Genomic DNA, 72,089 nt, shown 5'->3' with positions numbered 1-72,089 from the left:
TGAATTCCTTGGTGCTAATTTCAACTTTTTATGTGCGCAAGAATGCCACTCCTTTGGACGGACTGAATGATTTTACTGATGAATCTATTGTGATGCGTGTGCAGAGGGAGTCTTGTATGCCAAGAAGGACTACAACCTGGCCAAGCACCCCCAGGTCGATGCCTTCAACCTCGAGGTCATCAAGCTCCTGCAGAGCTTCAAGTCCAAGGAGTATGTCAGGGAGACCTTCTCGTGGCAGCACTACTACTGGTACCTGGCCAACGACGACATTGAGTTCCTCCGCACCTTCCTCAACCTGTCGTCTGAGATCATGCCCAATCGATCCTATGATGTGATGTGATGGATCCCCTTCCATGTCCATGTGTGCTCTTCACTTCAGATGCAGACGCAGAGCTGCATGCAGATGACGGAGGCGGACAAGGAGCATAAGAAGATGCTCGACAACTACTCCCAGCAAGCCGACGACATCAAGGTACCACTTCTCCTTCGATTCGATCAATGTTTGATCTAGTGCTGGTCGTGGGTGCATCTGAATTCCGTGTGGACTGGGAACCTGAAATTGCGACCCTACTGTCGGTGTGGATTCCTTGCAGGCATCGTATAAGAAGTTGATGACAGATGTGCAGTCGTCTTCGTCTCGTAGTACTGCAGAGGCTCACCAAAGACATCTATCTTCTCAATTTTACCTCATCTCAGTCTTCAATTCAAGCCACTGTCTATAGCAGTGGTTTATCGTTTAGTACTGACTTGGTTCACAATGGTCAGTGTGCAAGGTGACCCTCCCTGACATGGCAAATGGCAAAGTCTGTGGCCAGAGCTATCGATGGCTTGCGCAGTCGCTACAACTTATTAGATGCACCATCGGACCACGCAGTTTAGTTGATTGTCATCCATGTCAACTTATTAGATGCACCATAGTTGTGCTAGTTAATTGCAACTTTTTGTACAGAATGTCAAGTTTCTCATTGAAAAAAACTAAGCATTTCAATACTATACTTTTTATGCCGATGACAACAATGAATGTAGTACTATGAAAAGATCAATTTTGTGCATACTATGGATTATAATACTACAGTCCTTACCTTTTCTTAATACAACGAAATTCTGCTTGTTCTGTATGCTCCATCCTAAGCATGTATATATACCAATTAGTTTGTGTTCTTGATATCTACCTGTAGTGTCATGAGGAAAAAATCTCCTCACTTCATATGTTTCCCTATGGAATTCAGCAGACACTTTTTATCAACACTAAGTTCAGATTAATAGGCGCTGCTTAACATACCTAAGAGTGTAGCATGTTGTGAAGTGATGCTGCAACTCTAGATTAGACAATTATAACATATTAGTAAAATCAGTATGCATACCTGACTTGTATGTATTTTTTCAAGGTCTATACAAGTGCCATCTTTGTGTGGCAACATCTTTTTATCTTGTTATTTTAGTCCATGAGTGTTGTGTTGGAGCATCACTGACTTGTATGCTTTTTTAAAGGCCTATAGAAGTGCCATCTTTGACTGGCAACATATGCCTCCTGTGTCATGTCATGTATCTATTTGACCTTACTTGTTTTAAGTGAATGATGTATTACTTACAAGTGTCAATGTACTGATGGAAACAGTGATTGTTTACTTGTGACTAATCTGCATTCCATCTCATTTGTAGGAGTTCCCGATATGCCCGACTCCAGCCCCGTCCTCCCCGACGCCTGGTCATGGCCCTGTGCATGGCGGACGTGGCTTGGTCGCTTCCTCCAAGAACCTTGTCCCCTCGATCTTCGTGCGGCAGGGGGCGCATCCACCAGATCCGCCGGAGGACATCAAGGCCATGGCTTGGACCTTGCTGCCCTCTACCAAGGAAGGAGCGAGCTCGTGCAGATGACGGTGGCTGTGCTCCACACTCGCGCAGATGCTGGCTGGATTGCTACCCCTGTCGTACAGTACACTATAGGTGAGCAGATCCAAGCCAGTCCGTTTGTCTCTTTGATTGATGGATTCAAACCATGCCATCCGTCGGTACGTACGTACGTACATGTAGGATTCAACAAAATCATGCCTTATTACACCACTCTAGTACACGCTATGTATCTATCATTCATGGACGGCATCATTCAACAGTTTAGTTTGGTGATGATTACCTAGTTTGCAGCAAGGAACGCACTAGGTAGTACTTGTATAAATTAGCCACATGGACTAACTGCCTGCCTGCCTAATTGAACGAATCAATCTGATTAGTATGTTTGGTGCCATTTTGTTAGTCTGCAGAAGCATATCTAGTTTGTTAGTCATCCACTTTTTTGCTAGAACCATAAATCCTGATGCATGCTGATTATGGTCTGGTTTGTTAGATCTGTTCTGCTGTTTCTTAAAATTTGACTGGATTCTGAATGTGTATCTGCTGTGTATCTGCTGTTGCCTGGATTCTGAATGAACATGTCAGTATACTATATACCCAAGAAAACATGCTTACAGTTCTTTTCATTTCTATGATCAATTTAGTTAGAGTTGCACATGTCAGTATACTATATACCAAAAAAATCCTAGCTAGTGAGAACATTTGTCACTCCATGAACACATACTGGTTAGTGTTAGTCATACTATTTATCTACATGGCATTTGATATCAATTCTTGCTTATAAGTTATTGGATCACTCCATGAACACATTCTTATTCTTATATTTTCATTCTTATTCTTTGCACAGGTGAAGTGTGAATCCAAGGCCGAAGCTGTGAATCATATCAACAAAGAGGAGCATATTATGTGTTGTAATTGTACGCATATCTGGGTTGTAATAGACTAATGTAGTCTTATTTTGGACGAATTTCATTTGCTCTCTAGTTTGTTCAAAACAATGATTGTGTATGTGATTTGAATACCCGTGAAATGGAAACCTGACAAGAGGGTCCAAGCTATAATGGTTGTTTGACAAATTTCAAAATTTCTGACATGTGGGACATATTTTGAGATAAGCATGACATGTGGGGCTGGCTTACTAGTGGTACCCCAATGTATAATGGCTGAAACTAGAAAAATCAATGGACTAAAAAGGCTATGACCCAAAAATAAAATGGCTTAAATGTTGGGCCTGGCCCATGTAGTTGACCAAAATTAATCAAGAAAAAATATTAAAAAAGGCCGAATTGTTGGGCTAGGCCCATGTAGAAAACTGAATTGGACCGGGCTGAATCTTGTGCCACATCAGCTTGCCACGCTGGATGCCTACGTGGCCTGGAGAGGTTGCTAGTGACCAAAACGCCACAGTGGACATATTTTGGTCATAAACGTTTGCGACCATTCCAGAAGAAAGGTCGCTATAGTCAGTTTACGACGCCCAGCTTTTGACCTTATGTTTTTGGTCACAAAAAGGTCATAAATGGAAATTTGTGACCATTCAGTGACCAATAGTGGTGGTCATAAGTTGACATATTTCTTGTAGTGGGTAGACTGAGGTAAGTTTCTGTTCTATTTTACTTTTCTTCTATTTTCTATTTTTCTGCTGTTTGTTTTGATTTGATCTAAATACCAAATCAATTTGAAACTTCATGAAAATAATTGTGTAAGCTAAGTGGTCCTATCCAAAGCCACACAACGATTTTCAGAATTATTGAACTTATATTTAATATATAATAAATATAGATCCAATACAAATAATTATTGGGTTGGCTCAAATGCCCAAAATAATTATTTCTGAGCTCCTAAAAATATTGACTTGGATTTTATCCCTGGCCAATATTTTCACAGAGAAACATGAACATTTTCTTGGACCTATTTGAAGCAATTTTTATCTAGATCATTTTCAAATTGATTTCTAGGGCTTTCACATATCCCCAATTCAAATTTATTGAAATTTAAACATGATGCACACATGACCAGCTAGCCTAGGTCATACCAGAACTAGGGATGTGACAAGTGTCGACAGCAAAATTTAGTTTCGACAGTTAAGTTTAGTTTCGACAGTTAAATTCAGTTTCGACAGTTAAGTTCAGAGATGAGCGGCTGATGTATACATCTAACACTTTGTGGTTTTGTATTTTACGTCATCTATTGGAGATGCTATTAGAATTCCACTCAGGTTAACGCTGTCTCTCTTGTCCTGCTTCAGCCTCGGCGTCGTACAACTCACCGAAACTGCTCCAACGACGAAACCCTCCAGCACATCGGAGCAGTACCTCGGGCTCCATCTCCAGACGCCTAAGATCTTCTTCCCCTCCTCCGACAGCCAAGTCAGCTGGAGCATCCTCACTGGCCAACCCAATCACGCTGAGATAGACATGGCTTCGACAAAGAGGTTGTACACTTCTTATGGTTTGACTTAATCTCACCATGCTTCTTTGCATCCTGTGATCTTCCAATGCTTGTGAACCAAACACCCAGATTGGCAGAAATCCTGTGTTTTTAAATTCTCCATTTTGCACATGCATTCCTATCCTATTCATGTCTATTTCCTATCCATGCATTGTTAGAATCCTCAAATTCAAACAAGCCCTTACACAATTACTTCTGTTACAGATATGTGTCAAAGAAAACCTTGTGTGGTTTATCCTGCTCCTCCGGTGCTGTGTTCCACCCCAGCTCAGCTGCTCCAATGACGGAAGGGTTCACCACAACAGGGATCCGCTCTCCAGACTGTCTTTTATCGCCTCAGATCTTCTTCCCCGCCGCCGGCAGCCACGACAACTGCATTACCATCATCAACTGAGCAGATGACCTTGAGGACTACACGCAAGGGAGGTCGCACTCTTTCGTGTCTGCTTACGTTATGCACTGCTTAATATGATGACATGCTACTTTGTCATCGTGTTCACCTATTAGACTCCGAGTCAGGTCCAAACTTATGCTAAAACTTGAGTTTTTAAATGGTTGTGGGGTACATATTGGGGCAGCAATCAGTACTATCTGTCTACTATCTGGTTAATCTTGGGTGTCTACTATGAGTTTCATGTTGGGTGCAAACAAACATTAAAGGAGCCATTATTTGTATGTTTTAACTAAAGCTATTATCTGCCTACTATCATTGGTTTTGGGTCTATCCACAGTTTGCTACCATCACTCTGGATTTGTGCATGCACTCCTTACATAATCTCACTATGTTTTATTCCTATGCATGTCAGTTATTGTACACAATGCAACTGAACATGTAGAGCAAAATACACGAGCTCTGCGTGGCAATAAAATTTCATGCAGACGTCGCTCCATGGTGGGTGCAAAGGCAGCCCCCCTCCACCCATTTTGGATCGTAATCAAGAGGAAGATAACTGTTCTGAGGGGGATTCAGAAGCAGAAGACCACTCCTATTTACCCCATGAGGTCTTCGCTCTAACTTGGCATGCTGATGTTGGTTATATCATGCATATGGTGCCTTGCATTACTTACTTTATACATCAAATATGTCAACTGCTTAGTTTAGACATGCTTTGTGTGAATGCCATCTTTTTAGTTTATTCATTGTTTATGTGAATGATGCAGTGACATCTTGTTTAGCCAGGGATCATATATGTGAATTTTGCAATGCCACCCTACTTAGTGATACGTCTCCAACGTATCTATAATTTTTGATTGCTCCATGCTATATTATTTACTGTTTTGGACAATATTGGGCTTTATTTTCCACTTTTATATTATTTTTGGGACTAACCTATTAACTGAAGGCCCAGGCGAGAATTGCTGTTTTTTTGCCTATTTCAGTGTTTCAAAGAAAAGGAATTTCAAACAGAGTCGAAATGGAATGAAAACAACTGGAGAAGTTATTTTTGGAAGGAAAGCTACAGGAAACACTTGGAGTGCACGTCAGGAAAGAGACGAGGGAGCCACGAGGCTGGGGGCGCGCCGTCCACCCTCGTGGGCCCCTCGTGGCTCCCCTAACGTACTTCTTTCACCCATATATACCCACATACCCTAAAACTATCGAAGAACAGAATAGATCGGGAGTTTCGCCGCCGCAAGCCTCTGTAGCCACGAAAAACCAATCGGGACCTTGTTCCGGCACCCTGCCGGAGGGGGGAACCCTCACCGGTGGCCATCTTCATCATCCCGGCACTCTCCATGACGAGGAGGGAGTAGTTCACCCTCGGGGCTGAGGGTATGTACCAGTAGTTATGTGTTTGATCTCTCTCTCTCGTGTTCTTGATTTGGGACGATCTTGATGTATCGCGAGCTTTGCTATTATAGTTGGATCTTATGTTTCTTCTCCCCCTCTACTCTCTTGTAATGGATTGAGTTTTCCCTTTGAAGTTATCTTTTCGTATTGTGTCTTTAATGATTTTAGAACACTTGATGTATGGCTTGCCGTGCGTATCTGTGGTGACAATGGGATATCACGTGATTCACTTGATGTATGTTTTGGTGATCAACTTGAGGGTTCTGCCCATGAACTAATGCATAGGGGTTGGCACACGTTTTCGTCTTGATTCCCTGGTAGAAACATTGGGGCACTCTTTGATGTCCTATGTGTTGGTTGAATAGATGAATCTGAGATTGTGTGATGCATATCGTATAATCATACCCACGGATACTTGATGTGACATTGGAGTATCTTGGTGACATTAGGGTTTTGGTTGATTTGTGTCTTAAGGTGTTATTCTAGTACGAACTCTATGGTTGTTTGTGACACTTATAGGAATAGCCCAACGGATTGATTGGAAAGAATAACTTTGAGGTGGTTTCATACCCTACCATAATCTCTTCGTTTGTTTTCCGCTGTTAGTGACTTTGGAGTGACTCTTTGTTGCATGTTGAGGGATAGTTATATGATCCAATTATGTTATTATTGTTGAGAAAACTTGCACTAGTGAAAGTATGAACCATAGGTCTTGTTTACTATCATTGCAATACCGTTTACGCTCGCTTTTATCTTTAGTTTCCTTTCTGTTTTTATATTTTCATATTACAAAGACCTATATCTACCATCCATATTATACTTGTATCACCATCTCTTCGCCGAGCTAGTGCACCTATACAATTTACCATTGTATTGGGTGTGTTGGGGACACAAGAGACTCTTTGTTATTTGGTTGCAGGGTTGCTTGAGAGAGACCATCTTCATCCTACGCCTCCCATAGATTGTTAAACCTTAGGTCATCCACTTGAGGGAAATTTGCTACTGTCCTACAAACCTCTACACTTGGAGGCCCAACCACGTCTAGAAGAAGAAGGTTGCGTATTAGACATCAAGCTCATTTCTGGCGCCGTTGCCGGGGAGGCTAGGTAAGCGGCACTCACACCCCGTCAACTAAGCTCTTTTCTGGCGCCGTTGCCGGGGAGGTGAGTGCTTGAAGGTATATCTTTAGATCTTGTAATCGAATCTTTTTGTTTCTTGTTTTAGCACTAGTTTAGTTTGTAAGAGAAAACTATAAAAAAATGGAATTTAGTTTACATCATACGCTTCATCTTTTTAATATCTTTCGTGAGTATGATGGAAAGGAAAATTGTGGCAAAGTGTTAGAAGAAGAATTACATAGAATTCTTGGCATAAAATATTTGAATGATGAGCATGATTGCAATGTTGTTAGTATGAATTCCTTGAATATCCATGATGCTAATGATATGCAAAGCCACAAGCTTGGGGAAGCTATGTTTGATGAAGATGATATTTTTTCTCCCCCAAGTTTTGATGAGAATATTTATTATAATGAAAGCATGTCTCCTATCTATGATGATTATTGTGAGTAAAGAATAATGATAACCATGAAACTTGTTATCTTGATCTTAATTTTAAATCACATGATAGTTATTTTATTGAGTTTGCTCCCACTACTATTGATGAGAACAAATTTGCTTATGTGGAGAGTAGTAAAATTTATATGCTTGTAGATCATGAAAAGAATGCTTTAGGTGCTGTTTATATTTTTGAATTCATGCATGATGCTACTGAATGAATTATTATGAGGGAGGAATATATACTTGTAGGAATTGCAATAATATCAAGTTTCCTCTCTATGTGCTTAAAGTTTTGAAGTCATGCTTGTTTTGCCTTCCTATGCTAGTTGATTGTTGTTCCCATAAGTTGTTTGCTCACAAAATCCCTATGCATAGGAAGTGGGTTAGACTTAAATGTGCTAGTCATATTCTTCATGATGCTCTCTTTATGTTTCAATTCTTATCTTTTATGTGAGCATCATTGAAATCATCATGCCTAGCTAGGGGCGTTAAACGATAGCGCTTTTTGGGAGGCAACCCAATTTTATTTTAGTTTCTTGCTTTTAGGTTCTGTTTAAAAATAAATAATCCATCTAGCTTCTGTTTAGATGTGATTTTGTGTTTTAATTAATGTTTGTGCCAAGTAGAACCTTTGGGAAGACTTGGGTGAAGTCTTTATGATCATGCTGTAAAAAAACAGAAACTTTAGCACTCACGAGATTAGTTAAAAAAATTACTGGAGAGTGCTATTTAGTTGATTCTTTTTTCAGATGATTACTAGAAAAATTCCTCAGGTCCAAGAATTTATTTAAAAAAATTTGGAGTTCCAGAAGTTTGCGTTAGTTACAGATTACTACAGACTATTCTGTTTTTGACAGATTCTGCTTTTCGTGTGTTGTTTGCTTATTTTGATGACTCTCTATGGCTAGTAAAATAGTTCAGAAACCACAGAGAAGTTGGAATACAGTAGGTTTAGCACCAATATAAATAAAGAATGAGTTCATTACAGTACCTTGAAGTGGTGTTTTGTTTTCTTTCTCTAACGGAGCTTACAAGTTTTCTGTTGAGTTTTGTGTTGTGAAGTTTTCAAGTTTTGGGTAAAGATTCGATGGACTATGGAACAAGGAGTGGCATGAGCCTAAGCTTGGGGATGCCCAAGTCACCCCAAGGTAATATCCAAGCACAACCAAGAGCCTAAGCTTGGGGATGCCACGGAAGGCATCCCCTCTTTCGTCTTCATTCATCGGTAACTTTACTTGGAGCTATATTTTTATTCACCACATGATATGTGTTTTACTTGGAGCATCATTTCCTTTTGTTAGTATTTTCTTTCTGTCATTTAGAATAATTTTTTGCATCTCTAGTTTCAATAGAAATGTCAAGGATAGCTTTTACCATGCTTATTTTGCAAGTATACATGTTGCTGTTTCAAAACAGAAAGTTTACCGCTGTTGCAAAAATTCCCTAGAAAAGTCAGAATGTGATAAAATTTTGAAACCTTTTGCATAATAAGATCTGATAAATTTAATACAATGGGAATTTTCTTTCATAATTTTTGGAGTTAGGGAAGTATGATGAATCTTGCATTCTTTACAGACTGTACTGTTTTGGCAGATTGCTGTTATGTTTGTATTGTTTGCATATGTTTGCTTGTTTAATGATTCTATTTGACGATAGGACTATTAAATATTCAGAGGAATTTTGTATGCAATGTTGAATAATAATTTTAGTGATTTGCTACAGTATAGTATGATAAGGTTTTTGCATTGATTTATGCTAACCTGTCTCACGAGTTCTTGTTGAGTTTGGTGCGGATGAAGCTTTTGAGATTTAGGAAGACCGTTATATGAGTGGAATTAAGGAGATACAAAATCTCAAGCTTGGGGATTCCCAAGGCATCCCTAGTAAATATTTCAAGAAGTCTCAAGCATCTAAGCTTGGGGATGCCCCGGTTAGCATCCCACCTTTCTTCTTCAACAATTATCGGTTAGTATCAGTTGAGCCTAAGTTTTTGCTTCTTCACATGATGAGTGCTATCCTTGAAATGTCGTTTTCTTTTGCTTTGCTTGCTGTTTGAATAAAGTACCAAGATCTGAAATTCTTAAATGTTAGAGAGTCTTCACATAGTTGCATAATTATTCGACTACTCATTGATCTTCACTTATATCTTTCGGAGTAGTTTGTTGTTTGCTCTAGTGCTTCACTTATATCCTTCTAGAGCATGGCGATGGTTTTATTTTGTAGAAATATATGAACTCTCATGCTTAACTTAGATTATTTTGAGATTCTTAACTAGCATGGTAATTTGCTTAAATAATCCTAATATGCTAAGCATACAAGATTTGTAAGAATTCTTATGAGTGTGTTGAATACTAAGGGAAGTTTGATGCTTGATAATTGTTTTGAGATATGGAGATGGTGATATTAGAGTCATGCTAATGGAGTAGTTCTTAATTTGAGAAATACTTGTGTTAAAGTTTGTGATTCCCGTAGCATGCACGTATGGTGAACCGTTATGTGATGAAGCCAGAGCATGATTTATTTATTGATTGTCTTCCTTATGAGTGGCGGTCGGGGATGAGCGATGGTCTTTTCCTACCAATCTATCCCCCTAGGAGCATGCGCGTAATACTTTGCTTTGATAACTTATAGATTTTTGCAATAAGTATATGAGTTCTTTATGACTAATGTTGAGTCCATGGATTATACACACTCGTCTTCCTTCCACCATTGCTAGCCTCTCTAATACTGTGCACTTTTCGCCGGTATCATACACCCTCCATAAACCTTCGTCAAAACAGCCACCATACCTACCTATCATGGCATTTCCATAGCCATTCCGAGAAATATTGCCATGCGACTTTCCACCATTCCGTTTATTATGACACGCTCCATCATTGTCATATTGCTTTGCATGATCATGTAGTTGACATCGTATTTGTGGCAAAGCCACCGTTCATAATTCTTTCATACATGTCACTCTTGATTCATTGCATATCCCGGTACACCGCCAGAGGCATTCATATAGAGTCATATTTTGTTCTAAGTATCGAGTTGTAATTGTTGACTTGTAAGAAAATAAAAGTGTGATGATCATCATTTTTAGAGCATTGTCCCAAGTGAGGAAAGGATGATGGAGACTATGATTCCCCACAAGTCGGGATGAGACTCCGGACGAAAAATAAATAAATGAAAAGAGAAAAAAAGAGGCCATAAAAAAGAGAAAGGCTCAAATAAAAAAATCTAAAAAATGAGAGAAAAAGAGAGAAGGGACAATGTTACTATCCTTTTACCACACTTGTGCTTCAAAGTAGCACCATGATCTTCATGATAGAGAGTCTCCTATGATATCAGTTTCATATACTAGTGGGAATTTTACATTATGGAACTTGGCTTGTATATTCCAATGATGGACTTCCTCAAAATGCCCTAGGTCTTCGTGAGCAAGCGAGTTGGATGCACACCCACTTAGTTTCTTTTGTTGAGCTTTCATATACTTATAGCTCTAGTGCATCCGTTGCATGGCAATCCCTACTCACTCACATTGATATCTATTGGTGGGCATCTCCATAGCCCGTTGATATGCCTAATTGATGTGAGACTATCTTCCCCTCTTTTTGTCTTCTCCACAACCACCATTCTATTCCACATATAGTGCTATATCCATGGCTCACGGTCATGTATTGCGTGAAGATTGAAAAGGTTTTGAGAATGTCAAAAGTATGAAACAATTGCTTGGCTTTTCATCAGGGTTGTACATGATTTAAATACTTTGTGTGCTGAAGATTGAGCATAGCCAAACTATATGATTTTGTAGGGATAACTTTCTTTGGCCATGTTATTTTGAGAAGACATGATTGCTTTGTTAGTATGCTTGAAGTATTATTATTTTTATGTCAATATGAACTTTTGTCTTGAATCTTTTGGGTCTAAATATTCATACCACAATTGAGAGGAATTACATTGAAATTATGCCAAGTTGCACTCCACATCAAAAATTCTCTTTTTATCATTTACCTACTCGAGGACGAGCAGGAATTAAGCTTAGGGATGCCTGATACGTCTCCAACGTATCTATAATTTTTTATTGCTCCATGCTATATTATTTATTGTTTTGGACAATTTTGGGCTTTATTTTCCACTTTTATATTATTTTTGGGACTAACCTATTAACCGAAGGCCCAGCCCAGAATTGCTGTTTTTTGCCTATTTCAGTGTTTCGAAGAAAAGGAATATCAAACGGAGTCGAGACGGAATGAAACCAACTGGAGAAGTTATTTTTGGAAGGAAAGCTACCGGAAAAACATGGAGTGCACGTCAGGAAAGAAACGAGGGAGCCACGAGGCAGGGGGGCGCGCCCACCCCCCTAGGGCGCGCCCTCCACCCTCATGGGCCCCTCGTGGCTCCCCGAACATACTTCTTTCACCCATATATACCCACATACCCTAAAACTATCGGAGAACAGAATAGATCGGGAGTTCCGCCGCCGCAAGCCTCTGTAGCCACCAAAAACCAATCGGGACCTTGTTCCGGCACCCTGCCGGAGGGGGGAACCCTCACCGGTGGCCATCTTCATCATCCCGACGCTCTCCATGATGAGGAGGGAGTAGTTCACCCTCGGGGCTAAGGGTATGTACCAGTAGCTATGTGTTTGATCTCTCTCTCTCATGTTCTTGATTTGGCACAATCTTGATGTATCGCGAGCTTTGCTATTATAGTTGGATCTTATGTTTCTTCTCCCCCTCTACTCTCTTGTAATGGATTGAGTTTTCCCTTTGAAGTTATCTTATCGTATTGAGCCTTTTATGATTTGAGAACACTTGATGTATGTCTTGCCATGCGTATCTGTGGTGACAATGGGATATCACGTGATTCACTTGATGTATGTTTTGGTGATCAACTTGTGGGTTCCGCCAATGAACTTATGCATAGGGGTTGGCTCACATTTTCATCTTGATTCTCCGGTAGAAACTTTGGGGCACTCTTTGAGGTCCTATGTGTTGGTTGAATAGATGAATCTGAGATTGTGTGATGCATATCGTATAATCATACCCACGGATACTTGAGGTGACATTGGAGTATCTAGGTGACATTACGGTTTTGGTTGATTTGTGTCTAAAGGTGTTATTCTAGTACAAACTCTAGGGTTGTTTGTGACACTTATAGGAATAGCCCAACGGATTGATTGGAAAGAATAACTTTGAGGTGGTTTCATACCCTACCATAATCTCTTCGTTTGTTTTTCGCTGTTAGTGACTTTGGAGTGACTCTTTATTGCATGTTGAGGGATAGTTATATGATCCAATTATGTTATTATTGTTGAGAGAACTTGCACTAGTGAAAGTATGAACCCTAGGCCTTGTTTCCTAACATTGCAATACCGTTTACGCTCACTTTTATCTTTAGTTACCTTGCTGTTTTCATATTTTTAGATTACAAAAACCTATATTTACCATCCATATTGCACTTGTATCACCATCTCTTCGCCGAACTAGTGCACCTATACAATTTACAATTGTATTGGGTGTGTTGGGGACACAAGAGAATCTTTGTTATTTGGTTGCAGGGTTGCTTGAGAGAGACCATCTTCATCCTACGCCTCCCATGGATTGATAAACCTTAGGTCATCCACTTGAGGGAAATTTGCTACTGTCCTACAAACCTCTGCACTTGGAGGTCCAACAACGTCTATAAGAAGAAGGTTGCGTAGTAGACATCACTTAGCCAGTCATCTTATATGTGAATTATATCAGGCCATCCTTTTTTTTCGTTACGTATTACATTTTTCAACAATGTTAGTACATTCAACTACTCTTCATGTGCATCAGCCATTTGACACGGTGATGGAAAATTCTAGAGTGAATACAAGGCCTTCAGAGCAGACTATGCTATCTGACGAAGCGCATATCTCGCTGGTTACGGATAGCTCCTTAGAGGAGGATTCAGAGACAGATGACCAGTCCTATTCCCCCGCCGAGGTGCATGCTCTAACTTGGCAGGGTTATGTTGCTCATATCGTGCGTATGGTATCTTGCATTACTATGTCATTTGCTTAGTTTAGACATGATTTGTGTGAATGCCACCTGTTTAGTGTCTAACTACCATATATGTGAATTATGCAATGCCATCTTTTTGCAAGACATTATATATGTGAATTATGCAATGTTATCTTGTTGCAAGGCATTATATATGTGAATTATGCAATGCCATGTTGTTGAGCCAAGCGTCATATATGTGAACTATATCATGCCGTCCATTTTTTGTATTTCTCATTGCTTTTGTCGACAATGTTTGTATATTCAACTACTCTTCCTGTGCATCAGCCATTTGATTTGGTGATGTAGAAATCTGGACTGAAAACAAGGTCTTCGGAGCACACAATGTTACCTCGTGAAGCAGATATGTTGCTGGTTACAGATAGCTCTTAAGAGGAGGATTCAGAGGCAGATGACCTGTCCTATTATCCGCCTGAGGTGTATGCTCAAACTTGGCAGGGTTATATTACTCATATCATGCATATGTTGTATTGCAATGCTTAGTTTTTACATCATATACATGATATTGAATGCCATCTCCTTAGTTGACACATCATATATGCGATTGCCCTGTGCTCACTTCCTTAGTATATAAATCATATATTTGAATTATATCATGCCATGATGTTTACATAGATAGCATGTATCTGAATTATGGCATGCCAACCCATTTTCTAAAGACATAATATAGTTATATCATATCATCCTGTTCACATAGTCATCATATTTTGAATTATGTCATTCTATCCGTGAATTATATCATGCCATCATGTTTCCGTCGACGGCATGTTTGTGATTCATGGCATGCCAACCACTTTAATAGACACATCGTATAGTTATATCATGTCATCCTGTTACATAGTCATCATATTTTGAAGTATGTCATTCTATCCTGTTTAGTTAGCCATCATACATGTGAAATTATGTCATGCTATCCTGTTTAATTAGCCATCATATATTTGAAATTATGTCCTGCTATACTGTTTGGTTAGACAACATAAATGTGAATTATTTCATGCCCTGTTTTCTTCCCTACTATCCATTGCACCTGTCTATCTTACAATGTCTGTACATTCAATTACTTTTCCTGTTTATCAGCCATTTTCAATTGGAGGGGGTGATGGCAGTATCTGTGGGAGTACAAACACGGTCTTCAGAAAAGATCGTGCTACCTGTCGACGGAGATAGAACCACGGTTGTACTTGCCCAAGAACCAGCCCCACCACACATAACCCAGACTCATGCAGATTGTACACCTACCCAGTTGGACAGAGAACCCGCTACACCCCTTCTATCCCCAACCCCAGCAGATAGTAACCCAGTTCCCGTTGACACAGCACCGTCTCCCCCATAGAGCACTCAAACACGAGCAGTTAGTAAGGCAACTACATTGCCCAAAGAACGAGCACCACCACTCCGAACCCCAAGTCAACGCTTAAAGCAGAAGAAGAATTGTTCTCAGGTCAGGTTCCGTAGCTATGGTTCATACTACTTTGCTCTTGCATCACTGTATTTACTCATACCAACTAATTTCAAATTTGAAGGATGCAATTAAAACTCCAATGGCGCAACAAGTATGTTTTAAACCTGTTTCTTAAACGTGTTTGCTGTTGTAACTTGCTCTATGTTGATTTCAGTTTCAATTCAATAAACAGTTATTTTCTCATGCCATGCACATTACAAGTGTTGTTATTGTTGTGTAGTTTCCCACACTTATATTCTGTCTATGCTGCTTTGTCTTAAATAGATATAATTTGAACTGTATCTATCTTGATTTGGCAACATAAACTAGAATGATATAGACCATACAGTGACCATACTACATAGATATATGTTTGTTTCATGCTGTTATCCTGTCCACCTTACTACTGAACTGGTTTACCAAAATATGTTTCATATACTACATTGTAAACCTGTGATGTGTTTGTTTGTTTCTCCTTTAGAACGCGGATAAAATATTGGAGAAGAGTACCCCGTTATGCAATGGTAAAGGAAGTAATGCAGATCAGGTTCAAGATAGTGAGACATCCCTGTTGTTCTCCAAGAAAGCTGATAAAAACTATATTGAAGACACTGAGACAACCCCAAAGTCATGTCTTGATGTAGTGTTCGAGTTACTGGCTACTACTTCTGGCACCAGCTCTTCGAACTCGCTGCCTGAATCAGTTCGGCTTCTTGAGTCTCAACTTCAAGTTGAAAGACATCGATCAGATGTTATGCGACAGGAAGCCGAAGGACCGAGGAAGTCCCTACAGAATTCAGATCCATACTTTCTGGTGCAACAGCAAGTGCTGGAGGATTTAAGCGCAAATCAAGAGAAAGTTAATAAGCTTGCTAAGCATCTTGCCAGCATTATGGGTACCCAGGATATTGTTTCTTGAGATCTTCTGAAGTGGTTTCAGTTCTGGACTTGTTTTACTGCGGCGTTTATATGCTGCTTTGTTCCCTATATTTGCACTTGTGGCAAACTTTGATGCCCAGTGGATGTAATATGTGTAATAGCCGTGATAGCCTAGCGTAAGTTGCTTGCTTATTTATTTCCGTTGTCTTGATTATTTATTTCAGTGCAGTTCTTTTTCCACGGTGTGCTAGTGGCCGAAATAACCTATTTTTTAAAAGTAGGCCACATTAACAATGGGCTACATATTTACGGGGCATAGACACAACGGGCCTTCTACGGGCCATATCATCAATGGGCCTTCTACGGGCCGTATGACCGATTGGCCAAACATGGGCCAATAACAGACCACATTATGGCCGTAAATGGGCTAGAGTTGAAATCGTCCGTTCATGGGCCAACCATAACGGGCCGTCGTCAATAGGCCGTATTTGATGATGCTATGAAAACGGCCCAACGTATTAACCGGCCACAAACGGGCCGACTATAACCACGGGCTGTATTTGCCCCACAAGCAGAAAATGACAGTAATGGGCCAAAAGTAAACGAATGCTGGAAGTGAGCCCAAGAATAAATGGGCCCTGAGAAGGCTGAAAGATAACATGGGCTGGAAACGGCCCAATGGGATAATGGGCCGTTAATGGGTATAAAGCGATGCGCTGTTCATTACGGGCCATTTTACCACGGGTCGTTAATGGGCCGAGGTTTACTAAGGGCCTCATATGGGCCAAAATACGTCATGGGCCATACATGGGCCGGAAGTTAAAACGGGCTGGAATTATATTGGACGGCCCAGATGACGCTACTAGGCCTAATTCGGATAGGCCGTAAACGAGCCCTGGGTTAGCGGGCTGTAAATGGGCTATATGCGAACAAGCCGTTAACAGGCTTGCCGTGGGCCGGCCCGCCACCTTTTGACCAAGTCAAACGGGCCGGCCTTTTCATAGGAATGGGCCTCTGTTGGGCCGTGCCACGTGTCAACATATCATAGGCGCTTTGGGTCCAATGAGTGGATGACATCTGTCCCAACAGTGAGCCGACACGTGTTTCCTCCAGCTAATGATGATTTTACACGGGGAAAATCCCCATTGGTCGGGGTTGTTAACGGGTTATCGGATCCAATACCGGACCCGATAGCTTAACAGCGTTCCGTTACGGTGGATGCCACGTGTCAGTCACCCTTGACAAAAGCACTTCTGTGACGCGCGATTTATCGTCATGGAAGTGGACACTTCCGTGATGATAATTTTGGTAATGTCATGGAACACTTCTACGACAACACATGTATGACTATCTTGATTCTGTCATAAATTTGTCATGGATGTACATGCATGACAGAAAACGTGACCTACTGTGACAAACACGTATCATCACGGAAGTGTATTTTTTTGTAGTGTTGTTTGTAATTTACTTCTTCTCTTGCCCCCGTGTCTTCCGAGCTTTGCCGCATGTGGCATTTTAAATTATCCGGAATATGTAAGACAATTATTATCTGCGCCATTGTAAATTTGTCATCATATTATCCGTTGCCATTTTATTTGTGGTCGTATTATCTGTTGCCCTATGTGGCAATTTAAATTAGGGTGGAATACGAGTTGAAAACATGAAGAAAGCAAATGGTGCCATGGGATCACAAGCAAGCACCCTCCGTCCAGGTGCTTTAATTAACCCATTAATGGAGAAGTTATGAGCGAGGCGGGCGGCGGCTGGTGCATGGAGGTCAAAGAGCTTGCTTCCCGGTGAGCATGGGCGGCTGAGGGAGTCCTGGATTAGGGGGTGTTCGGGTAGCTGGACTATACCTTCGCCGGACTCCTGGACTATGAAGATACAAGATTGAAGACTTCGTCCCGTGTCCGGATGGGACTTTCCTTGGCGTGGAAGGCAAGCTTGGCGATGCGGATATTCAAGATCTCCTACCATTGTAACCGACTCTGTGTAACCTGGGTAAAAACATCATGTCCCTTGTCTCCTGTTACCATCCGGCCTTGACGCACAGTTCGGGACCCCCTACCCGAGATCCGCCTGTTTTGACACCGACATTGGTGCTTTCATTGAGAGTTCCTCTGTGTCGTCGCCTTCGAGGCCCGATGGCTCCTTTGATCATCAACAACGATGATATCCAGGGTGAGACTTTTCTCCCCGGACAGATCTTCATCTTCGGTGGCTTCGCTCTGCGAGCCAATTCGCTTGGTCACCTAGAGCAGATCAAAAGCTATGCCCCTGGCCATCAAGTCAGGTTTGGAAGCTTAAACTACACGGCTGATATCCACTAAGACTTGATCTTCGACGGGTTCGAGCCACAGCCAAGCGCCCCGCACTATCTCGAGGGGCATGATCTAGCTCTGCCTCCGAACAGTGTCCTGGAGGCCGCACACGCACCGGTTCCGACCCTCAACTCGGAGCCTATTGCACTAATCGAGGATGAGTGGTTGGACGTCACCTCGGGGGCTGCGATCTCAAAGGCGATCGAGCCGAACGCCAGCCCCGCACTCCGCGTGACCCGTGACTCCAAGGGTCCGGACTCCTCTCCGGACTCCGAAACCCCCGCGCCCCTGCCAATTGAATCCGATTGGGCGCCAATAATGGAGTTCACCACCGCGAACATCTTTCACCACTCGCCTTTCGGCGACATCCTGAACTCTCTCAAGTCTCTTTCTTTATTAGGAGAGCCCTGGCCGGATTACGGTCAGCGAGGATGGGATACGGACGATGAAGAAATTCAAAGCCCACCCACCACCCACTTTGTAGCCACTGTCGATGATTTAACCGACATGCTTGACTTCGGTTCCGAAGACATCGACGGTATGGACGACGATGTAGGAGACGAACAGGAACCAGCGCCTGTGGGGCGCTGGAAGGCCACCTCGTCATACGGCATATATATGGTGGATACTCCAAAAGATGGAGATGGCGATGGAACAGCGGGGGATGACACCTCCAAGAAACAGCCAAAGCGCCGGCGTCAGCGGCGCCGCTCAAAATCCCGCCAAAGCAAAAACGGTGATTCCGGCACCGGAGATAATACTACCCCGGATAGCGCCGAAGAACACCCTCCCCAGCAAGATTCTGCGCAGGAAGATGGAGAAGCCAGCCCTCATGAGAGAGCGGCAGACCGAGAGGTTGAGGATGATAACTATATGCCTCCCTCCGAAGACGAGGCAAGCCTCGATGACGACGAATTCGTCGTACCATCAGACCCTGCCGAACAAGAGTGTTTCAAACGCAAGCTTTTAGCCACGGCAAACAGCCTCAAGAAAAAGTAGCAACAGCTTAAAGCTGATCAAGATTTGCTAGCTGATAGATGGACTGAAGTCCTTGCGGCCGAAGTGTACGAACTCGAACGCCCCTCCAAGAGTTACCCAAAGCGCAGGCCGCTACCCCGATCAGAGGAGGAAGTGCCTACATCACCAGCGCATGACATGGCAGACCGGCCACCTCGCGGCCGCGACAAAGAGGCCTCTCGGCCCTCCACCCAAGCCATGCCCCGACGCCGCTCAACTAAGGCACGGGAAAATGCGCCAGACCTGCGAGACGTACTGGAGGATAAGGCAAGACAAACAAGATCGATCTACGGATCGCGCAGGCACCCTACGACACGCGACGATGAACTTCACTCCGAATACTACAAATCCGGCCGGGCCGAACACAACAGACATAGCTCTTCCGAGCTGCATCGTGATATAGCCCAGTACAGGGGCGCCGCACACCCACTATGCTTCATAGATGAAGTAATGGATCATAAAATCCTAGTGGGCTTCAAACCCGTTAACATCGAATCATACGATGGCACAACAGATCCGGCGGTATGGATCGAGGATTATCTCCTTCACATCCACATGGCACGTGGCGATGATCTACATGCCACCAAATACCTCTCGCTCAAACTCAAAGGACCGGCCCGGCACTGTCTTAACAGCTTGCCAGCAGACTCAATCGGTTCTTGGGAGGACCTGGAAGCCGCATTCCTCGACAACTTCCAGGGCACTTACGTGCGACCACCGGATGCCGACGACTTAAGCCACATATTTCAGCAGCCAGAGGAATCGGCCAGGCAATTCTGGACACGGTTCCTAACAAAGAAAAACCAGATAGTCGACTGTCCGGATGCAGAGGCCCTAGCAGCCTTCAAGCATAACATCCGCGACGAGTGGCTTGCCCGACACCTGGGACAGGAAAAGCCGAAATCTATGGTAGCCCTCACGACACTCATGACCCGCTTTTGCGCGGGAGAAGATAGCTGGCTAGCTTGCAGCAACAACTTAGCAAAGAACCCTGGTAATTCAGATACCAAGGACAAAGTGGCAGGACACGTCGAAATAAGCAAAGGCGCCGCGTTAGCAGCGGCAGCAATGAAGATACGGCAGTTAATGCCGGATTCAGAGGCTATAAATCCGGTCAGTGGAAAAAGCCATTCAAAAAGAATACTCAGGGCCCATCCAATTTGGACCGAATACTCGACCGCTTGTGCCAGATCCATGGCACCCCAGAAAGGCTAGCCAATCACACCAACATTGACTGTTGGGTGTTCAAGCAGGCAGGCAAGTTAAGAGCCGAAAACAAAGACAAGGGGCTGCATAGCGATGACGAGGAGGAGCCCAGGCCGCCGAACAACAATGGACAGAAGGGATTTCCCCCACAAGTGCGGACGGTGAACATGATATACGCAACCCACATTCCCAAGAGGGAGCGGAAGCGTGCGCTACGGGACGTATACGCGATGGAGCCAGTCGCCCCAAAGTTCAACCCATTGTCCTCCTGCCCGATCACTTTTGATCGAAGGGACCACCCCACTAGCATCCGTCATGGCGGTTTTGCCGCATTGGTTCTCGACCCAATCATCGACGGATTTCATCTTACAAGAGTCCTCATGGACGGCGGCAGTAGCCTGAACCTGCTTTACCAGGATACAGTGCGAAAAATGGGCATAGATCCCTCAAGGATTAAGCCCATAAAAACGACCTTTAAAGGCGTTATACCAGGTGTAGAAGCCAACTGTACAGGCTCAGTAACACTTGACGTGGTCTTCGGATCTCCGAATAATTTCCGAAGCGAAGAGTTAATCTTCGATATAGTCCCGTTTCGCAGTGGCTATCACGCCCTGCTCGGACGAACCGCATTTGCAAAGTTCAATGCGGTGCCGCACTACGCATACCTCAAGCTCAAGATGCCAGGCCCTCGAGGAGTAATCACGGTCAACGGAAACACCGAACGCTCCCTCCGTACGGAGGAGCACACGGCGGCTCTCGCAGCGGAAGTACAAAGCAGCCTTCTTAGGCAATTCTCCAGTCTGGCCGATAAAAAGCCAGACACTGCCAAGCGCGCCCGGAGTAACCTACAACAAGACCGCCTGGCACGTTCTGGGCAGGTGTAGCAATGCGGCCCCAACCCCAGCCCTTGCGACATAGCGAAACTAGTGCCTCACGTACATAACTACGCCCTTGCAATACCATGGGCACAGGGGAAGGGGAACAATAGCGGCACGCCCAAAATACGGCTTAAAACGTACTAAGGGCTGCCGAATTCTTTTTTTTCTCCTTACTTTCAGGACTCCACACTTCGGACGACCTGTTCGGCAATTCGACTGCGGCACAAACGATGCAAGATCCAGGGAAGCAGACAAAGCCATGCCGCATTATGGAACTCCCAGGTGGTCTCTGTTACGAGCAGTATACCTCTTTTGAATACAATTCCGCGGCTTGCCCCTGGTCAGGACATGTTAAATAGTCCAATATATTTTTGCTTATCGCACTACTTGTATCGTTCGACTTTCATAAATAGCCTCTCTATAAACAATGCATAGCTTCTTGTCTATTTTTTGCATTATCCTATTTTCATATATATGTTTATTAAATGACATGATTGCACCCGTACACCATGGTACGGCAAACACGCTAGGGGCTTCAGTACCCCTTATTATGGTGTGAGAAGTCCGTGCACTTTCACAAGTGCGGCACCCCGAACTTATAGCACCATATGCATCGGCTCCAAATCATGATTTGGGTCAATAGTTGGGTTTGCCCGGCTCCTATGTTTTGGTGCCTTACGTTCCGCTATATCGGCTAAGGTAGCACTAGGAGAACCACTGCGATTGTGCCCCAGTTCAGCTGGGTTAAGCACCTCAATGGAGAAAGCTAAAACTGACTGTCATGATAAGGCGAGAGACCGGTCGCTGTTCGAGAGGTTTTTTCGAGTCCCCAAAGACTTATGCCGCTTCGAGCGAGGAGCCGGCTTTGTCCGGCCAAGGCGTGGATAGCGCCCCGAACTTGGTCTTCCGAACTAGGGGCTTCGCCGAAATTTAAAATTATAAAGTTCTATGGCTAAGTGAGAGTGTTCAAGCATTATAGTCCGATTGCCTGGTTTGTTGTGCTGCACGCCTCCGTCGAAGGACCCAACCATGGGAAAAAGAGCGCTCAGGTTTATCCCGAACACCCCAGCACTATTGGCACGGGGGCAGAAGCCGACGACTGGCCATCTCTCAATTTTTGATAAACGGCCGAACAGAAAATAATATTTTAAATTCAATAAGCATTGCTTAGCGCATATGAAAAAGTTTTCAGCGCACAGGATAAACACGAGCGAGTTCATTAAAAAATTACATCCTTGGTACATTCATCCGCCACAAGGCGGGCACCTGCAAGAACATCCTTGTAGTAGTTCTCGGGCTTGCGATGCTCCTTCCCCGGCGGCGGCCCGTCCTTTACAAGCTTCTCACCGTCCAGCTTACCCTAGTGCACTTTTGCATGGGCAAGGGCCCGACGGGCACCTTCGATGCAGACGGAGCACTTGATGACCTCGAGCCTCGGACAGGCCTCCACCAGCCGCCGCACCAGCCCGAAATAGCTGCTAGGCAGGGCCTCTCCGGGCCACAGCCGAACTATGAAGCCCTTCATGGCCTGTTCGGCCGCCTTGTGGAGCTCGACCAGCTGTTTCTGCTGGTCGCTCAGTGGTACAGGGTGTCCGGCCTCAGAATACTGACACCAGAACACACTCTCCGTCGAGCTGCCCTCTTCAGCTCGGTAGAATGTGGCGGCGTCGGACACGCTGCGGGGAAGATCTACGAATGCCCCTGGAGAGCTCCGGATTCGGGTCAGTGACAAGTAATTTACTTTTATATTTCTGCTTTGCATTAAGAATGCCTTACCCGCTGCTATCTTTTTCATCTCCTCCAACTCTTGGAGGGCCCTTTGGGCTTCGGCCTTGGCGGACTTGGCAGTCTCAAGGGCCGGCGCGAGCTCGGATGCTTGCGCCTTTGACTCAAACTCCAAGCTCTTATGTTTTTTCATGAGAGCCTGCAGCTCTTGCTGCACCTCGCCGACCTGAGCCCCATGTCTCTCTCGCTCGGTGCGCTCCTCGGCCGTTTTCTTTTTGGCCTCAGATAGCGCCTGCTTGAGGGTCGCCACCTCAGTTGTGGCCCCTACAATAAGCAATACAATCCTGTTATTTTTTTCAATCACGCCTTTCTATAGGCACCTTTTTCCGTAGGGTATTTCTTACCTTCCTTTTCCTCGAGCCGCCGTTTGGCAAGGCCGAGCTCTTGCTCGGTCCGCCCGAGGTCCTGTTTCATGACACCCACCTCCGCAGTCAGTGCGGCGGTGGCACTAGTAGGAAAAGGTCTACTAATGGCGCACCTAATTTGGCCATTAATGGCGCATTAGTGGTGCGCCATTAGTAGCACGCCATTAGTATATTTTACTAATGGCGCACCACGGGTGCGCCATTAGTATCTGGTATACTAATGGCGCACCTCAGATGCGCCATTAGTATATACAACAGTGCGCCATTAGTATGCCTCCCAGGGGGCCATGTATACCCAGGTGCTTTTGCATACTAATGGCGCACGACAACAAGATGCGCCATTAGTAACTTCGGCATACTAATGGCGCACTGTTTAATGATGCGCCATTAGTATCCTTTGGCATACTAATGGCGCACTATGATGTGATGCGCCATTAGTATGAATATTAGGTTTTTTTATTTTTTTATTTTCTGTTTTTTGCACAGGTTACAAAATGTATAATTGGACAAAATATAAACAGCACACATCAACAACAGATTCATCGAATACAATAGAAGATTAGTCTCTGAATACAATTCATCATTTTAGTCTCCGAATACAATTCATCATATTAGTCTCCGAATTGAAAAGACCGAACAAAGATAGAACATTATATTACAAGTCTCGAGACCGCGAGTTTGTCTTTACATTACAAGTTGATATCGATCATCTGAACTACCATCACATAGAAGAGAACTGCGGTCATCACGATGAGCATCATCATGATGAAACTCGTCTTCATCCGGTTCCTCCAACGCTCCCTCCCCTCTCCCGCTAGATAGCGGGTGTATCTAGATTCGGCCTCGGCCCTAGTGGCGTACCCTTTGTAACTGTTACCGCTGAATTGGTGAACCTGTCTCCGACACTCCTCCCAGTCGTCGTAGACTCCGGGAACGTTACCCGTGTACACGACATACCACGGCATCGCTATGCAGTAGCTAAACGAAACGTTAGTACCAATTCACAGACAATACATAAGCAATATATAAGTATGCAACAGAACGATCGGAAGAGAAAAGCAAGACATTAATAGCATCGATTACATCTTAAGTTGAACGACTCTCGAAACCAAAGAGACATACTACAAGTTCATTAAAGTTTAATTACAACATGAGCCAATCGATGTTTCAGAACTAGACACAGCATCACTGCTTTCGACTCGACTCAAGGGACCGGAGCGTGGATTAAGCCGCCGTCTATCGTGGGAGTCTTGAAAGAACGGGCGTTGTCAGCCTGCATTTGTAGGATTGTGTCGATGTCACTGTTGGACAGTTGATTTCTGAGGTAGAACTGCCCCGAGGTATGAAGGACATCTTGATGGATGATTTCCGCAAACTCCGACTGGATGTGAAAGAATTATTGTCTGATGTCCGCGTCCTGGATTGCCGACACGCTCGCGGCCCAATCTTTGAGTCTACTCGGTAGCAGAAGGTGATGATGGTCCCGTACGATCGCCCGCATGTGATGGATGGCGTAGTAGGCACCCTTCTGACCGCCAGGCGGCTGCTTGATGCAGCAGAACGTCGTATTGTGGGAGAACACGTGCTTGCCGTACTTACGAATAGGCCTGGTGAAGGTGCCTCCAGATTTGACGTAGCCGGGGAGAACATCATCAAGAACCTTCTTGACATTTGTGAAGTCTACGTTCAACTGACGGTCCGGGTCGAAATACGTGGCCATGGAATATTTGGGGCTTAGGAGGATGAGCGTGCAATGTGTGTCACTGCAGAAAACACGGAATGTTAAAAGAAAAACGATCGAAATCTAAGAATTCATATGTTACGGGGCGGTTGAGGGGAGGACTTATTCGGGAAAGTAAGGCACGAGGAAGTTATCCTTATCTTGGTTTGCCAGAATGACGCCTTCGAGGTAAGAACTCGCGACTTGCCGGTCCCCAGTGCTGCCCAAGATCTTGGCACGCATGTAGAAGGGGTCGACTATCACGATGTCCGGGGTCTTGTCACGAATGATCCGCATCTCCATACTCAGCGAAAATAGCCAAACGAAGGTGTAGTGCAGCGGATGAAGGTTGAACATAGCGTGGATGTCATCAAACCGCAGGACGATCGTACGCCCGATGGAGTTATCCACAAAGCCCTTGCCCTCTGGCACCTTGGCCGCGAAAACCGGGTATGCCACATCCTTCTCTCCGAGACGCCGCTTCTCCAAAGAAAGAACACTGTCATGCAGACTCCGCATAGCACCGGTTGCAGCATCGAGCATATTTCTCGGTAGCATCGGCCTACCCGCCACATGCACCCTCCTCGAGATATCCTCAGGTGAAGGTGGCCCATCCTGAGCACGGATCATACTCGGTGCCGGCTGGCCCGCACCCTTGTTAGTCTTTCTTTTGCGTGCCTTCTTCTTCTCCTGTAATGGGACCGAGTTCTGCTCACAGACCGCCTTCTTGAGTGTGTTGGGGCTGATCATATTTCGCACCTCGCCTATCTGAGGCTCGGTGAAGTCGGCAGCTGGAGGCGTCTCCTGAGAGCTGAATTGCAGACGACGCCTGTTGCAACTTGGCTTCTCCGCGGTACCAGCTAGATCACACACGTCTTTTGTTGGGTTGGGTTCTTGAGAAGGAGGCCCCATGAAGTCGCCACCGTACCCATGATCGGCAAAGTACTCATCGATGTTGGCAAATGTATCATCGTCGTCGTCGTTCTGATCCTGTGCCATATGCATGTTTGGATCCAGTGGCATAGGGATGTCCGGCACCGTTGCGGCGGTCTTGCCATGGGGCCGACTTGGCGGCGGCACGATTGGCGGTGTTGTCTTTGGGGTGGTGTCCCCCGCCCACAAACGAATCTGGCTCTTCGGCCAAAGCAGGGGCCAGCTCAGGCAAGCGCTGAGGGTCATCACGTCATCATCGTCGGCCCCGACGGGTCGAATCGGAGGTAACAACTCGTCGCAGCCTGGCAGCACCCGAAACAGTTGAACCCTAAACAAGTTGGATGGCATCTGGGTACCGCGGAACAAGGGTTTGCCCGGTTGTACGAATTTGCCCTTGGCGACATCGACCAACTCGTTGTTCACGAAGTGCAGGAGAGTGCACGGAACGTCGGCGGCGCCCTGCGAAAACATGTAGGGCGTCAGGGATGCCTGGTCAAAGGCAAGGAGATGAAGTCCTCGGCCGAGAGAGGCTTAATTAGTTACCGTGATGATGGCGTCGAGCTCGGCTAATGTCGAGGCACCGCCAACAGCGGGCGTGCAGTTGACGGAGGGGCCTCTTGCTGCAGAGGTGCCGGCCGGCGTACACCCGGGTGCATTAAGCTCCCGTGCCGCCTCCGCCGGAGACACCAATGGCCCCGCCATCGCTTTCTGCGAGTTGCTGGCCGTGAAGCTAGGAATCGGGGGCGGCCCCTGTTGGCCGCCCGCAATCCACGCACTAATCCCCTGGATCAAGGTAGGCACAATGGCGGTGATCGTCGCTCCGAGTTGTTGTTGCACTTGCTCTTGGACAATCTCCGGAATCCGCGCCACCTGTGCCCTGAGTTCTTGAATCTCGCGTGCCTGGCTTTCCAAGCTGGTCTTTTTCTCCTTTCGCCCACCAGTGTTATAGTATGACGACCATTTTGTCGACAAGCCTTTGCCAGCCACACGACCAGCTGACGTCGGCTTACTGAGCTTATCCTTGTTCTTCATTACATTCAACGCCCTATTTAGAGTGGTGTCCCAAGGGTTGCTCTTAGTCGACCCCGCGCTACTGCTTTCAGTCGCCTGCGGAAGGAATGTGAACCATTTAGAAATTTGGCTTCATTAATTAGAATGCAACCATATGGAGCTAATTACGCGGGGGTGTATTCCTTACCAGAACAAGCTCAAGCGCCCTGGTCTTCGGATCCGTGGTAAGCTCCTTTGTTTTCGGGTCCTTCTTGTACCGGGCCCTGACAAAGTTCCTGGTCTGCTTGTCACCGTATTTATCGAAGAGGGGCGGTAGGCCTTGCTCGGCACGGTCCGCCTCCTCCTTGTCCCATATAGGCTCTGCCACTCTGTAACCGCCGGGACCAAGTGTGTGTTCCCCTAAGTTCAGCTCCCGCATTTCTTTCCCTCACTTACTTGATTCGGAGCTTGCGATGCTCGAGCAATTGATCTTGAAGTCGTTGTAGTCATCTTCGGTGATCGAAGGATTTTTCTCCTTGATCTTCTCATAACTCTCACCTTTCTCGATCATTCTCTTCACATTGCTTTTCCAAGTAGACAGGGTCGTGCTCATCTTCGTGAGGGCAGCACTGTTCACTTTATTCCCTTTGAGGCTTGTGTTTTCAAATTCAGCGGGGAACTTGTATCATTCGTGCAGCTTCGTGAAGAGGAGGTTGCGCAAATTCCATCGGTCAGGATGCGTGAGGTTCTCGGTGTTGATCGAGACGGTGCTGCAGAGAATGCACCCGAGCTGAAGCGAGTACCCCTTGACTATTCGTTCGGGCGCCGTTGGATTCCCGTTGGAGTCCACTTCAGTAACTTCCTCCTTGAGGGTGCGGAGCACGGTCGGGCGCCGGTCCTTCCGTTGCCTCTTCGGTTGGCTGCCATCTGTGCGTGCGCCGCCATCATCAGTGGTGGCATCCTCCGCGGCACCATCAGTGGTGGCATCAGTGGGGTCATCCTCGGCGGTACCATCAGTGGTCTCAGGATCGGTGGGGAAGGCGGCGTCCTCATACAAGTGAGGTTGTTCCTCCATCTCCTGGGATAGCTCCCAGAATTTCTTGCCGCCCGAACCCCCGGCCTCATCGTTGTTGGCCATGTTTCTCTATAAATAGGAACAAAGTTTGGTCAAAAAGTTGGTTATTGTCAAGGAACAAGATCTCTAAGTTGACCAAATAACCTAATTCTCGAGGAATGTCGCCAAAAAGTTGGTTATTGTCAAGGAACAATTGAGAGATGTTTGTGATATTGCCTAGGTGTTTTTGGATAGAACCTGTTAGTGTGTTGTTGCTAAGGTCCAAGTCCACGTTCTCAGGGTAACCTAGTTCTTGAGGGGTGTGTCTAGAAAGTTGGTTGCTGCAAAGATACAAGGTTGTGAGTTTGGTCAAATTGCCTATGATGTTTGTGATATTGCCTTGGATCTTGAAGGCACTGTTGCTTGATGCAGTGGTACAGCCAGCATGGGACCTCATCTTTGCAGGCTAATTTTCTAGATTGTAACACTGGGATTTGTGCACAAGCTAAGCTAGCTAAGACAGTAGCTTCCTTGCAACCCACAAAAGACAAAGGAAAAGGGGTGAAAAGGGGGAGATGGTTAGCTTTGATGAGCAGGCAACATCTTCCAAACCCCCTTCTTCTTGTCTCCTCTCACTATCTCTCTCACACACATGGCAAGCAAGGGTGTCTGAGTGTGTGAAAAAAATACTAAACTAATCCAACCACTAAAGCAAATTAATTTTTATTTCGGTTGAGAATCGGGCACCTTCTAGGTCAAGAAAATTGGGCATGACCTTTGCTAATTTTCTTGACCTTGGAGTGCCCCATTTCTCAACCGAAACGGAAATTAATCAACGTTTCAGGAGAAAGGGGTCATTTTAGAAGATCACAAGTAGCAGCAGCATCACTTGACAAAATCACAACTAGCAGCAGCAACTCGCAGATAGCAGCAGCAGCATCACTTGACAAGTAGTATAGCAGCAGCAGCAGCATGCATGCACTGGTCCATGGCACAAAGTCCATGACCCAGAACAGAGCACTTTACTAAAAATGAAGAAGAAAAAAGGCATGCATGCACTAGTTGTAGCAAATCATCACTTCTGAATCAAAACACCATGCTGATGTAGCCATAGGCCCACATTAGTCTAAAATCCTGCTTTATTTTTCACAACAGAAAGGTCAAAACAACAATAAAAAGGAGAGCCCAATCTGGTCTAATTGATCCTTGGAAATTATAGAATGTTCATCTATGCATGGAAAAACAACAATTAGGACAGGGAAATTACTATGCAGCTAATAGTCTTTAAGCATTGAAACACAGCTAAGGTTACAACCCAGAAGTGATGGTTAACACTTCTAATAAACATGGCAATTTTAAATTATGACACACAATGCCATAATTAATCAAGAGTTACTACTACAGTACTCATGTACTCCATCTTACAGAGTTACTCCATCACAGCAACAACAACCTTGCAGATCAAAAATGATTTGTGTAATCTGGTTGGTACTCTTACAGTTGCATAAATTGAAAAAACAAATTGATCTGTGTGATCTGGGTTACAGTATCAGCAACCTTGCATTACCAAATTATCAACTAGCACTAAGCAGCAAGCAGCAACCAGCAAAAGGGCACTGATTTAGTACCATTGACAGTTCACAGCAGCAAAAATATGAGACGTACTAACACGAGCTATCAATCACAGTAGCAAAACAAATCCATTCGTCCATCTATTAAATATGCAATAGCAACATCCACCCATCTGGCTAACAAACAGAGGGGTGGGGAACAGGGAGATGAGAGGCACCTGTTCTCGAGGCTCACAACTAAAAAATAATTAATAGCTTGCAATAACAGATCTTAGTGGAACCAGGCAAGAGAAATAAAAGTTGGCTTGCATTGTGGCTTTTGATGGATGTACGGTCTGCATCAGAAACTACACAGAGACCATCGAAACATGGAACTTCATCCGAGGACATGGAACAAACCTTTCTTTCTCTGCTTCCCCTTCTCACTCCACCTCCAGCCTACTTCTTCCGGTCTGGCTTCACCCGCTCCGCCTGCTTGTCCGCCTTCCAAGTTCCAAGTACCAACAAGATGGAAACAAACAAAATCAGAAACTGCTTTGCCAATTTACAGCACTACTTTTGCCACTTGTTACAAGTTTATGGACCTGACAAGTTTGCGATAATGCTAAGGGATTTAACAGTGGTATATATGCGCTGAACGTATCAGCTGGGAGACCTTCTCTTGTATATATGTTCTAGTGTCACAATGAAGGCGGGATGGCTAGTAATAGCACTAGTTTGATTCAACCCAAATGGATTGGGCTTAATTGACTTGACAGATTACCACAGAAGTAACACAGTACACGTCGCGCGGATTTGCAAACAAAATTAGCACAGCAGATGGGTTCAAATCAAAACAGGCTACAGATTCTAAATCTACGAGTAAACTAACATCCTAAACATTCTAGGCAGCCCAATCACAAACTAAAAGAAAAAATAGGGGAAGCTCACCGGGGCACCGGGGCGGCGGGGTGTCGGGGCGGCTAGGGCGTCGGGATGGCGGGGCGCCTGGTTGTCGAGGCGGCGGGGCGCCGGGCTGGCGGGGCGCCGAGGGTGTCGGGGCGGCGGCGGCTCGGGCGGGGTGGGGGGTGGTGGACCGGCGTGGCGGGGTGGCAGGGGGTCAGGGGAGGCGAGGGTGGTGTGGGTCAGGAGCGGCTGCGAGGGCGGTGGGGGTCGGCGGTGACGGGGGCGGCTCGGGCACGGGGACGGGGACGGCTCGGGCACGGCGACAGGGGCGGCTCGGGCACGGGGACGGGGATGGCGCAGTGAGGGGAGAGAGACAGAGGGGAGAGAAAGAGGATGGCGTGGGCGCTGACCTTTTTTGTTAGGTGAAATCTCATACTAATGGCACAATACTAATGGCGCACCACCCCTCGGTGCGCCATAAGTACATCCATACTAATGGCGCACCCCACCGTGGTGCGCCATTAGTATTTTTTTTGATTTCTGCTCGAGCCAACAGGTTATCTTCCACCTGACCTGATCCACACCAAGTTCCCTCTACTAGCTCGACTGGCCAGCAGCCAGTTCTCACACCAGGAGGTCCTGGGTTCGATTCCCAGGCTCCACAATTGTTTTATGCATTTAAAATGTTGTTTGATACTTATTTGTGTTTAAAATATGTTCAAACTTGTTTAAATCATAATAGTAATATTTTTTTATAAGACAGTAACAATTTTTTAAAAAATTACATCAAACAGTAATGCCGGTGGAGCGGGGGAGGGTGCGCGGGGTGCGGGGGGTCGGCGGCGGTGGTTGAGTAGGGGAGGGGTGCGGGGGGTCGGCGGCGGCGGTTGAGTAGGGGAATCGAGGGTGCGGGGGGTCGGCGGTGGCGGCCGGTGGACCGGGGGGTGCTCGGCGGCGAGGGGGACCGGATCTGGCGAGGTGGGATAGCGATCGAGATGGAGGGGGATCGAGATCGAGTGTCCATGAAATTTAAAAATATTCATGATAGTTCAAAAAGTGCCCATGATATACAATCAAGAAATGAAGGCTACGATTTAAATACAATCGATCTTAGCTAGCTATCTGTTCACAATCTTCTTGCCCTTCTTTTTCGCAAATGGAGTTCTTCTGTGGAACGGACATCCTTTAGGTAGGGTGGTCCTGCTTCTTCTTGTGGTGTATGCTGCTACTTCATCATCGTCGTCATGTTCGATCCTCGGGTCGCCATACTTGTCAAAGTCTTGCTCATTGGCTACTCCATCCATTCCGATGATCTTCCTTTTGCCTCTCCTCACGACAACACGACTGGGCTTTGACGGGTCGGTAATGAAGAAGCATTGGTCCACTTGGGAAGCCAGTTCCCATGGCTCATTTTTCGCGGTGACGTTTGCGCCCGTGGTCTTGGATTTGGCTTCGGGTATAACCATGGTGGTGAAATACCGGTCTTCTTTTAGGACGCTCTTGGCCCATCTGACACGGAACATCGGGACCTTCTCTCCAGCGTAGCTCAGCTCCCAGATCTCCTTGATCCTTCCGTAGTATCTATCCTTGTCGTTACCGGTGTAGGATTCCATCGTTACCCCAGAGTTCTGATAACCATCGCTCTTCATGTCCTTGGCCTCGGTGTAGAATGTGTAGCCGTTGATATCGTACGCCTCATAGGTCATCAGGTTGTGCTCGGCGCCCTGTGACAAGGCGAATATGAGTTGTTCTTCCGCGGAAGAATCCTCATGTAAAGGGTACGACAGAAGCTTATGCTTGAACCAACGCGTGAAACATGAGTTGTGCTATTTGAGTATATCTCCGTCCGTCCTCTGTTGGCCTCGGTCATTGTACGTCTTCTTAATAAAGGTTTTGTGCTGTACCACCCAAGGATCGACCACGTCTATGTGTTGTAGCACGACTAGGTTTGCTCTTTCAAATTCGGCGAGTCGACCCTCGAAGTCGACATGCATTTCGCGACGACCCTCACGGTGACCCCATCCAGCAAGCCTGCCGAGGTGCCTATTGACGGGCAGACCAACGGGGTTCTCGATTCCTAGATAATTCGTGCAGTAGGAGATGCACTCTTCGGTCAGAAAGCCCCTGGCTATGCTACCCTCTGGACGTGACATGTTGCGAACGTATCCTTTGATGACACCATTAATCCTTTCGAACGGCATCATGCTGTGCAGGAACGTCGGCCCGAGATGGATGATATCGTCCATGATATGGACCAGCAGATGCACCATAACGTCGAAGAATGCGGGCGGGAAGTAGATCTCAAGCTCGCATAGTATCACCACGATCTCTTCCTGTAGCCTTCTGAGTTGCCTCACGCCAACAGACTTCCGAGAGATGACGTCGAAAAAGTTGCATAGGCCAAATAGGGTTTCACGGACGTGCGCGTCCATGATCCCACGGATTGCAACTGGAAATATCTGCGTCATCAGCACGTGACAGTCGTGAGACTTCATCCCGCTGAACTTCAGCTTCGCTGGGTCTAGGTATCTGCTTATCTTCCCCGCGTAACCGTAAGGAAGTTTTACTCCTATGAGGCAGGTGAAAAACTGCTCGATCTCCTCCTGACTTGGAGTGAAGCACGCGGGAGGGTAGTCATTTCCGGTCTTCTTGGCCTTCTTGCCTTTGCGACGACTTTCTGTGTCTTGCTTCGCCTCATCATCATCATCATCATGATCATCATATATAGCGTGAAGCTCCTGCCTGATGCCCATTGATTTCAAGTCTGCCCTTGCTTTCGGCCCATCTTTGGTCCTCTCTGGCATGTTGAGCAGGGTACCAAGCAGACTCTCGCACACGTTCTTCGTGATATGCATGACATCAAGGCTGTGAGGCACACGGTGGATCTTCCAGTACGGCAAGTCCCAGAAAACAGACCTCATTTTCCATACCTTCAGCAGTGGCTCTGGCGCCTTTCGCTTCTTTCCCGGCTCTGGCGCCATTTGCTTCTTTCCCGGCAGTGGGCAGTCTTTACAATTTTTCAACAGCTCGTCTATTTCCTCGCTGCTCCTCGTACGCGGGCGTCCTTGGGGTTCGGTTTCACCATCGAACAGATCCTTGCGTTTTCTCCACGGGTCATCGTCGCGAAGCCACCTTCGATGTCCCATGAACACGGTTTTCGAAGACCCGGGATCTCTATCTAGCTGGCGATACGTTGTGTCATCCATGCACCTGACGCATCCAGAAAATCCGTGGACCACTTTCCCCGCGACATATCCGTAACCGAGATAGTCGTGCACCATCGTGAGCAGCGCATCTCTCATAGGGAAATATTCTTTCTCGCGGCGTACCACGTATTGGCTGGCGTTTTCCACAGCGTGTGAAGCTCCTCTTTCAGCAGCCCCAGATACAGATTGATGTCGTTCCCTGGTTGTTTCGGTCCTTCAATTAGCATACTCATGTGAATGTACTTCCTCTTCATGCACAACCAGGGGGGAAGGTTGTACATCCACACAAACACAGGCCAGGTGCTATGTGTGCTTCTCTGGCTGCCAAACGGATTGACTCCATCGGTGCTCGCGCCCAGCACGATGTTCCTTGGATCGTTCCCAAATTCTGGGTCTTCGAAGTTCAACGCTTTCCACTGGCTCGCATCCTTAGGGTGACTCAGCATCTTGTCTTTTTTATCTATCTCCAGATCATTTGCGTCATCTTCTCGCTTCTTCTCCTCCCTATCCGCGTGCCAACGCAGGAGCTTTGCTACCTTAGGGTCCGCGAAATACCGCTGCAGATGAGGAGTGATCGGAAAGTACCACACCACTTTTCGAGGAGCTTTCTTCCTCTTCTTGTATCGAGTGATGCCGCACACCGGACATATGGTAGACTCCGCGTGCTCGTCCCAATAAATGATGCAATTGTTCATGCACACATGGTATTTCACGTGCGTTAAATCCAGAGGACACACGATTTTCTTCGCCTCCTCCAAACTGGTCAGGCACTTGTTCCCCTTGGGAAGACGTTCGTGCCAGAATGACATGTTCTCGTCGAAGCATGCGTCGGTCATTTTGTGTTTTACCTTCATCTCCAGAGCCATGAGCGTTACTTTCAGGCGGGTATCCTCGGGCCTGCATCCTTCATACAATGGAGTAACCGCGTCTAACTCAAGTTGATCCATCTTGGCTTTCTCTCGGGTGGCAGCTCTTGCGTTATCCGTCTGCTTGAGAAGCAGCTCTTGAATATGAGGGTCCTGCACCCAGCCCATCGATGGTCCAGCGTCGTCTGCTCCGCCGGCATCATCATCTTCATGATCATGCCCGTCGTCTGCTTCGGCATCTTCCTCATCATCATGTCCTGCATCTTCTACATGATGACTGTGTACAGCATCAGCGTCGTGATCATCTCCTGGGGATTCTTCGTCTTCTCGCCCGCCCGAGCCGCAGTGGTTGTCTTGCTGCCCTTCCTCATTTCTTGCTCGGCCCCCATGGACGACTTCGTAGTCATCTTCATCACCTTGCCACCGATAGCCATCCATGAAACCACGCAAGAGCAGGTGGTCCCGCACCTGCCCGGATTCCGGGCCCGCAATAAGGCTCTTCAGCTTGCATCTTCGACAAGGACATCTTATCTCCGTCTCGTTCTTTTGAAGCATCTCGGCCTTCGCAGACCTCAAAAACCTATTCACAATGCCTTCGGTCATCATGCGGACCATGGTTGCCTGTGGGGTAGAGCAAAACGATATTTTAGAACCAAGAAAAAATTTGCCATGACTTTCCCTAAAAATATGACCAAAAAGAATGCTTAATGCCAAAATTCTCGCCGAAACGGAAATGAATCAACATTCCGGCAAAATATTGGCAACTATCGCATTTCAAATACCGGTACACCTCCAAACACAAACACATATGCAACACCACAAACATATGCAACACCACGAACATATATAGATCTAGCTAGGCCATAAAAAGTGCATGTGCACATTGTTGGAGGGAGAACAACATAAATATATCTTCCCCCCTTACTTACCTATCAAAACAAGGTAATTTAACCACTTAAATTGAATGAATCTATGGTGGAAATGAGGTGAAAAAGAGGAGGCACCCGAGACAAGGAGGAGGTGGAGACAATGAAGTGGGGGGAAAGTGAGTGTGGGTAGGAGAGGCTGTCCAAAATATCTTGTTGCCGCCCACTTACTAATGGCACACCAACTCTGGATGCGCCATTAGTAATCCAGGTTACTAATGGCGCACCTTCTGGTGGTGCGCCAATAGTAGTTTTGCAAAAAAATACTAATGGCGCACTGTCCCACAGTGCGCCATTACTAGTTTAAACTAGTAATGGCGCACTGTGGAACAGTGCGCCATTAGTAGTTTTGCAAAAAAGGGAATAAAAAATATAAAAAAAAACAACATTAGTGGCGCACTTTCCGGCAGGTGCGCCATTACTAGTTACAACTAGTAACGGCGCACTGTATCTGGATGCGCCATTAGTGTGTTTGGATAGGCGCACTAGTTAAAAAAATATTTTTTTGATACTAATGGCGCACCCTGGGCCAGGTGCGCCATTAGTAGTTTCAACTCTAATGGCGTATCAGAAGGTGGTGCGCCATTAGTACATACTAATGGCGCACCGCTTGTCTAGTGCGCCATTAGTGTCAATCCCATCTATAGCCCTTTTTCTAGTAGTGTGGATAGCAGCGAAGCCTGCATACGCATATTGACTCTTTTTTGTTAGACTCCTGCGAAATTTAATAGATCCTCTATTCGGCTTTTCTTTCCGAATGCCAAACAGAGCATCAGGGGCTACTGTCTATGTGGTAATATTTTGACATATTTTTACTTACCTCGAAGCCTGTCAGAAGGCTAGTGCAAGCTTCAGTTAGTCCGCTATTGCCGGACTAAACCCTCTGGATCACCGTACTCATGATAGTACGGTGCCCCTCGTCGATGGAGGCGCCGTCAAGCACCTCCAGCAGATGGTCCAGCGACTTCGGTTGGACGGAGGCCGCTGGCTTAGAAGGCTTGCTCCTTTTGGAAGGAGTTCGCCTACCGCGGTCCGGAACTGTTGAAGGTTCTGGCACGGTGTCCGGCTCAAAGCCGGACTTGGAGCCCTGGGGGGCCTTGTCCCCTTCGCTCCTGGAGTCCGGGAGGTTGCCTTGAGGCTCCTCCAGGACCACCTCCTCCTGTCCCGGAGTTTGCGACGCCACTTCGGCGTCATCTATAGTGCGGGGGGAGATAGCGGGCAGAACTGAGTTCACGTCCGATGAGTCTAGGAAGCCGCCCGACGATTCGTTGAATTCGGCTCGGGGTGGACTGCATAATTATGATCGACATTAGGGAAAGCTGTGCAACAAAGGAACATCATGAGTTACTCTGATATCCGAACTTACGATTTCGCCGGACGCTTGGCCCTGTTCGGCCATTCCTCTTCGCCCTCTTCGGCGTCGTGGGAGTAGTCCGGCGGAGGGGTCTTCCTTTTCCTAGACCACTCGGCCGCCCTGCTGGGGCGGCCTTCCTCTTCTCTTCTCCCTCCGCTGGGGGGGAGAGTTTTCTTCTTCCTCCTCCTCATTTTCATGGGAGGAGAGCGTCTCGGACTCGTCAGATGATGAGTCCGACACCACCACGTTACGGGCACTCTTTCGAGTCCCCGTGGTCTTCTTCTTCTTGACCTTCTTCTCCGGCACCGCATAAGGTGCCGGAACCAGCAGCTTCACTAGGAGCGCAGGGGCTGGGTCTTCGGGCAATGGAGCCAGACAGTTAATTGGTCCGGATATCGCCTGCCAAGCCTGTCAAAGGTATGGGAGTTTAGATCCCGCATAGAGTCAAACTATGGAAAAAGAAAAGGAGCTTAATATCCTGTCAAAGGTAAAGATAGCTTACCTCGCTAGCGTGACGCTGCGTGCCGTATCCGCAGTCCTCGGAAGCGGATGCTGGAGCCTCGGCGCCTTTGATTAGCACCTTCCAGACGTCTTCATACGTCGTGTCGAAGAGCCTGTTGAGGGTTCGGTGCTGCGCCGGGTCGAACTCCCACAAATTAAAGCCCCGTTGTTGGCACGGGAGGATCAGACAAATGAGCATGACCTGGACTACATTGACAAGCCTGATTGGCTTGTTTACCAGGGACTGGATGGAAGTCTTCAGTCCAGTCACCTGTTCCTCGTTGCCCCACGACAGGTCAGTCTCTTTCCAGGACATAAGCCGCGTGGGGGTCCGGATCAAAACTCGGGGGCTGCGACCCATTCCGGATCGCGTGGCTCGGTGATGTAAAACCACCCGGCTTGCCACCCCTTTAGGGTCTCCACGAAGGAGCCCTCGAACCAGAGGACGTTGACCATCTTGCCCGCCATGGCGCCTCCGCACTCCGCTTGGCTGCCGCGCACCACCTTGGGCTTGACGTTGAAAGTCTTGAGCCAGAGGCTGAAATGGGGGCGGACGCGAAGGAAGGCCTTACACACGACGATAAACGCCGAGATGTTGAGGATAAAGTTCGGGGCCAGATCGTGGAAATCTAGGACGTAGTAGAACATGAGTCCCCGGACGAATGGGTGGAGTGGAAAACCCATTCCGCGGAGGAAATGGGGAAGGAACACTACCCTCTCATGGGGCCTAGGGGTGGGAAGAAGCTGCCCCTTCTCTGGAAGCCGGTGCGGGATGTCCTTGGACAGGTATCCGGCCTTCCTTAGCTTTTTCACTTGGACCTCCGTGACGGAGGAGACCATCCACTTTCCTCCCACTCCAGACATTACTGGAGAAGGTTGAGGTGGGAAGAGCGGGCTTGGGCGTTGGAGCTCGAGTGCGCAAGAGATGGATTGGCAAAGGAGGAAGAAGGCGTAGGTAAAAAGGTGGATCCTTATCCCCTTATATGGGAGGATGCGGTTATGCGTCCCCACCTGCCTAATAAAACTCGCTTGCCTCCCAAGCGCCGTGGTAAATGGCGCGGTTGGGTTACCCACGTCCGTATTGATGAGAATCCCATAAAAAGGGCACACGATCTCTGCTTTGACAAGACGTGCCAAGGAAACCGCCTCGCAAAACGTGCTGAGGTGGAAAAGTAAAAATGATTTGTGTAAAGAACTTGGCCGTAGTGTGATGACGCGCTGCGGAATACGTCAGCAGATTTGATTTGTGTTAATATTATTCTCTCTATGGCAATATGTGGAAACTTATTTTGCAGAGCCGGACACTATTCTAGGTGTTTACAATCTTCTATGAAGGACTTGGAGGAGGAACCCGCCTTGCAATGCCGAAGACAATCTACGCGCCGGACTCGTCGTCATTGAAGCCTGGTTCAGGGGCTACTGAGGGAGTCCTGGATTAGGGGGTGTTCGGGTAGCCGGACTATACCTTCGCCAGACTCCTGGACTATGAAGATACAAGATTAAAGACTTCGTCCCGTGTCCGGATATTCAAGATCTCCTACCATTGTAACCGACTCTGTGTAACCCTAACCCCATCCGGTGTCTATATAAACCGGAGGGTTGTAGTCCGTAGGACAATCATCTTCATACACAACAACCATACCATAGGCTAGCTTCTAAGGTTTAGCCTCCTTGATCTCGTGGTAGATCTACTCTTGTACTACCCATATCATCAATATTAATCAAGCAGGAGTAGGGTATTACCTCCATCGAGAGGTCCCGAACCTGGGTAAAAACATTGTGTCCCTTGTCTCCTGTTACCATCCGGCCTTGACGCACAGTTCGGGACCCCCTACCCGAGATGCGCCGGTTTTGACACCGACAGCGGCCTTGCTGCTCGCACGTGTCCCGTCGAGCCTGTGAGGTGGACAGGATGAACGCGTCCTGTCGAGCCTGCGCGGCGGACTGCTCGCACACGTCCCATCGAACCTGCACGGCGGACTTCTCGGCTCGTCCCATCTAATAAAACAGCTGCACGCACGCCACCGAGTATGGTTAAATTTCGACACGGTAAATACAATACAACCGTTTGCGATATTAACGTGTCAGCTTTTTGTTTCAGAAAGGACTTCGTTGGCTACTAATGTGTGCGCTGATACGTCCATTTTGCATCATGCTTTTATATTGATATTTATTGCATTATGGACTGTTATTACACATTATGTCATAGTACTTATGCCTATTCTCTCTTATTTTACACGGTTTGCATGAAGAGGGAGAATGCCAGCAGCTGGAATTCTGGGCTGGAAAAGGAGCAAATATTAGAGACCAATTCTGCACAAATCCAAAAGTACTGAAACTTCATGGAGGCACGTTTTGGAATATATAAAAAATACTGGAGAAAGAATCAACCAGAGGGGGGCCACACCCTGGCCACTAGGGTGGGGACGCGCCCTACCCCCTGGGCGCACCCCCTGCCTCATGGGGCCCTGGCAGGCCTCCGGTGCCCATCTTCTGCTATATGAAGTCTTTTACCCTGAAAAAAATCACGAGCAAGCTTTCGGGATGAAACACCGCTGCCACGAGGCGGAACCTTGGCGGAACCAATCTAGGGCTTCGGCGGAGCTGTTCTGCCGGGGAAACATCCCTCCGGGAGGGGGAAATTATCACCATCGTCATCACCATTGATCCTCTCATCGGGAGGGGGTCAATCTCCATCAACCTCTTCACCAGCACCATCTCCTCTCAAACCCTAGTTCATCTCTTGTATCCAATCTTTGTCCCAAAACCTCAGATTGGTACCTGTGGGTTGCTAGTAGTGTTGATTACTCTTTGTAGTTGATGCTAGTTGTTTTATTTGGTGGTAGATCATATGTTCAGATCCTTTATGCATATTAATACCCCTCTGATTATGAACATGAATATGATTTGTGAGTAGTTATGTTTGTTCCTGAGGACAAGGGAGAAGTCTTGCTATAAGTAGTCGTGTGAATTTGGTATTCGTTCGATATTTTGATGAGATGTATGTTGTCTTTCCTCTAGTGCTGTTATGTGAACGTCGACTACATGACACTTCACTATTGTTTGGGCCTAGAGGAAGGCATTGGGAAGTAATAAGTAGATGATGGGTTCCTAGAGTGACAGAAGCTTAAACGCTAGTTTATGCGTTGCTTCGTAAGGTTTCATGCTATGGTTAGGTTTACCTTAATACTTGTTTTGTAGTTGCAGATTCTTGCAAGAGGGGTTACTCATAAGTGGGATGCTTGTCCAAGAAAGGGCAGTATCCAAGCATCGGTCCACCCACATACCAAATTATCAAAGTAACGAACGCGAATCATATGAGCGTGATGAAAACTAGCTTGACGATAATTCCCATGCGTCCTCGGGAGCGTTTTCCTTCATATAAGAGTTTGTCCAGGCTTGTCCTTTTCTACAAAAAGGATTGGGCCACCTTTCTGCACCTTGTTTACTCTTGTTACTTGTTACCCGTTACAAATTACCTTATCACAAAACTATCTATTACCAATAATTTCAGTGCTCGCAGAGAATACCTTGCTGAAAACCGCTTGTCATTTCCTTCTGCTCCTCGTTGGGTTCGACACTCTTACTTGTCGAAAGGACTAGGATAGATCCCCTATACTTGTGGGTCATCAAGACTCTTTTCTCGCACCGTAGCCGGGGAGTGAAGCGCCTTTGGTAAGTGGAAATTGGTAAGGAAAAATTTATATAGTGTGCTGAAATTAACTGTCACTTGTTGCTATGGAAAGTAATCATTTGACGGGCTTGTTCGGGGTATCTTCACCCCGACCAGTAGAGCAAAGAGTTGCTCCTCAACCTACTGAACCTACTGAAAATGTTTACTTTGAAATTCCTTCGGGTATGATAGAGAAACTGCTAGCTAATCCTTTCACAGGTGATGGAACATTACATCCTGATTTGCACTTAATCTATGTGGATGAAGTTTGTGGATTATTTAAGCTTGCAGGTATGCCCGAGGATGTTATCAAGCAGAAGGTCTTCCCTTTATCTTTGAAGGGAAAGGCATTGACATGGTTTAGGCTATGTGATGATATTGGATCATGGAACTACAACCGATTGAAATTGCAATTTCTTTGGAAGTTTTATCCTATATATGCATCTTGTTCATCGTGATCGCAATTATATATACAATTTTTGGCCTAGCGAAGGAGAAAGCATCGCTCAAGCTTTGGGGAGGCTTAAGTCAATATTATATTCATGCCCCAATCATGAGCTCTCAAGAGAAATTATTATTCAAAAATTTTATGCTCGGCTTTCTCTCAATAATCGCTCCGTGCTCGACGCTTCTTGTACTGGCTCTTTTATGATGAAGACTATTGAATTCAAATGGGATTTATTGGAAAGAATTAAACGCAACTCTGAAGATTGGGATCTCGACGAAGGTAAGGAGTCAGGTATAACACCTAAGTTTGATTGTGTTAAATCTTTTGTGGATACCGATGTTTTCCATGAATTTAGCACTAAATATGGACTTGACTCTGAGATAGTTGTCGTGGTTCTAACTCTGACAGTGATGTAGGGGGGGTGTATGGCGAGGCTAGATCTCAGCTATTGGGAAGTTGTAAACACACGAGGATTCGAGTTCAGGCCCTTCTCGGAGGAAGTAACAGCCCTACGTCTCGGTGCCCGGAGGCGGTCGATTGGATTATGTGTGTGTGAATAACAGGGGTGCGAACCCCTCATACTGAGGAGGGGTGGCTTATATAGAGTTCGCCGGCCCTCTCTTGCCCTCAGTAATGCAGGGTTTAAGGTACATTTAAGGTTGGGCGTTACTGGTAACACCCCTAATAAAGTGCTATAAGGACCATAAAGACTACTTAATGGCCGACCATTTGCCTACGGAGTGACTTCGGATCTCCTGGCGGTCGAGTGGCTAGCTTCATGGTCGAGTGATAGCTTCTTGGTCGAGTGTCTTGAACCCGTCGAGTGGGATACCTTCAAGTTGATTGAAAGGTGACTACTTCTAGGGATGTCCTTGGACAGGGCTCTTTGGACAGGTCCGTGCCCCTACCCTAGGTACATAGCTTCATCATTAGCCCCTGAATGGATCGAGGTTCGAGTGGGGGAAGAGTTGGAGATCTTTCTCACTGGTTCTTTGGGCTGCGTGAGTGCCTCGTTTTGGGTCAATCGTCACGGATGACGTCGTCAACCTCTTTCAGTCGCCTTGATCCATTCCAGGCCTTTCGTCGAGTGAATTTCTTTACTTGTGACATACCGAGTGTCGGAGCGAGCGGGGTCTTCTGTTTTGGCAAGTTGTTCTGCAGCCCGCGGATGTCGTGGGATTCGGATTTTGGGAAGCGCGCGGGACGGGAGCGGCCGCAGTAATCAGAAGCGATAAAGCGGAAGCTCCTCGATCCCCGCGTCGCCTTTTTCGCCATGTACTGCGCACGCGTCTGCTGCGGGATTTGACTGGATAGCCTGGGCCTACCAGTCAGCCACTCGGGAGCGTCCCCTTATAAGTCGCCGGCTCGGGGTTTCCAAACAGTGCGCTTTCTTCTCCTTTCTCCCTTCGCAAGTTCCTCCGCCACCTCCGCTCTCACCTTAGCGCCGCAGGCCCGTGCAAGATTTGCCGGCGACGATGGCGAAGGACAAGACATCTGCTCTGGAGCGCGCGAAGAAGGCGGCGGCGCAGGGAAAGGGGAAGAGGTCTGCTCGGGGCGGATCCTCCTCAAGGTCTGCTCTGCCCCGATGCTGGATCCAGGGCGATTGGATGCCGTCGGTGATCCGGCAAGAAGATCTCGACGACATGGTCGAGGAGGGAGTCATTCCCCACGAAGTTGCGCATCTCCCGGGGAGAGAGATCGAACCTCAACCCCGCGATGGTGAGTGCATGCTCCTAGCCACCCATGTCGACCGCGGGTTTTCTCTGCCACCCCATCCTTTTTTTGGAGCTTCCTGAACTTCTTCGGAGCACAGCTCCACCACTTCACTCCCAACTCCATCGTATACCTTGCTGCTTTCATCTCCATGTGTGAGGGTTTCTTGGGTTGCCGCCCCCATTGGGGACTCTTCAAGCACATCTTTACCTGCCGTTCTCAATCGGTCAAGAAGGCCAAGTCGAGTGACGAAAGGACGCAGGTGATCCAGCTGTGCGGGGGCCTGGCGATCCAGACGAGGGGAAAGAGTTGTTTTCCATCTATCACTTTCCTGGAGTCGGTCCGCGGTTGGCAGGCGACCTGGTTCTACTGTCAGGACCAGGCGACCCCAGGACAGTCGACTGGTCTTCCTCCTTTCTCTCTCGACCGAGATGAAAAACCTGCTTCTCTGAAAGTGACGCCGGAAGAAAGGGCCCAAGTCAAAGTGCTGGCTGGTCGAGTGGTTGAGCTTGTCCGTGAGGGTGTGACCGGTATGGACCTGCTGGAGGTCTTCCTCCGGAGGCGCATCCAACCGCTCCAGGCCCGTGACCACCCGATGTGGCTGTACTCGGGTCTCGACGACACCACTCGGATCCACCCGGAGGAGGTCACCGACGAGATGCTGGAGGGGTGGCTGTCGAGCATCACGGGGAACAAAGACAACCCCCGAGGAGCCAGGAGGGTAATTCCACTCGACAACTCATATGACGTGGACCAGGTATGTCTTTATGCTCCCGACTGAGATCTTGTTTTCTGCATTGGTCTTCTTTGAGTAGGTCGATTGACTTTCGTCTTGTCTGTTGTTTTCCAGGCGACTACCGAGATGTACTTGACGCCCAACGGGGCACAGGAGCCAACTGAGGAAGGGGAGGCAAGCGGAGGTGGGAGTGGAGACGACCAAGGCGAGTGGGAGTCTGACGGTGAAGGAGAGGGAGACGACAACGTTGACTCCAGCGAAGAGGAGGAGGAGGAGGTTGAACCCCCCCGCCCGGAGGGGCGATCCAAGCTCACACATGATCCAGCGCGGGAACGTGGCAAGGCGACTACTTCCGTTGGGCAGTCGTCGAAATGCCCTCGGGCCTCTTCTCCTACGCCAACTGGGAAGGCTCCCAAGCACCCACGCGCGACGCCGTCCAAGCCACCCAAGGCTCTGCCCAAGATGAAGATGGCTGTCCCTACCATTTCCAGGTAATAACAAAACTTGCTTTCCTTTGTCGACCGTGGACGGACCCTTGGTCGATTCATTGAGCCAACTGTCTAACTTTCGAGATTTGCAGCGCTGCTACTTCTGAGATCTCCGCCAAGGACGACGACCAAGAGATGGAGGATGCTGTTACCTCCAACCCTGGTACGATTACTGACGTTCCGCTTTGAGTCGACTGAACATTTATTGCAACTCTGGTCGATTGAATGTTTTCCTTGTAGCTCCTCCTCATGTTATCAACCTACCGGATGACGACGACAACGAACCACTGAGAGTGAGGAGGAACAAGAGGGCGTCGGCTGAAAAGACCCCCCAATCCGCTCCGGCGTCTGAGGCCGTGGCTCGGGATGGTGGTGACACCACTCGGGCTTCTGTGACTTTCGCCATTCCTCTGACGAGTGTGCAGCCCTCGACGTCGACTGCGGATCCGTCTTCGCTTTTTGCCGCATACCCCGTCCCTGAGGACCAAGCGGCTGCTGCAAAAGAGGCTATATGCCAGGCGGGGATCATGATGGAGCAAGTGAAGGTGGCTCGGGAGGCCAGCCAAGCAGCTTACGGTGCAAGTTCGGCTCTTCAGAGTAACGTCTAGGTCAGTCGACTAAACACTTGGTCTGTTCACGATATGCTATTCGAAGAATCTCTTTTCCGAAGATCTTTGTATCTGTACACCCACTGGGTGTGTCTGCCAATTCTTGGACGAGTGGGGGCACGCTGAGTGCACCCACTGGGTGTAGTCCCCGAGACTACGGTGGACTGCTGGCAATCGACTGTAGTCTTTACATTGTGTTGCTGTAGCTGTATTTCTTCACTCAGTCTGGTCAGGCCATGTTGAATGGAACTGTATCCGGTCGACTATGGGCAGTCGACTTTTTTTTGATAGTGGGGGCACGCTGAGTGCACCCACTGGGTGTAGTCCCCGAGACTACTGTCGAATGTTTTTGATTCGGCTGTGGTCTTAGAAACGTCATCATTGTCTCTTAGTTACTCGGAAGCAACTTATCTTGGACGTTTGTCGATTGATTTTTCTTTTTATAGAAATCCTGCGAACTCGTAGCTCGCTATACTGAGTTGGAGAATCAGCAGATCCAGCTCAACCTCAACTTGCAGCTTGCTCAGGAGAATTTGAAGAAGGCACAAGAAGAAGCAAAAGGTATGGCTGGTGAGGTTCTCCATTCTTGATGAGTGGCTTTTCTTTCTTGTCCATTCTTGATGTTGATTTCACTCGACGTGCCGCAGATAAACTGGAGGAAGCTCTGAAGAAGAAGGATCAAGATCTTGCAGAGGCACAGAAGGAGGTCTTGGACAAAACGAGGCTTGCTAAAGAGAAGATGGCTTCGGTCGGAGCTCTTGAGCAGGAGAACTCCAGACTGAAGGCTGCTCTCGAGGTAGCCAATCAGGAGGTCAGCCGACTGAAGAACCACAACGTGGCTCTGCATGATAAGGCGGGTGAGCTGGCGGGGAAGAGGAATGATCTGGAGGCTTATCTCGGTGGACTCGCCAAGAAGCTGTTCATCGTGCTCGAAGGTAATTGCTCTGCCCCGACTATCTTGCAGTTACCAAGTCTGTGTAGGGCCACTGTCTTATTCTTGAATCGTGTTTGTAGAATTCTGTCAGAACTTTGAAGAGGAGACCAGTCGAGTGGAGCCAGGCTTGGACCCTGCTAACTCCCTTGTGAAGGACGAGGCTGTAATGAACATGCTCCATCTGGAGTCTCGTATCGCCAGCGTGGTTGACTATCTTGCTCGACTGAAGGTTGCGATGTCGCAGATCGACACATCACTCTGGCCTGGGATGACGCTTCAGAACGACCTCGAGTCCCTAATGGCTCGACTTAATGAAGTCCCAGGTCGAGTGGCGGAATGGAAGAAATCTTCCGCTAGATGTGGTGCTGATGTCGCTCTGTCTCTGGTCCGCGTCCATTGCAAGGAGGCGCGAGAAGAAAAGCTGGCCGCCATCCAAGTTGCCAATACTAGGAAGCACAACTTTCAAGACTTCATGGGGACTTTCATTGCTGCTGCCACTCGTATTGCGGACGGGATCGACTTGGATGAGTTCGTCGCCCCTTCCAGTCCTCCTCCTGAGGAATGAAAAAATTTTACGCTTCACTTTAAATTTGCCTCGGAATGCCGAGTTGGTTTGTAACCGTTAAACTTCTGCCTTAAATTTGCCTCGGAATGCCGAGTGGATTTGTAACAATTAAACTCTGCTGAGCCGAGGGCTCGAGTACTTTGATCTGAGGTCCGGGACATTTTAGGCTTTATCCGAACTTGATTTCTCGTTGAATATCTTCATGGTTTGATTCGTCGAGTGGAACTTAATCTTCACTCGGAATAACCTTGTATTTGTGGCGCAACTCCGAAGGAGAAGGTAGCAGTCGACTTGCGCCTCGTCGTCCTTGCGGATTGGGTTGTGCCCTATACTTAGGCAAGAACTGGGCTGCAGTTAAGCCCCCGAGTGGGAGGTTTGCTCTCACTCGGTAGGATTTTTAAATACATAGGCGAGCACTGGGCTGCAGCTTAGCCCCCGAGTGGGAGGTTTGCTCTCACTCGGTAGGATTTTTAAACACTTAGGCGAGCGCTGGGCTGCAGCTGAGCCCTCGAGTGGGAGGTTTGCTCTCCACTCGGTAGGACTTTTAAACACTTAGGCGAGCTCTGGGCTGCAGCTAAGCCCCCGAGTGGGAGGTTTGCTCTCCACTCAGTAGGATTTTTAAACACTTAGGCGAGCGCTGGGCTGCAGCTAAGCCCCCGAGTGGGAGGTTTGCTCTCCACTCGGTAGGATCTTTAAACACTTAGGCGAGCGCTGGGCTGCAGCTAAGCCCCCGAGTGGGAGGTTTGCTCTCCACTCGGTAGGCTTTTTAAACACTTAGAGGAGCGCTGGGCTGCAGCTAAGCCCCCGAGTGGGAGGTTTTCTCTCCACTCGGTAGGACTTTTAAACACTTAGGCGAGCGCTGGGCTGCAGCTAAGCCCCCGAGTGGGAGGTTTGCTCTCCACTCGGTAGGATTTTTAAACACTTAGGCGAGCGCTGGGCTGCAGCTAAGCCCCCGAGTGGGAGGTTTGCTCTCCACTCGGTAGGACTTTTAAACACTTAGGCGAGCGCTGGGCTGCAGCTAAGCCCCCGAGTGGGAGGTTTGCTCTCCACTCGGTAGGAATTTTTCAAACTTAGGCGAGTGTCTGACTGCAACTAAGTCTCTTAGTGGGAGAACTTAGGCGAGTACTGAACTGCAGCTAAGCCTCCGAGTGGGAGGATTGCTCTCCACTCGGTAGGATTTTTTCAAACTTAGGCGAGTGTCTAACTGCAGCTAAGTCTCTTAGTGGGAGAGCTTAGGCGAGTACTGGACTGCAGCTAAGCCCCCGAGTGGGAGTCTGGCTCTCCACTCGGTAGGATTTTTTTTAAACTTAGGCGAGTGCCTGACTGCAGCTAAGTCTCTAAGAGGGAGAACTTAGGCGAGTACTGGACTGCAGCTAAGCCCCCGAGTGGGAGGGTTGCTCTCTACTCGGTAGGATTTTTGAACACTTAGGCAAGCACCGGGTTGCAGCTAAGCCCCTGAGTGGGAGTCTGGCTCTCCACTCGGTAGGATTTTTCAAACTTAGGCGAAACGGATTCGCAGCTAAGTCACCCACTGGGGATTTCGTACGCAAACAAAAGTGACAGCAATTATTGGAACACTCTTGTCTTTGATAAAAATGAAGTGCAGAATTTTTCTTCTTATTACATCTCGTCCAAGGGAGAACTCAAGTGTAAAAGGGGCGGAGCAGTTCCGCATTCCAAGCTCGCGGCTCGTTGATCTGGCGATCAACATTGTAGAGGTGATATGCTCCATTGTGGAGGACTCTGGTGACGATGAAGGGGCCTTCCCAAGTAGGAGCAAGCTTGTGTGGTTTCTGTTGATCCACTCGGAGGACCAAATCTCCTTCTTGGAAGGCTCGACTCTTGACATTCCTGGCGTGGAATCGACGCAAGTCTTGCTGATAAATGGTCGATCTGATCATGGCCATCTCTCTGTCTTCTTCTAGGAGGACGAATGCGTCTTGCCGGGCTTGTTCTGCTTCATCTTCGGTATAGAGTTCGACTCGGGGTGCGTTGTGAAGAAGATCACTCGGCAGAACTGCTTCGGCTCCATAAACCAGAAAGAATGGAGTCCTTCCAGTCGACCGGTTCGGGGTGGTCCTCAATCCCCACAGTACTGACGGAAGCTCGTCGACCCAAGCACCTGCCGCGTGCTTGAGATCACGCATCAGTTGAGGCTTTAGTCCTTTGAGAATCAGACCATTTGCCCTTTCGGCTTGTCCATTCGACTGGGGATGGGCGACCGATGCTTAGTCGACTCGTGTGCCTTGAGAGGCGCAAAAAGCTCTGAACTTGTCCGAATCAAAGTTTGACCCATTGTCAGTGATGATGCTATGCGGGACTCCATATCTGAATGTTAGCCCTCTGACGAAACTGATAGCAGTGCAAGCATCAAGATTTTTGATGGGCTTAGCTACAATCCATTTGGTAAATTTGTCGACTGCCACAAGCACATGCGTGAAACCGCTCCTGCCTGTTCTCAGTGGACCAACCATGTCCAGTCCCCAGACAGCAAAGGGCCAGACAAGTGGAATGGTCTTCAGGGCTGATGCAGGCTTGTGTGACATGTTGGAGTAGAACTGGCACCCTCCACACTTGTCGACTATCTCTTTTGCCATCTCATTTGCTCTTGGCCAGTAAAATCCCGCTCGGTATGCTTTAGCCACAATGGTCCGAGAGGACGCATGGTGACCACAGGTCCCCGAGTGGATATCATCAAGGATTATCTGACCCTCTTCTGGTGTTATGCACTTCTGACCGATTCCAGTCGCGCTTTCCCTATACAACTGTCCCTTTATGACTGTGAAGGCTTTGGATCGGCGGACGATCTGTCGAGCCTCTTCCTCGTCCTCCGGGAGTTCTTTCCTTAGGATATATGCGATGTACGGTATCGTCCAGTCGGGAGTGATTGCCAAGACTTCCATGATTAGGTCGACCACAGCAGGAACTTCGACTTCAGTCGGATCTGTGGCACTTTTCGGCTGCGGGGCTTCTTCCGTAAAAGGATCTTCTTGGACTGACGGCGAGTGAATGTGTTCCAGGAACACGTTGCTGGGAATGGCTTCTCTCTTGGAGCCTATCTTTGCCAAATCGTCAGCTGCCTGATTTTTTAGTCGGGGGATGTGATGAAGCTCTAACCCCTCGAATTTCTTTTCTAGCTTTCTCACTGCATTGCAATAACCAGTCATAGCCGGACTTCTGACGTCCCACTCCTTCATCACCTGATTAACCACCAAATCTGAGTCTCCATAGACCATGAGGCGATGGACGCCGAGTGAAATGGCCATGCGCAACCCATATAAAAGTGCTTCATATTCTGCCTCATTATTGGAGGAATCGAAGTGAATCTGGAGAACGTATCTGAGCTTATCTCCTCGGGGGGAGACTAATACTACCCCAGCACCAGAACCATTCAGCATCTTAGATCCATCGAAGAACATGGTCCAGTGCTCCGAGTGAACTTGAGTCGGAAGTTGCTGTTCAATCCACTCGGAGATGAAATCTGCGATTGCTTGGGACTTGATAGCCTTCTTTGCTTCAAACATGATATCTAAGGGAAGGAGTTCAATCGCCCACTTGGCCACTCAACGAGTTGCATCTCTATTATGCAGAATCTCTGACAGTGGGGCGTCGCTGACGACTGTAATGGAGTGGTCAGAGAAGTAATGTGCAACCTTCTTCGTGGTCATATAAATCCCATATACAAGCTTCTGGTAGTGAGGGTATCTTTGTTTTGAAGGGGTCAAAACTTCAGACGCATAATAGACTGGGCGCTGAACTCTGAAGGCCTTTCCTTCTTCTTCCCGCTCGACCGTAAGTACTGTGCTGACAACTTGTCCTGTGGCTGCAATGTAAAGCAGCAGAGGCTCTTTGCTGATTGGGGCAGCAAGCACCGGCTGGGTGGAGAGCAGAGCTTTGAGCTTTGCAAACGCTGCATCAGCTTCTGGAGTCCACTCGAACTTGTCAGACTTCTTCATCAGTCGGTAAAGAGGCAACGCCTTTTCATCGAGACGAGAAATGAATCGACTTAGAGCGGCCAAGAAGCCTGTAAGCTTTTGGACATCGTGCACGCGTACAGGGCGCTTCATCCGGAGTATGGTGCCAACTTTTTCTGGATTGGCATCGATCCCCCGTTCGGAAACGAGAAAACCGAGTAACTTTCCACCTGGAACTCCGAATGTGCACTTTGATGGATTGAGCTTGATATCATACCTCCTGAGGTTGGCAAAGGTTTCAGCAAGGTCAGTCCGCAGGTCGGAACCTTTCCGTGACTTGACCACAGTATCATCCATGTATGCCTCCACATTCCGACTGATTTGAGTGAGTAAACACTTCTGAATCATTCTCATGAACGTGGCTCCGGCGTTCTTGAGGCCGAACGGCATGGTGACGTAACAGAAGCATCAGAATGGAGTGATGAAAGCTGTTTTGATCTCGTCGGGTCCATACAGACGGATCAGATGGTACCCAGAATAGGCATCTAGAAAAGACAATCTCTCGCACCCTGCAGTCGAGTCGGCTATTTGGTCGATGCGAGGGAGAGGAAAATGGTCTTTCGGGCAGGCCCGATTGATATGTTTGAAATCAATGCACATCACTACAAGAAATATGTCAACTTATGACCTTCTGTCAGTGACCCTCGAAGAATTGGTCATAAATTTATGACCATTTTAGACCAATTGGTCAAAAGCTGTTTAGGGGCCTCCAAACCCTAAACCATTGCGACCATTTTGGTCAGAAAGGTCGTAATTTCCTTACACGAAATGGTCACAAAGCAAACAGTGCTAGTCCGCTGCCTTATTTCTAGTTGTTAATGACCGATATAGATGGTCATAGCCTTGTAGATTGTGGTGGGTTGTGATGACTAGGCGCCATCTCATTAGTTTTGCCTATGTGTCATGTCCATGTGGCAGTTTTTGCCCTAGGTTGTGAAGAAACCTATATTTCTATCATTCCCAAAATTCCCAAAAAAATCTCATAAATTCTTTGGGGCATATCTTCATCAAATATGTAAAAATCCTTCCTTTCCTAGTTCAAAACTAATTCAACAATATTCATTTTCCTATTCGGAATGTGGATCTTCCACGCAAATATCCTCAGTGTTTGTTTTGAGTTGTTTCTGTAGCATATTTGGAGCAAGATGTCATCTCAGGATTCCAACAGAGATAGCCATGTCTCGCATCTCATTGTTGACCCGAAGACCTATGGGGATCTATCTCCTTGTGGTCGAACTACGGATGAGGAGCAGGATGCTCATTTGATGAGGATCAATGATTCAAGTTCAGAGGAGGAGGCCGGATGTCCCTCTACCTCAACCTGCGGATATGCACGTGAAGTTCAAGAAGTCTGGTCTCCCTAAGAGGGCTAAACTGTCTAACAACTGATGAAGATGAGGAAGAGCAAGAAGAGGAGGAAGAAGAGACTGAAGAGGACGAAGAACATGAAGAAACAATGCAAACAAGACCACCACAAGGGAATGCTGCTGTACAGAAACAACCGAGAACGACATCACTTTCAAAAAAGAAGATAGGAGCACGAAAGGATGCAGTTCACATCACCGGAAAAGGAAAGCAGCCATCAACCAGCACGCGGGGAGCAAGGAAGGATGCAGTTCACATCAACGGAAAAGGAAAGCAGCCATCAACCAGCACGCGGGGAGCAAGGAAGGATGCAGTTCACATCACCGGAAAAGGAAAGAAGCCATCAACCAGCCCGCGGGGAGCAAGGAAGGATGCAGTTCATGTCACCAGAATACGAAAGCAGCCATCAACAAGCACGCGGGGAGCAAGGAAGGATGCAGTCCACATCACTGGAAAACGAAAGCAGCCATCAACAAGAACGCGAGGGACTACAAACACAGCGGTGCAGAGACAAGAACCAGCAACACCACCACAGAAAACAAAAGAAAGTGCAACATTAGACACGCTCCAGTCACCGTGGAGAAGCAGCAGGTTAACGACCAAATAGATGAACTTCAGTAAATTAATCATATGCATAGCAGTTTGCTTATCTACATGACTTACGTATCAGTTTAAATTTTGTGTAAACACAAATTTCCCACTGACTATGAGTTATTCAACTAAACCATTTAAAGAGAAATGGTGTATAGAGTATACCATATATATAGCAGTCTTGGGTAAAACTTTGACACATATTAATCCAAAAACAAGGTAAAGAATGCAGTTAGCTCACTAGAAGCACGAAGTTCAGAAATAATAATTGAAGCGGTTCAGATCACAAAAGTGTTGGGTAACGCAGTAATTTCAAAAAATTCCTACGCACACGCAAGATCATGGTGATGCATAGCAACGAGAGGGGAGAGTGTTTTCCACGTACCCTCGTAGACCGCAACGGAAGCGTTGACGCAACGTAGAGGAAGTAGTCGTACGTCTTCCCGATCCGACCGATCCAAGCACCGTTCCTCCGGCACCTCCGAGTTCTTAGCACACGTATAGGTCGATGACGCTCCCCGGGCTCCGATCCAGCAAAGCTTCGGGGATGAGTTCCGTCAGCACAACAGCGTGGTGACGATGATGATGTTCTACCGACGCAGGGCTTCGCCTAAGCACTACAACGATATGATCGAGGTGGAATATGGTGGCAGGGGGCACCGCACACGGCTAAGGAACGATCACGTGGATCAACTTGTGTGTCTAGGGGTGCCCCCTGCCCCCGTATATAAAGGATCCAAGGGGGGGTGCGGCCGACCCTATGGAGGCGCGCAGGAGGAGTCCTACTCCTACCGGGAGTAGGACTCCCCTCCCCTTTTCCTTGTCCAACTAGCAGAGGTGGAGGGAGAATAGGAAAGGGGGGGCGCCGCCCCTCCCTCCTTGTCCAATTCGGACTAGGGGGAGAGGGGGCGCGCGGCCTGCCCTGGCAGCCCCTTCCTCTTCTCCACATTAGGCCCATGAGGCCCATTAACCCCCCGGGAGGTTCCGGTAACCGCCCGGTGCTCCGGTTTTATCCGATACTAATCCGGAACGCTTCCGGTGTCCAAATATAGTCATCCGATATATCAATCTTTATGTCTCGACCATTTCGAGACTCCTCGTCATGTCCGTGATCACATCCGGGACTCCGAACTAACTTCGGTACATCAAAATGCATAAACTCATAATAACTGTCATCGTAACGTTAACCGTGCGGACCCTATGGTTCGAGAACAATGTAGACATGACTGAGACATATCTCCGGTCAATAACCAATAGCGGGACCTGGATGCCCATATTGGCTCCTACATATTCTACGAAGATCTTTATCGGTCAGACCGCACAACAACATACGTTGTTCCCTTTGTCATCGGTATGTTACTTGCCCGAGATTCGATCGTCGGTATCCAATACCTAGTTCAATCTCGTTACCGGCAAGTCTCTTTACTCGTTCTGTAATACATCATCTCGCAACTAACTCATTAGTTGCAATGCTTGCAAGGCTTATGTGATGTGCATTACCGAGAGGGCCCAGAGATACCTCTCCGACAATCGGAGTGACAAATCCTAATCTCGAAATACGCCAACCCAACATCTACCTTTGGAGACACCTGTAGAGCTCCTTTATAATCACCCATTTACGTTGTGACGTTTGGTAGCACACAAAGTGTTCCTCCGGTAAACGGGAGTTGCATAATCTCATAGTCATAGGAACATGTATAAGTCATGAAGAAAGCAATAGCAACATACTAAATGATCGGGTGCTAAGCTAATGGAATGGGTCATGTCAATCAGATCATTCACCTAATGATGTGATCCCGTTAATCAAATAACAACTCTTTGTTCATGGTTAGGAAACATAACCATCTTTGATTAACGAGCTAGTCAAGTAGAGGCATACTAGTGACACTCTGTTTGTCTATGTATTCACACATGTATTATGTTTCTGGTTAATACAATTATAGCATGAATAATAAACATTTATCATGATATAAGGAAATAAATAATAACTTTATTATTGCCTCTAGGGCATATTTCCTTCAGTCTCCCACTTGCACTAGAGTCAATAATATAGATCACATCACCATGTGATTAACATCGATAGTTCACATCATCATGTAATTAACACCCATAGTTCACATGGCCATGTGACCAACACACAAAGGGTTTACTAGATTCAGTAATCTGGTTCACATCGCTATGTGATTAACACCCAAAGAGTACTAAGGTGTGATCATGTTTTGCTTGTGAGAGAATCTTAGTCAACGGGTCTGCCATATTTAGATCCACATGTATTTTGCAAATTCCTATGTCAAAAATGCTCTGCATGGAGCTACTCTAGCTAATTGCTCCCACTTTCAATATGTATCTAGACCGAGACTTAAAGTCATCTAGATTAGTGTCAAAACTTGCATCGGCGTAACCCTTTATGACGAACCTTTTTTGTCACGTCCATAATCGAGAAACATATCCTTATTTCACTAAGGATAATTCTGACCACTGTCCAGTGATCTACTCCTAGATCACTATTGTACTCCCTTGCCAAATCAGTGCAGAGTATACAATAGATCTGGTATACAGTATGGCATACTTTATAGAACCTATGACTGAGGCATAGGGAATGACTTTCATTCTCTTTCTATCTTCTGCTGTGGTCGGGCTTTGAGTCTTACTCAATTTCACACCTTGTAACACAGGCAAGAACTCTTTCTTTGACTGTTCCATTTTGAACTACGTCAAAAATCTTGTCAAGGTATGTACTTATTGAAAAAAAAACTTATCAAGCGTCTTGATCTATCTCTATAGATCTTGATGCTCAATATGTAAGCAGCTTCACCGAAGTCTTTCTTTGAAAAACTCCTTTCAAACACTCCTTTATGCTTTACAGAATAATTCTACATTATTTCCGATCAACAATATGTCATTCACATATACTTATCAGAAATGTCGTAGTGCTCCCACTCACTTTCTTGTAAATACAGGCTTCACCGCAAGTCTGTATAAAACTATATGCTTTGATCAACTCATCAAAGCGTATATTCCGTCTCCGAGATGCTTGCACCAGTCCACAGATGGATCGCTGGAGCTTGCACATTTTGTTAGCACCTTTCGGATCGACAAAACCTTCTAGTTGCATCGTATACAACTCTTCTTTAATAAATCCATTAAGGAATTCAGTTTTGTTTATCCATTTGCCAGATTTCATAAAATGCGGCAATTGCTAACATGATTCGGACAGACTTAAGCATAGATACGAGTGAGATTCTCTCATCGTAGTCAACACCTTGAACTTGTCGAAAACCTTTTGCGACAATTCTAGCTTTGTAGATAATAACACTACTATCAGCGTCCGTCTTCCTCTTGAAGATCCATTTATTTTTATGGCTTGCCGATCATCGGGCAAATCCATCAAAGTCCATACTTTGTTCTCATACATGGATCATATCTCAGATTTCATGGCCTCAAACCATTTCGCGGATCTGGGCTCATCATCGCTTCCTCATAGTTCGCAAGTTCGTCATGGTCTAGTAACATGACTTCCAGAATAGGATTACCGTACCACTCTGGTGCGAATCTTACTCTGGTTTACCTACGAGATTCGGTAGTAACTTGATCTGAAGTTACATGATCATCATCATTAGCTTCCTCACTAATTGGTGTAGTAGTCACAAGAACAGATTTCTGTGATGAACTACTTCCCAATAAGGGAGAAGGTACAATTACCTTATCAAGTTTTCTACTTTCCTCCCACTCACTTCTTTCGAGAGAAACTCCTTCTCTAGAAAGTTTCCGAATTTAGCAACAAAAGTCTTGCCTTCGGATCTGTGATAGAAGGTGTATCCAATAGTTTCCTTTGGATATCCTATGAAGACACATTTCTCCGATTTGGGTTTGAGCTTATTAGGTTGAAACTTTTTTACATAAGCATTGCAACCTCAAACCTTAAGAAACGACAGCTTAGGTTTCTTGCCAAACCATAGTTCATACGGTGTCGTCTCAACGGATTTAGATGGTGCCCTATTTAACGTGAATGCAGCTGTCTCTAATGCATAACCCCAAAATGATAGTGGTAGATCGGTAAGAGACATCATAGATCGCACCATATCTAATAAAGTACGGTTATGACGTTTGGACACACCATTACATTGTGGTGTTCCAGGTGGCGTGAGTAGTGAAACTATTTCACATTGTTTTTAACTGAAGGCCAAACTCATAACTCAAATACTCTTCTCTACGATCAGATCGTAGAAACTTTATTTTCTTGTTACGATGATTTTTCACTTCACTCTGAAATTCTTTGAACTTTTCAAATGTTTCAGACTTATGTTTCATCAAGTAGATATACTCATATCTGCTCAAATCATCTGTGAAGATCAAAAAATAATGATACCTGTCGCGAGCCTCAATATTCATCGGACCACATACATCAGTATGTATGATTTCCAACAAATCTGTTGCTCGCTCCATTGTTCCGAAGAACGGAGTCTTAGTCATCTTTCCCATGAGGCATGGTTCGCAAGCATCAACTGATTCATAATCAAGTGATTCCAAAAGCCCATCAGCATGGAGTTTCTTCATGCGCTTTACACCAATATGACCTAAACGGCAGTGCCACAAATAAGTTGCACTATCATTATTAACTTTGCATCTTTTGGTTTCAATATTATGATTATGTGTATCACTACGATCGAGATCCAACGAACTATTTTCATTGGGTGTGTAACCATATAAGGTTTATTCATGTAAACAGAACAGCAATTTATTCTCTTACTTAAATGAATAACCGAATTTCAATAAACATGATCAAATCATATTCATGCTGAACGCAAGCACCAAATAACACTTATTTAGGTTCAACACTAATCCCGAAATTATAGGGAGTGTGCGATGATGATCATATCAATCTTGGAACCACTTCCAACACACATCGTCACTTCACCCTTAACTAGTCTCTGTTTATTCTGCAACTCCCGTTTCGAGTTACTAATCTTAGCAACTGAACTAGTATCAAATACTGAGGGGTTGCTATAAACACTAGTAAAGTACACATCAATAAGATGTATATCAAATATACTTATGTTCACTTTGCCATCCTTCTTATCCGCCAATCACTTGGGGTAGTTCCGCTTCTAGTGACCAGTCCCTTTGCAGTAGAAGCACTTAGTCTCAGGCTTAGGACCAGACTTGGGCTTCTCCACTTGAGCAGCAACTTGCTTGCCGTTCTTCTTGAAGTTCCCCTTCTTCCCTTTGCCCTTTTCTTGAAACTAGTGGTCTTGTTAACCATCAACACTTGATGTTTTTCTTGATTTCTACCTTCGTCGATTTCAGCATCACGAAGAGCTTGGAAATTACTTTTGTCATCCCTTGCATATTATAGTTCATCACGAAGTTCTACTAACTTGGTGATGGTGACTAGAGAATTCTGTCAATCACTATCTTATCTGGAAGATTAACTTCCACTTGATTCAAGTGATTGTAGTACCCAGACAATCTGAGCACATGCTCACTAGTTGAGCGATTCTCCTCCATCTTTTAGCCAGAGAACTTGTTGGAGACTTCATATCTCTCAACTCGGGTATTTGCTTGAAATATTAACTTCAACTCCTGGAACATCTCATATGCTCCATGACGTTCAAAACGTCTTTGAAGTCCCGATTCTAAGCCATTAAGCATGGTGCACTAAACTATCAAGTAGTCATCATATTGAGCTAGGCAAACGTTCATAACGTCTGCATCTGCTCCTGCAATAGGTCTGTCACCTAGCGGTGCATCAAGGACATAATTCTTCTGTGCAGCAATGAGGATAAACCTCAGATCACGGATCCAATCCGCATCATTGCTACTAACATCTTTCAACACAATTTTTTCTCTAGGAACATATCAAAATAAACATATGAAAGCAACAATGCGAGCTATTGATCTACAACATAGATATGCTAATACTACCAGGACTAAGTTCATGATAAATTAAAGTTCAATTAATCATATTACTTAAGAACTCCCACTTAGATAGACATCCCTCTAATCCTCTAAGTGATCACGTGATCCAAATCAACTAAACCATGTCCGATCATCACGTGAGATGGAGTAGTTTCATTGGTGAACATCACTATGTTGATCGTATCTACTATATGATTCACGCTCGACCTTTCGGTCTCCGTGTTCCGAGGCCATATCTGTATATGCTTGGCTCGTCAAGTACAACCTGAGTATTCCGCGTGTGCAACTGTTTTGCACCCGTTGTATTTGAACGTAGAGCCTATCACACCCGATCATCACGTGGTGTCTCAGCACGAAGAACTTTCGCAACGGTGCATACTCAGGGAGAACACTTCTTGATAATTAGTGAGAGATCATCTTATAATGCTACCATCAATCAAAGCAAGATATGACGCATAAAAGATAAACATCACATGCAATCAATATAAGTGATATGATATGGCCATCATCATCTTGTGCTTGTGATCTCCATCTCCGAAGCACCGTCATGATCACCATCGTCACCGGCGCGACACCTTGATCTCCATCGTAGCATCGTTGTCGTCTCGCCAATCTTATGCTTCCACGACTATCGCTACTGCTTAGTGATAAAGTAAAGCATTACAGCGCGATTGCATTGCATACAATAAAGCGACAACCATATGGCTCCTGCCAGTTGCTGATAACTCGGTTACAAAACATGATCATCTCATACAATAAAATTTAGCATCATGTCTTGACCATATCACATCACAACATGCCCTGCAAAAACAAGTTAGACGTCCTCTACTTTGTTGTTGCAAGTTTTACGTGGCTGCTACGGGCTTAAGCAAGAACCAATCTTACCTATGCATCAAAACCACAACGATAGTTTGTCAAGTTGGTGTTGTTTTAACCTTCGCAAGGGCCGGGCGTAGCCACACTCGGTTCAACTAAAGTTGGAGAAACTGTCACCCGCAAGCCACCTCTGTGCAAAGCACGTCAGGAGAACCGGTCTCGCGTAAGCGTACGCGTAATGTTGGTCCGGGCCGCTTCGTCCAACAATACCGCCGAACCAAAGTATGACATGCTGGTAAGCAGTATGACTTATATCGCCCACAACTCACTTGTGTTCTACTCGTGCATATAACATTAACAGGTGCAAGACATGTAATGAAATCAGCGGTCACAATTCCAGGACATGTACAAAAAGACATGAACAAGAAAACCGAGGACACGACGATGCACAACCAAACAGAAATTCCACTCACAACACTAAGAAATGGACGAAACCGAGACGCTGTAGCATCTGCAAAATGAGGAAGAGACACAATTCAAGAACCTGCCCCAAAAGAACAAGATCAGAAAATGAGGAAGACGAAGAAGAAGAAATCAAAGAAGAAGATGGTGACACAACTGAAGAAGAAATGGATTATGAAGAAGCAGATGAAGAAGAGGAGGAAGAAGAGAGTGAAGAGGACGAAGAACATGAAGAAACTGAAGAAGCAGTGGCTTATGAAAAAACAGCTGATGAAGATGAGGAGGAAGAAGAGAGTGAAGAGGACGAAGAACATGAAGAAACAATGCAAACAAGACCACCACAAGGGAATGCTGCTGTACAGAAACAACCGAGAACGACATCACTTTCAAAAAAGAAGATAGGAGCACGAAAGGATGCAGTTCACATCACCGAAAAAGGAAAGCAGCCATGAACCAACACGCGGGGAGCAAGGAAGGATGCAGTTCACATCAACTGAAAAGGAAAGCAGCCATCAACCAGCACGCGGGGAGCAAGGAAGGATGCAGTTCACATCACCGGAAAAGGAAAGAAGCCATCAACCAGCCCGCGGGGAGCAAGGAAGGATGCAGTTCACGTCACCGGAATACGAAAGCAGCCATCAACAAGCACGCGGGGAGCAAGGAAGGATGCGGTCCACATCACTGGAAAACGAAAGCAGCCATCAACAAGAACGCGAGGGACTACAAACACAGCGGTGCAGAGACAAGAACCAGCAACACCACCACAGAAAACAAAAGAAAGTGCAACATTAGACACACTCCAGTCACCGTGGAGAAGCAGCAGGTTAACGACCAAATAGATGAACTTCAATAAATTAATCATATGCATAGCAGTTTGCTTATCTACATGACTTATGTATCAGTTTAAATTTTGTGTAAACACAAATTTCCCACTGACTATGAGTTATTCAACTAAACCATTTAAAGAGAAATGGTGTATAGAGTATACCATATATATAGCAGTCTTGGGTAAAACTTTGACACATATTAATCCAAAAACAATGTAAAGAATGCAGTTAGCTCACTAGAAGCACGAAGTTCAGAAATAATAATTGAAGCGGTTCAGATCACAAAAGTGCTTATTACAAAACACATCAAAAAGATGAAGTGTTCGACACGCAAAAGTAATTATTACAAATCAACCTCATAACCTTAACCAATCACGTCAAACGTGATTCTAACCGTACGATCCTCGAGTTCAAAGAAGTTCAGGACAACAACTTTCTCAGACTTCAGGCCACTATCATTCACAAATTCCTTTCACCCTTTCTACAGACACAGCCGCCCGTCAACGCCTACACGGTACTTGGCTGGTTGAAGGTGTCCATTACCAAGAACAACTTGGAGAATTCCCTTCTTCTTGAGCCGGAGATACCTAACAGCTCATTGCAGAATTTTCTGCAAAAAATCAGTACAGATTAAACGCAATCTAATGTGCAGTGCGGAACTTGCAAACAAGAGGTATGGCTACAACTATTATGAAGATCTTGAGACTACCTGCATGTAGTAAAAAACATACTAGCAGGGAAAATTGTGGAAACTATTACTTTTCATCTAGCTAGTATCTAACCAGTTCACATATTGTAACCATGAAAAATAAAACACGAGCTCCATGCACACAAGCAAAGAAATAAAAACAAGATATAAGTACAAAGTGCATTAAACTTCAATAAAACAAAATAAGTACATTCCTAAAAAATAAGAAGATCAGACTACTATGGAATTATACAAAAAAACACAAAGAAAAAATCAGATCAAAGCGAAAATTACCATCTTGTAGTGAGTCTCAACATCTGTTGGCGTAAGCTGATGGACAAAAGGACTTGTGCGGCCAAGACCACGGTGAAGCAGGGCAGAATGGAACGCAGAAACGTTGATGTGGCCCATATCCAATCCTTCTGTGAATACTGTGCCATATGCAAGCTGCTCAGCTCGCCCAGCTCGGCACAATACCTTCCCCCCACGACGAGCACGAAGCGCCTGTGAGCAAGCTGAGCAATCGCAGTGCATCGGCACACCACAACCATGCCCGCAGCAGGAGAGATTCGCGCAGGGGCCTGGAGCCATCGCAACAAAAACCTATAAAAGGTAAAAAATCAAGAGAGGCTAGAGAAAGGAGAAAAGTTGCGGCTAAAGGAGAAATGAACTGCAAAGGAAGGGTAGAAGTTGGCCTACATTTATAGGAGAGGAATGCAAAAAGGTCAAAACTGAAAATTAAAGAGGAGTTAATGAAAATTACGTTACCAAGAATGAAGGACAATCAATAAAGGTTTATGTTACCAAAACAAAAAAGTCTTACCAGGAAGTTCTACAAAGACTTTGACTGCAGAAATTCCCACGAACTAACCGCAGATCATTAAATAATAACTCTGAAAAATTATAATCCATAGACCATTTTATGTGTGCAGTTCTTCAAAGTCTTACCAGGAAGTTCACTATATGTTTGCATGAAGAGCAGTACATGCTCAAAATGAAGCACAAAGAAAAGCACTTTTGCGCAGTGCACAAAAGCAAGATTAGTGCAGCTGATGCAGTCCTTATCTGTAAGCCATGCAGTCCGCAGCGTTGGCATAACCAGTCACAACTTTAGCACAAAAGAAGCATGCACGCAGTGAAAAAATGTGTACACCTGAAGCACAAGACCATGAAGAAAGCAATGCATAGATGCAACAAAGCAGTGCACACCCTTACCAATGCAATGCACAAAAATGTAGCGCAAAAACATATGCAATACGGAATGCGTGCACATGCAGTCCAAAACACTGATCAATGCAGTGCACGCATGATTTCCTAAGCAGTGCGCGCCCTTATGTTAAAAAAACAAAAATAGAAAAAAAATTGACCACCCAAGTCCAGCCAGACCCAGCTAGTCTCGTAGTAGGTCTGCGCCCACAGCAGGCGAGTCGTTCTGAGCCACGATGCTTGGGGTCGGGCGCACTTGGGCCCACAGGTCAGATAGCATATAGCATCTAGCATCATGTATAAGCGCTCAAATAAGTAACCAAAGGAGTTCAATACAGTTCCCGCGTCAGCGCTTATAAATAGGTCGGGCGCACCTTCCGCGGGCGAGGTGGGACTAAACATTAGGCCGCACACAACACAAAGGGAAACGGCCGTGCTATCAGGCCGACTTGGGCCCAAATGCGTCTTCACTCCCCGAACACAGCCCAATAAGGCCCATTAAGAAAAAACAATAACTTCAAAAAATAAAGTCAAAATTTCATCCGAGTTAGTATGCAAAAGTTATGCCCATTTTTACAAATTTCAGAGAGATTTTGCAAATAAAGTCAAAATTCACATTTGCAAATTTTCCCAACAACTAGATCACATATCACATGGGAAACTTATTTTCTTTTATTTTTTTGACATTTCTATCATTTTCTTTTATTTTATTTTAAACTGAAAAGGCGATCCACAGGGGGGGTAGAGTTTGAAAATGGGACCTTTAGTACCGGTTCGTGGCACGAACCGGGACTAAAGGTCTCAACCCCATTAGTCCCGGTTCGTGCGTCAAACCGGGACTAAAGGTGTAATCTTTAGTCCGGTTTGAGGCATGAACCGGGACTAATGGTCATCGCACCCTTTAGTCCCAGTTCATGTCTTAAACCGGGACTAAAGGGCCCGAGTGAACCGGGACTAATGCCTTAGCCGCATGAACCGGGACCAATGCTCACATTAGTCCCGGTTCGTGACTGAACCGGGACTAATGTGAATATTGCCCCGTGACCATAGCCCTGTTTTCTACTAGTGAGCAACCCAAATATCAAAAACAGCAACCCAAAGTTATGGAACAAAAGAAGGGACCACACCCACAGAAAGCAAGCACCAGACTTTGTAGCATATGCAAGGAGTATGAACCACATAATGCAGGAACATGCCCAAAGCGCGCAGATGCTGAAAAGACAAACAAAAATCCAGAGAAGAAACAGAAAGCAAAACCCAAAGCCAGCAACAAGAAAGAGGTGGAAGAGGAAGAGGAAGACGAAGATGAAGACACCGTCGAAGAAGAGGAAGACGAAGAGGAAGAGAACGATGAAGAGAAAGAGGAAGAGGATGATGAAGAGGAAGAGGAAGAGGACGATGAAGAGGAAGATGAAGAGGAAGAGGTACATGTCAAGCAAAAACCTATACAACCAAAGCCTAGGAGGAGCGCAAGGCTGATGAACAGTTAGAATAGGTCAATTAACACAATGCAAACTTATGTCATGTCAATGTCCAGAAATATTATGTCATCCCCTTTTATTGTTGAACTTTCAAAGAAGTCCTGGTGACATACACTGTGAAGTTCACGTAGTATTACTGCAGAAGTCCTGGTATGTTATGAGATGAAGTGATGTGCTGATGATGTACTGCATGAAAGAGCATGCAGTAATACACTGTGAAGTTCAAGTAATATTACTACAGAAGTCCTGGTATGTTATGGGATGAAGTGATGTGCTGGTGATGTATTGCATAAAAGTGCAAGCAAGAACAAACATGAAAAACATATACTGTGAAGTTCAAGTAAGCTTACTGCACAACTCCTGGTATATTATGGCAGGAGGTGCTCGTGTTGTATTCCATAAAAGTGCAACGAGCAAATAATCATATAGTATTGAAGTTCAGGTTAGCTTATAGAAGAAGTTCTGGTATATAAAATCGATGTTGGAAAAAAATATGCTTAAAAAATAAAGTTTCACCGCATAAACTAAGGTTAGCAAGCCTAAGACAACACGTTCAAATGGGAAGTTCTGCTTGGATACGTGCAGAAGTTCATGTACAATGCCGACAAAAGATAAAGAAACGTCAACAATATTTCTGCACACATTTACATATGAAATACGTTCGCACTTGAAAAAACACAAAAAAACAAATATAGATTCTACGCAAAAGAATACATATTGGTTGGGTTGAACATTACCAATACATTATACAACACAAAATATCCTCTCAATCGGAAACCAGCAGCCCAGGCACATCTCAAAGCAGAAGTTCAAGTCTACGTTCATATGTTGGGAGCCCCAAAATAAACAACAAAAAAAATCAAGCAGTTCAACCAAAACCGAGGCAGAAGTTCAGTTACATCTATTGGGGCAAAAACATTCAACACATGGATACTGAAAAATGATGCAGTACATTGAAATTCACAAAGCAAATCATTCTTCACACCAAATGCATTTGTCCACAAATATCATAAGTAATAGTGCTGCACCTATAGATACACAAATCACTAAAAACATTCTTACAACCAAATCTTTACGGAATTGTTCCAATCATTATCAAACCTAAAAATCTGTACGAAATCAAATCTACAATGAAACTAATGCTTCGAATTCACGGGCCAAACGACTGGATCTCGTTAGGGAGCTCTGAACGCACGACTTCATTGTTCTCGCTAAAAATCAGAGTGTGCATGAACTCAGCAATCCAGTCATCTGCAGCAGCCTGCAAACAAAGAAAGGTGAAAATGATGGTTTAGTAACGGATATCTAAAACAACAGCAGGAGCGTCTCAGCAAAAACACACAAGAATAATCAAAGGATGATGAGACAAGAACAAAGACAGAACATACTTCCACATCACCAAAATCTTCAACAATCTCATCGCCATCATACGAAGAGCTGAACTTCACGGCAAAGAAACCACAATCATTACTCTTCTGCTTCGGAACGTCGATGAAAGTCGGCCTCTTTGCAATAGTCACCCAGTTAGGCTGCTTGCTCGCCTTGTATGCAGCCTTGCCGTACACCTCCTCGAGCAACCCAACAAATCTCTTCATCTGCCGGAAATAACAAAATTAGATGAAGTCAAAAACATGTTAACCAAAATAGTTAAGTTCAGGTACATAAAAAAGCGACACTTGCATAAGATCCACCTAAAACAAAATAGCAGAAGTTCAACTTCTAAATGACAGTCAGTTCAAGCAATATTACCAAAACAGAGACATCAACATATTTTGTCAACACAAGGCATAATAACCTTCGTGTCAAACAAGAGAATGTGAAAGGAGGTTCAGGCTAAGAAACACTCACTGTATTTTGGCAGTCCCCGTGGAAACTCGATCGCAACGTTTGCATATTATCGTCAGAAAGTGAATCAAGGATGTCAATGCTCCCACGATATCTATTCACCACGTACACACTGTAGTGCGCCATTGTGCCAATTGGCTTGAAGAGAATCAAGAAAACCTGCCAAGAATGAAAGGACCGGTGAACACAAACTATAAAAGCATATGTACTGAAGAACCAGCATGAACAAAAACTTCTTGACAAACTCAGCAAAAGGATGCACATGAAATTAAAAAAAGCAAGGGTTATGAAAACCTAACCAGCTTTGCGTTAAGAAGGTCTTCTTCCTTACGAACAAACATTGGGAGAAGACCAGCTGATTTTTTTGCATCAAACTTTGGAACTGTTGCACCGAAGAAATCATACTCCAGGCAGTACTGTGCATTCACAAAAACACAATTAAAACACTTCCCAAAATGCTACTACAACAAAACTAAGGCAAAAAGAAGGAGATAGGGGTGCAAAGAACTAAAACCTGTATGAAGTAGGGACTGAGTACAACCCTGTTAGCACTAGTGAATATCTCAGAGGTCTCCGGCTTATCCTTCAACAAATTTATGAGATAATCCATTATGTCTCCTTCGATCTGCTGCCCTTCACCGAAAAGCGTATAAAGGACACGTCCTGTGAGGTCAATCACATTCGCAGGGATGGTAAACATGCAGTAGCTTGTCCTGCAGAATACAAAAGGATGGTAAAAAAATATTAGAAGTTCAGATACAACAACAAACAGAAGTGCAGACACTATAACTCAAAAGGCAAGAGGAGACATAAAATAGAAGTTCAGATACTACAACAACGGCAGTTCAGACAATACAACAACAGAAGTTCAGACACTACAACTCCAAGGCAATGGAGCGACAGATGAGGGTAACTCACTCAGAATGCTTCTCCAGACCTTTACTCAACACATACTGTTTCAACTTCCGGGCCTCGGATAGATGAGGGTAACTGTATTTTTTCAGGGGAGCGACAGGAGAACGCCACTTCAAAGGCAATCTTGCTGCTCTCTTGGAGGAAGTTATGTTCCCAGACTCAACTATCGGTTTCGTCCTGGTGATCACAACATTCTTCCCACCTCTACTAGCAACAATACCAGCAGCACATTTAGCATTCTTTGGGTAAGCAATCTTCTCAAAATCATCATCGAACAAAATCACTTCTGCTTCGGCTGCTTCGACTCCATCAGCCTTCCTGTAGCAAGGGGTTTTTGGAGTACCACGAATACCACCAGCCTGCTTCCCCAACTTGGAAGGAATAAGGGTCCGAGGTCTGTCATCTTCTATCGGAGCTGTACTCATCGGTTCCTCCGTAGGCTGGTATGCCTGTGACCCGAGGAATGAGTAGTGGTAATCGGTCAGCTCCAACGGTTCCACTATCAAAGAAAAAAGGAAGAGAAAACATCACCATTAAATACAACTGAAGTTCAGGAACATCACAATGTGCAGTCCAACTAATAAACATGACATGGTTACTACTCAAGCTGACCTAAAAAAATTAGTTGCAGTAAAAAACTAAACAAAGTTCAGGCACAACTAGAGGCACAGTTCAAGATAAACTGATGAACTGTAAATCATTCAACTACAGCTAACAAAACCATAGAAAGGCATCATCTCTCAAGTTCAATTATAAAAGAAAATGCTCATGTCCATTTAAGCAAAACAAAACACACAAGCAAAATTAAAAAAGATAGAAATGAAGTTCATGTACAAAGAAAATGCTACTCTCCTTCCGAAACCAGCAGCCCAGCCAGACCTCAAGCAGAAGTCCAAGTTCAGAGAAAAATATGAAGTTCAGGTAGAATAAAAGATGCAGTGCAGGTAAGCAGTACAAGTTCCAAAATACTTACATGTGTCGTAGCCAAACAGAGCTTGGAAGTCTGTCTCAAACAGGTTACAAGAAGCAATTGAGTACAGCCACGTCTTCCTGATATCCGCGGTATTCTCATGGGAATAATTTGCAAGAACCCCGTCATGATACGAATTAACATTCGTAAGCATGAAGAATCCGCAGTCGATGCTGCCATCAAACGAAGTACAAGAAATAGTGTTAGGACAGATAAAGAAAGCCAATGAATTAAACACGTCGCAGCTTAAGTACAACTACAGTTAAACTGATGTGATAAAGAGAAAAAGTCGAACTCATACTTGTTTTGCTGCTGGGGGACATCAATCCAATCCAGAGGGAAATTGTCGATGCTAATAGGACTGAAGGGTTTCTCCCTGTCGTTGCTGGCATCCTTCCAAAGCCTCTTGATGTTGTCGGTCATCCATCGAAACAGGCGTACCACACATTCATCTTTTGGTCCATAGTAGGAATCGAGAAGCTCGAACCTTGAATTTTTCAGGTCAAGGAATACCGACACCCAATGACCGACACCACCCATGGAAGCAGGAAGCTCAGGCGGGTCAAAAGTAGGGAAAACAACCTGAAGCATCATAAACACACGAATCATTAAAAAATGAGAATTAATATCAGAACGGTACAAAAGAAAAATAAAACAAATATTAACACAGTGGATCGCACTGCAAAACTAATACAAAGGCAAAGAACAAGATATTGCATACCGAATCATGTGCATCCATGCTATCTAGACCACTCGCCATGAAGTACTTCCTCACACTGGAATCAAATTGACCTCTAAAAATCTTGTCCTAAAATAATGCAGACAACACCAACATATGAAAAAAAATACAAAAATGAGACGAACAAGTTTTAACTAAAATGGTAAGGAACAAAGACATATTTGCTACCAGGAATGGTTGACTTACACAAACCCAATACGGCAGGATGAGTTTATCCGATCCCTGGTACTTCGCACGTAGACAATAGAGTGCACACTCAGCCACATTAGATGTAAGCATTCCGCGAGGACCAAAAGATATTGCGACTTCTTGAACAGAAGCTTCACACTCCTTGTTTTGGAACATAATCATTGATCTAAAACAAGCGAATAGAAAGTAAAACAAGTTAAGCAGCAGGAACTCAGGAAGTTCATAACACATATTAGCACAGAAGTTCAGCTATATCACAACAGGCAGTACAGTACAAAAGAGGCCAGAAGTTCAGCACCAGAGAAGCAAAAAAACAAGAAGTTCAGGTACATAGAGTGGAGAAGTTCAGGTATGAAACCACAGGCAGTTCACAGGGGGTACATAGATGATGTAAATGTTGAGCAGCTGCACTCACCTCTTGGAACAGTCGTTCCTAAGCCTAGTTACACTGTAATAAAAGTCATCAACCTTCTTTCGCACGACAGCAAGGTCGCTATCTGCTCACCAAAAAGAAAATAGCAATTAACAGCAACACTCAAAGCACATAGATTCACGACAGTTTCAATTAAGACCAACATTCAAGCACAAACATTCAAAACATAAGCACATCTCAGCTGCTACATCAGAAAAGATAAAACACAGCATCATAGACATCACAACCCATGCATTACAAACCTCCACCCACATAGAAAACAGGTTCACTTAACATTCTTTACAACCCACATGACAAACAACAAAACCAGAAGTTCAACTTAGACCACACAGGCAGTTCACAGGGGATATCATGGACTAAACCAAACAACAAAGAGGGAAGGGAATGGGGAAAGAAGAGAGAAGCATGCTCCTCTCTTCATGGATCCCTGCCTAGACCAGTGGCTGCACTGGAATGCTCAACCTCCTCTCCATAGCTATCACTTTCGGTATCTTCATCGTCGTCTCCACCAGACATTGCAGCGTCGTCAGGAAGGACACCAGCAGCAGTTGGAGCAGCTGGAGAATCTGAAACAAGAAAAACTTTTGGTTGTGCCTGTACAGCATTAACATCAACTGATGGCTCTGCTGCAGGAGACTTCTCCGGGCTTGCAGCAGCACTACCACCAGTTTCAATAGCAGACTCAACAGCATCTTTCTCCAAATTGATGTCTCCAGTTGTCTTGCCCTGCTCAGCATTTGAAACCTCGGCGACAATGGACGACTGAGGTTCAGTCAGGACCACCCCGTCAGAGCAGCCGGTGCCTGAGACGGACATGTCTGCAAACTTCTCTGGAGGAACACTAACATCATCATTCTGCTGCTGCAAAAATAAACAGAAAGTCATTAAAAAGGGCTGACTGAACCTCATGCACAGGAGCAGCAAGTCCGTCTCAGGGGCAACAAGACAAATGGACAAGAAAAATGGTACCTCATTTTCACTGCCATGAACCTCATCAACTATTACGCCACTAGCCGGAGCAGGTTCATGCACAGGGGCAGCCTCATGCACAGGAGCAGCTTCATGCGCAGGTAAAACATCCTCCTCAACCCTAGCATCATCATCAACAGCCTAAAAAATAAAAAATCATTTAGAAAACAAATACCTAATTCAGCAAAAGTTCAGATTGCACAATCAGAGAAGGTCAGCTATCACAACTGACACATAATGGAAGTCCAAATACAGTAAACATAGCAGGTCAGATATCAAACTACTCTAAGATACAAAAGGGAACAAAAAAGGGCCAGTCATCGAAGTCATGGAAGTTCAGGTGCTGTAGCAGTTGAAGTTCAGGTTCAATAAACAGATAAGGTCACCTAGGACCACTAGTGCTAAAAATAAACAGTTTATGACACATCAAATCAACAACGCTCGCCTATGACAACAAACAGTAATAACTGAAAGCTAACATTTAACATTGAACATTAGTGCAAACCTCTTTGGTATGCTCCACGTGGCCTCCTTCACGACCCGAACGAACAGAATCCTGCCTCTGAATCTGTCTCACAACAACACTTGCTTCATCTTCAAAAGGCTTGCAACGAGCATCCTGCATTTCCTTGAACAGCCCAACGCTAGTCCGGAGGTGGGAAGTGCTCTGACGAAGCTCTTCAAAAAATTTAGCTTCAATACATAAGACCTCCTTCGAAGACTCAGCATCAAACCCGTGCCCGGGAGGAAGAATCCCATCAACACGACTAAGACGCTCACCAGTCGAAGGAACACGAGCCAACTCCCCACAAATAGTTTCAAGAAGACTGTCAATCCTAACTAGAGAAACATTGGCAGCTTCAAACAAATCCTCGCAAGAAACGCCACATGCAGCACTCACACGGGCAGAAGAACCTCCTGGATCTACAGGGAGGCACCAGTATTAACATCCCGGGAGAATTCAAATCTTGGGGAACTTCCACTCCCTAGGCCGGCAGAACGAGGCATAGTTAGAATAGGATGTTCGATAACCCTAAAGAACACAACCTCAGCCTGTGTCTTCCACTGCATACAAAAACAAAAGTCAACGCTTCGGAAAACAAATGAAGGAACATGGGAACAAAAAATATACAAGACAATACCAGAAGTTCAAGGTAAACTACACAGGAAAGAATAATGCATAGAAACACTCACAGGCAGTCTCCCAAAGACCCAGTTGGCTGGGTCATCATCACCTTTCGTGGCCAAGTCAGCCGCAGCAAGCTCAAGAAGCTTGGCCTGATCCACGAAATTGATGCGAGGGGTCCTCAAGTCAATATTAGGCGTCTTGCCAATGATAAGGTAGTCCAGATACATAAGAAGCGGCGCGATGGCACAGCCTGTCACAGCTTTTCCTCTGCTAGTACCTTGCTGATACCTAACAACAACACTACGAATAACTTCAACAACCAACTGGCAGTAGTCCATGTCTGCCATATCCTCAAACACAAGGTTCTCGGCCATTGTTGCCTCCCTGGACACTCATGTAGACGTTCCAGGGATAACCACCTTCATGAAAACAATAAGGTAAAACACCTGCAGAGCAAGATCATCCTTCGTCTCATCCTTCACAAGTTCAGCGAGGATATTCCGCAAATCCTTTGTCTTGATGTCGTCACTCCTAGCATACACAAGCTTGCCCTTCAACCTCATAACAGCATCATCGAAACCATCATTCGAGGGCCTAGGGGGGGGTATGATTACCTTGAGGGAACCCAAAGAGATGGTGAATAGCATCACTTGTAATACGTATAACCTTGTTCACCTCACCCATGTCCAAAATCATGGCTGAAGGGTCAATCCTTGTGTAGATGTTGCGCATCAAAGGACGTGAAATGTTGGAATCAACCTTCAAGTCAAACACACAACCAAAACCAGCCTTGATAACCCTCGTCTTGTGCCTAGATGGT

This window comes from Triticum urartu, chromosome 2A (assembly GCF_056163025.1).
Source record: "Triticum urartu cultivar PI428250 chromosome 2A, HENAU_Tu73, whole genome shotgun sequence".
In the NCBI taxonomy this organism is placed as follows: Eukaryota; Viridiplantae; Streptophyta; class Magnoliopsida; order Poales; family Poaceae; genus Triticum; species Triticum urartu.
Note: the sequence above shows the minus strand (reverse complement) of the source record.